The sequence below is a fragment of the Haematobia irritans genome, chromosome 3 (assembly GCF_050003625.1).
Source record: "Haematobia irritans isolate KBUSLIRL chromosome 3, ASM5000362v1, whole genome shotgun sequence".
Lineage (NCBI taxonomy): Eukaryota > Metazoa > Arthropoda > Insecta > Diptera > Muscidae > Haematobia > Haematobia irritans.
The window spans coordinates 158,462,736-158,534,824 of NC_134399.1; the positions used below are offsets into that span (position 1 = coordinate 158,462,736).

At 33.5% G+C, this 72,089-nt stretch overlaps 1 protein-coding gene and 1 long non-coding RNA gene across 2 annotated transcripts; both read right to left on the reverse strand.

The window, feature by feature from the left end:
* Positions 1 to 33,720: 33,720 nt before the first annotated feature.
* LOC142231512 (very long chain fatty acid elongase 4-like) lies at positions 33,721 to 45,078 on the reverse strand. The gene is made up of 5 exons (XM_075302125.1): positions 44,706 to 45,078; positions 38,837 to 38,999; positions 38,592 to 38,763; positions 34,064 to 34,191; positions 33,721 to 33,981 (listed from the first exon to the last, which is right to left on the reverse strand). Exons 1-5 carry the CDS (start codon positions 44,900 to 44,902, stop codon positions 33,790 to 33,792), a joined length of 852 nt encoding a protein of 283 aa, XP_075158240.1. The 5' UTR covers positions 44,903 to 45,078; the 3' UTR covers positions 33,721 to 33,789.
* Positions 45,079 to 51,968: 6,890 nt separating this feature from the next.
* LOC142227956 (uncharacterized) lies at positions 51,969 to 52,333 on the reverse strand. The gene is made up of 2 exons (XR_012720022.1): positions 52,254 to 52,333; positions 51,969 to 52,194 (listed from the first exon to the last, which is right to left on the reverse strand). It is a non-coding gene; the product is annotated as an uncharacterized LOC142227956 (long non-coding RNA).
* Positions 52,334 to 72,089: the final 19,756 nt, after the last annotated feature.

Consider the following 72,089-nt stretch of genomic DNA (forward strand, 5'->3'; position numbering starts at 1 on the left):
TCTTTAGAAATAAAATGTTGACAAAATTTTCAATAGAAATAAAATTTTGACAAAATTTTCTATAAAAATAAAATGTTGACAAAATTTTCTATAGAATTAAAATTTTGACAAAATTTTGTATTGTAATAAAATAACTTTTTTTAAAAATAAAATGTTGACAAAATTTTCTATAGAAATAAAATCTTGACAAAATTTTGTATTGTAATAAAATTTTGACATAACTTTCTTTAGAAGTAAAATTTTGACGTAACTTTCTTTAGAAATAACATTTTAACAAAATTTTCTATAGAAATAAAATTTTTACAAAATCCTCTATTGAAATACAATCTTGACAAAATCTTGTATAGAAATCAAATTTTGACAAAATTTTCTATAGAAATAAAATCTTGACAAAATGTGCTATGAAAATAACATTTTGACAAAATTTTCTATGGAAATAAAATTTTGTCAAAGTTTTCTTTAGAAATAAAATTTTGACAAAATTTTGTATGGAAATAAAATTTTGACAAAATTTTCTATGGAAATAAAATTTTGACAAAATTTTCTATAGAAACAAAATTTTGTCAAAGTTTTCTTTAGAAATAAAATGTTGACAAAATTTTCAATAGAAATAAAATCTTGACCAAATTTTCTATAGAAGTAAAATGTTGGTAAAATATTCTATAGAAAACAATTTTGACAAAATTTTCTATAGAAAAAAATTTTGACAAAATTTTCTATAGAAATAAAATTTTGGCAAAATTTTTAATAGAAATAACATTTTGACAAAATTTTCTATAGAAGTAAAATCTTGACAAGATTTTCTATAGAAATAAAATTTTGACAAAATTTTGTATAGAAATAAAATTTTGACAGAATTTTCTATAGAAATACAATCTTGACAAAATTTTCTATAGAAATAAAATTTTGTCAAAGTTTTCTTTAGAAATAAAATGTGGACAAAATTTTCAATAGAAATAAAATTTTACAAAATTTTCTATAAAAATAAAATTTTGAAAAAATTTCTATATAAATAAAATCTTGACCAAATTTTCTATAGAAGTAAAATGTTGGTAAAATATTCTATAGAAAAAAATTTTGACAAAATTTTCTATAGAAATAAAATTTTGGCAAAATTTTCAATAGAAATAAAATTTTGACAAAATTTACCAAGAAAAAAAATTTGACAAAATTTTCTATAGAAATAAAATTTTGACCAAATTTTCTATAGAAATAAAATCTTGACAAAATGTTCTATGAAAATAACATTTTGACAAAATTTTCTATAGAAATAAAATTTTGTCAAAGTTTTCTTTAGAAATAAAATTGTGAGAAAATTTTGTATGGAAATAAAATTTTGACAAAATTTTCTATAGAAATAAAATTTTGACAAAATTTTCCATAAAAATAAAATTTTGACAAAATTTTCCATAAAAATAAAATTTTGACAAAATTTTCTATAGAAATAAAATCTTGACAAAATGTTCTATGAAAATAACATTTTGACAAAATTTTCTATAGAAATAAAATTTTGTCAAAGTTTTCTTTAGAAATAAAATTTTGACAAAATTTTGTATGGAAATAAAATTTTGACAAAATTTTCTATAGAAATAAAATTTTGACAAAATTTTCCATAAAAATAAAATTTTGACAAAATTTTCTATGCAAATAAAATAAAAAAATCTATAGAAATACAATGTTCTAAGATATAATGTTGGTAAAATATTCTATAGAAAAAAAATTTTGACAAAATTTTCTATAGAAATACAATTTTGGCAAAATTTTCAATAGAAATAAAATTTTGACAAAATTTTCTAAGAAAAAAATTTTGACAAAATTTTCTATAGAAATAAAATTTTGACATAATTTTTTTTATAAATAAAATTTTACAAAATAAGATTTTTTCGTATTTTTTTGGTAAAAGTCTCCAAGTAGTAGTTTATTTTGTGCGCGAGTGACAACCGTGTACATATTCCAAAGATAAAGTTTCTACATGGGAACTACATCACGTTATAAATTTGTGTTACAGTTTTATTTCTAATCTTAAAGATCTCGTATAAGTTTGCATGAAAATCGGATTTGTAATCCAAATTCTAGATATTGCTCTTTTTTTAAAGGTGTGGCGTGATTACAACAGACAAACGGACATGGTTTATCGTCTTAGAATATATCGCTGATCAAGAATATATATACTTTATATAATAAAAAAAATAGCTATTTCGATTTTTGTCGAAACTGCATTAATATATCGTCCGATAGGTAGGAGAAAGTCGTAAATAATGATGAAGAAAACATCACCGAATAATTTTTTATTAATAATATTTTTTATTGTTGTTTTTGATTTCAGCTTAAAACCATGCATTGACTAAACTACTGTCAAACCTTTTTTCGGAAGGTTCAAGTGTAGTTCACTTTGGGTTGAGTGAATTACCCGAAATTATTCTGATAATTGGTTGATAGTTTTGCTGCAAGTAGAGGATGCTGATGAGGAATGTGGTAATTCCGAAACAGCTGTACATCCAACCATCTTGCAGTCTATAGGGCTTTGCCCAAATAAATTTGACCAGCATACTGTTGGTTAAGCTACACTTGTAGATTAGTCAATGATAAGTCTAATGATAGAAGAGAAACTAACAATAACAAACATTTCTTTAAAAATAAATTTCAGTTGGAGTCTAACATCAATATTTTTGATAGGCACGTTTTCATAACGACAGAATTTAATATATACCCACCCAAGGACAATCTGTAGCATAGATTATATAAAAATGTTTTAAGCAGAGCATGGCAATGAGCACTCTTGAAGCTTGTCAATACACAATCAAGTATTGAACGTTGTGCCAAATATTGCAATTTCATTTACTCTACATGTGCCACCTCCACAGAAAAAATTGCACCTCTTTCAATGGCAGAATTTTTGGTTAGCTCGTGCTGAGTTTTCGTAATAACAGTCAATTAGCTGTGCATGAGCGTGACAAAATGTTCGAAGCTAAACACTTTAGGGTTGCAACTTGCTGTCATTACATAATAATTTCATTGACAATTTGACATACCTGAAAATATATTACCATCCTTGCCATACAATAGTGGCACAGCGTAATGGTTTCGCAATGAAAACAAAAATATCCATACCCTTCGTTACGGCATGAAAGGGATATAAGTTTAAGATTTTATTTGTAATATTACGAAATAATTTAGTAATTTTTCTTTGAGTTGAAGTCTTACTGAATCATCCAAAAATAATAACAAAACAAAATATTACCAAAAATATTTCCAATTAAAAAGTTGATTCAATCAACCAATTAAAAAATTAGATGATATAATTAAAAATTTTATCAAATCAAAAAATAAAAAGCCGGGAAAATCAATTAATTTTCAATCAAGTATATGTTTTATTTCTTATTAGTTCTGTGATTGATACTATCATTTTCGTGATTAAAGACATTTCAATTAGAAAATTAATTGAATCAAAAAATTTCATGATTGAATCCGAAACAAGTATGCAGAGGTTAGTAAACAAAAAACGAGTGTGGCACTTAAGAGTGATTGCATTCAACAATTTGCTTCGCCAAAAGGCAGCGGACGTAAAATCTGTGGATCGGTTTATATGGGGGCTATATAATTAAGACCGGTATGGACCAATTTTTGCATGGTTGTTAGAGATCATATACTAACACCACGTACCAAATTTCAACCAGATCGGGTAACCTTGCTCTTCCAAGGGGCTCCTGAGGTCAAAACTGGGGATCGGTTTATATGGGGGCTACATATAATTATGGACCGATATATACCAATTCCTGCATGGTTGTTAGAGACCATATACTAACACCACGTACCAAATTTCAACCGAATCGGATGAATTTTGCTCATCCATGAGGCTCCGGAGTTCAAATCTGGGGATCAGTTTATATGGGGGCTATATATAATTATGGACCGATGTGGACCAATTTTTGCGTGATTGTTAGAGACCATATACTAACACCATGTACCAAATTTTAGCCGGATCGGATGAAATTTGCTTTTCTTAGAGGCTCCGCAAGCCAAATCGGGGGATCGGTTTATATGGGGGCTATATATAATTATGCACCGATATGGACCAATTTTTGTACGGTTGTTAGAGACCATATGCTAAAGCCATGTACCAAATTTCAGCCCGATCGGATGAAATTTGCTTATTTTAGAGCAATCGCAAGCCAAATTTTTGGGGTCCGTTTATATGGGGGTATACGTAAAAGTGGACCGATATGGACCAATTTTTGCACGGTTGTTAGAGACCATATGCTAACACCATGTACCAAATTTCAGCCGGATCGGATGAAATTTGCTTCTCTTAGAGGCTCCGCAAGCCAAATCGGGGGATCGGTATATATGGGGGCTTTACATAATTATGGACCGATGTGGACCAATTTTTGCATGGTTGTTAGAGACCATATACTAACACCATGTACCAAATTTCAGCCGGATCGGATGAAATTTGCTTCTCTTAGAGGCTCCGCAAGCCAAATCGGGGGATCGGTATATATGGGGGCTATATATAATTATGGACCGATGTGGACCAATTTTTGCGTGGTTGTTAGAGACCATATACTAACACCATGTACCAAATTTCAGCCCGATCGGATGAAATTTGCTTATTTTAGAGCAATCGCAAGCCAAATTTGGGGGTCCGTTTATATGGGGGCTATACGTAAAAGTGGACCGATATGGACCTATTTTTGCATGGTTGTTAGGGACTATATACTAACACCATGTACCAAATTTCAGCCCGATCGGATGAAATTTGCTTATTTTAGAGCAATCGCAAGCCAAATTTGGGGGTCCGTTTATATGGGGGCTATACGTAAAAGTGGACAAATTTGGGGGTCCGTTTATATGGGGGCTATACGTAAAAGTGGGCCATTTTCAATACCATCCGACCTACATCAATAACAACTACTTGTGCCAAGTTTGAAGTCGATAGCTTGTTTCGTTCGGAAGCTAGCGTGATTTCAACAGACGGACGGACGGACGGACATGCTCAGATCGACTCAGGATTTCACCACGACCCAGAATATATATACTTTATGGAGTCTTAGAGCAATATTTCGATGTGTTACAAACGGAATGACAAAGTTAATATACCCCCATCCTATGGTGGAGGGTATAAAAATGAACTATATTCGTGTCTCCCACAAAAGAGTTCAGAATTCCTTAAAATGTGTAAATTTTTAACTCCAATTTTTTCCCTCAAACTACGAAATTTTCTTTAATAAGTGAAAAATAGTAATTTTGTCTAATAAATTTTCTTGAATTTGTCGAAAATTATTTTCTTATTTTTGTGAAATCGGTGTGACATCTGCATTTCTCATACGAGGGCAGTTCGGAAACTTCTTAGCCTAGCACAAAAAGCGCGGTATAAACAGAAAAAAATTTAAGCGTTTTGGAAACTTCCATATCTGATAAGAAAACACATGTTAAATTTCGATCTGGCAACTCCTTTATATAGAAAAAGGCGTTCAAAAAAGACGTATGCGTAATTTTTTTGTACAATGGAAAAAATAAAAATGCGTGCTGTCATAAAATATTTACATAAAAAAGGTTTGTCGGGACAAGAACTTCATAATGATATGGTGAATGTGTTAGCTGAAAGTGCTCCTTCATATGCAACAGTAAAAAATTGGGTTGCTGAATTTAAACGTGGTCGTACAAGCATTGAAGATGAACCACGTAGTGGACGTCCAAAAACAGCAAAAACAGCAGAAATTTTAGCCAAAGCGCATTATATGGTATTAAATGATCGACGAATAAAAGTGCGTGAAATTGCTAATATCATGGGCATCTCAAATGATCGAGTCCGTTTAATTTTGCATGAAGAACTACAGATGAAAAAGCTTTCTGCAAGATGGGTGGGCTAAAATCAACGAGTTAAAGTACGAGTTGCTTGACCACCCACCTTATTCTCCTGATTTAGCTCTCAGTGACTTTTACTTGTTCCCAAATCTAAAAAAATTCCTTGCTGGCAAGCGTTTTACCTCAAATGAAGATGCAATTACACTATTTTGAAGACCATGATGAAAACTATTTTAATCAAGGGATAGAATTGCTAGAAAAGCGTTGGACTAAGTGTATTGAAGTTTCAGGAGATTATCTTGAAAAATAAAAATATTTTTGAAAAACTAACTATTCTCTTTCATTGATAGGCTAAGAAGTTTCCGAACCGCCCTCGTACAATTTAGTTAAAAAATTTTAAACTTACGGCCATTTTCATGTAGCTCCGTTAGGCTTCAACTGCCAGTTAACAGAAAGAAAAATGGAAATATCTTTTCTCCGGTTAACTTTAACAGAAAAAATTTCAGCAGTTAAGTTTCTAACTATCGTTTGGAATATATACGCAAAATGACAGATATGTAGATATCACGGTTTAAAAGTTCGTTAGCTAACGTAGCACTAACGGAGCTTCATGAAAATGGGGATTAATCAAATTTTTCTAAAATTGACTAAAATTTTTTTTCCTGGTGAGTTCACTTTTTTTCAGTGTAAACATATTTTGATAATTTATCGTACCGGCTCACGACATCATTGCCAGTGCAAATAATAAAGGGTGGTTAAATTGTAAGGGCCGATGTTGAATGTGAACCACACCTAAACGCCAAGTTTTTTCCGAATTTTATTTGACATTTCTCTATTTCAGACTTAATCAATTTGAATCATGGAGACATACACAATCCAACAACGTGTTAAAGTTATCCAGACTTATTATGAAAATGGGCGTTCAAATCAAAATGCATATCGTGCACTTCGTGATTTTTTTGGTCAATTTGATCGTCCAAATGTGCGTACAATCGCAAAAATAATGGAAAATTCGAGCAAACCGTGTCTGTAGAAGATGTGAGAATACCAGTGCATGCTCGTACAGCTCGTATTGCAGAAAATATTGCTGCTGTTGGCGATAGTGGGGCTGAAGAGCCGTCCACCTCAACTCGTTGTCGTGCCCAACAATTGCACCTCTCACGCTCGTCGTTGATGAACATTATGCATAAAGACTTGCATTTACACACTTACAAGGTGCAATTGACTCAAGAACTAAAGCCTCTTGACCATTCCAAACGTCGTGAATGGGCAGAATGGTTCCAAGAAATGGCAACAGTGGATTATCAATTTTCGAAGAAAATCATCTTCAGTGATGAGGCACATTTTCACTTCAGTGGATTCGTCAATAAACAGAATTGCCGCATTTTGGCGAATGAGAATCCAAGAGTGATTGTCGAAAAACCAATGCACCCACAAAGAGTGACTGTTTGGTGCGGTTTATGGGCTGGCGGCATCATCGGGCGTATTTTTTCCAAAATGAGGCCGGTCAGGCAGTTACTGTGAATGGTGTTCGCTATCGTGAGATTTTTTTGGACTTTTTTCTTTGGGGTTATTTGAAAGAAAAGGTGTACGTCGATAAGCCAGCAACAATTTAAGAGCTAAAGGATGAGATAATTCGGCACATTAACGGCATAGAACCTCCATTATGCCTCAGCGTCATCGAAAATTTGGACCATCGGATGAAGGTGTGCCACCGAGGTCCTAAATAGTTTGTGTTTTATTCAAAATCAACATCGGCCCTTGAAATTTTAACCACCCTTTACGACATACATATAAATTTTTATTTTTCATTCTTTAAGGCCTACGAGGCTTCAGATCCATGGAGGAAGACTATGTATGTGGTTCGTTGATGTAAATTAGGTACTACAAGCCTTTGTGAAGACTGCTAACATTCTTAATCTCTTGCTACTGTGCAACATTAAGCCAAATTTTGGATGTCATGCAATTTCTCGACTCTACCGGATTTCGCACAACCACGTACAGTTTTCCACGCCTCCACCACAGTGGAAAGGATGCCAAAACTCACGTATGATACCCACTTTCCACAACACACTTGTGCGAATTAATATTCTATGAAAGAGCAACGCTGCTGCGAAAGGAAATTTTAGGACACACAATAGATATTTAAGTGGAGAAACTAGAGAAAAAGAATATCAGGTTATACAACACCACAATAGATCCCTCTTTAATGTACATTTCTATAAGGTGTGAGTAATATTTCAGGGTCATCGGCCAAATGCAAATTATCTCCTGTCTTTGATTGAATATTGATTTACATTATTTCCATTAGCTTCATTAATTCATTGTGATTCTTTGCAAAAGCATACATTTGTTCATAAATATTTGTCCACTAATTGTGGAGGCTGTTTTATTTACAAAAGAATGAATCGAATTGAATTTTTCAAAAATGTTTTAAATTAAATGCATTATTCATGTGGGAAAAAAACAAGTATAAATATGTTTTGCAGGCTAATGTAAGAGCAAATATACAGCATTTTTTTTAAGTAATGTCAATAAAATTATATATGCTTCAGACATAATTGGATGAGGTTAAATACTATTCGATACATCCAATTAACGATTTTGGTTAGTAAAATTAAATTGCAAAAAATTTGCTTTAATTTATGGTAGTTTGAGAATGACAAAAGTTATTTTTATCTTTTAAGGCGGGAAAATGTTCTCGTTTTTTTTTTTTTTTGGTGCAAAGGTTTTCCATGCAAAGAGCGTATCCTCATTTTGACTTCAGATTCTTTCATTTGGGTACAAAAGATATCCATCCAATGCATATATTCATATTCCCAATGGGACAATGGCGTTGTACACTATTTTTGTTCATTTGCATTTTGGAGAGTTAGGTTTGCAATAAAAAGTAACAAGGTGTCGATCATATCAATATGGCGCTTCGCCCGGAGTGGATGAAAATACCACACTGAAAAAAAGTTGACCTTATATGGAAGATTATGCTATATAAATTTTAGAAAACACAGTTTACACAATATTAAAGACAAAATCATTTAAAATAATGAAATTTTCATTAAAAGAAAGTTTATATTCTTTGCTTCTAGGAAATATATCATTAAATTTAGAACATATATTTTGAAAATTTAAATTAATCCGTTAAAGTTGTAGGTCTTGTATGTGAAAAAAAAATTCCCTTAAAATAAGGAAAAATAATTATTTATTTAAATAAATCGTCATGAAATTAATGATATATGGGCTTATAGAAACAGTCTTCAATAATGAAGCACTTGTGCTGAAATTTTGCACAAACTCGTCTTTTGACTGCAGGCAGGTCAAGTTCGAAGATGGGCTATATCGGTCCAGGTTTTGATATAGTCCCCATATAAACCGACATTCCCGATTTGGGGTTTGGGTTTATACAAACCGTAATTTTTATCCAATTTGTCTGAAATTGGAAATCTAGAGGTATTTTAGGACCATAAACAGGTGTGCCAAAAATGGTGAATATCGGTCCATGTTTTGGTATAGCCCCCATACAGACCGAACCCTGATTTGGGGTCTTGGGCTTATAGAAACCGAAGTTTTTACCCAATTTGCCTGAAATTGGAAATCTAGAGGTATTTTACGACCATAAAGAGGTGTGTCAAAAATGGTGAGTATAGGTCCATGTTTTGGTATATAATTAAGTTTGACAAAATTTTATTTTTATAGATAATTTTTTATAGAAATAAATTTTTTACAAAATGTTCTATAGGAATAAAGTTTTGACAAAATTTCTATAGAAATTAAATTTTAGGAAAATTTTCTATAGAAATAAAATTTTAACAAAATTTTCTATAGAAATAAAATTTTGTCAAAATTTTCTATAGAATTAAAATTTTGACAAAATTTTCTACAGAAGTAAAATTTTGACAAAATTTTCTATAGAAATAACATTTTGCTAGATAATTTTTGGCTCGAGTGGCAACAATTGGTGATCGGCTATATATAACTATAGACCGATATGGACCAATTTTGGTATGGTTATTAGCGGCCATATACTAACACCACGTTCCGAATTTGAACCGGATCGGATGGATTTTGCTCCTCCAAGAGGCTCCGGAGGTCAAATCTGGAGAACGGTTTATATGGGGGCTATATATAATTATGGACTGATATGGACCAATTCTGGCACGGTTGTTAGAGACCATATACTAACACCATGTTCCAAATTTCAACCGGATTGGATGAAATTTGCTTCTCTTAGGGAATCCGCAAACCAAATCTGGCTATCGGTTTATATGGGGGCTATATATAATTATGGACCGATGTGGAAAAATTTTTGCATGGTTATTAGAGACCATATACCAACACCATGTACCAAATTTAAGCCGAATCGGATGAAATTTGCTTCTCTTAGAGGCTCCGCAAGCCAAATCGGGGAATCGGTTTATATAGGGGCTATATATAATTATGGACCAATGTGGACCAATTTTTGCATGGTTGTTAGAGACCATATACTAACACCATGTACTAAATTTCAGGCGGATCGGATGAAATTTGCTTCTCTTAGAGGTCTCGCAAGCCAAATTTGGGGGTCCGTTTATATGGGGGCTATACGTAAAAGTGGACCGATATGGCCCATTTGCAATACCATCCGACCTACATCAATAACAACTACTTGTGCCAAGTTTCAAGTCGATAGCTTGTTTCGTTCGGAAGTTGGCGTGATTTCAACGGACGGACATGCTCAGATCGACTCAGAATTTCACCACGACCCAGAATATATATATACTTTATGGGGTCTTAGAGCAATATTTCGATGTGTTACAAACGGAATGACAAAGTTAATATATCCCCCATCCTATGGTGGAAGGTATAATAAATGTGCTATATTTTGATGACACGCATATCAGCCACCTTTAATATGTATTACAAATGAAAAGGCAAATTTAATATTATTATTATAAATATACTAGTATTATGTATATATAAATATAGAGTGTATCCGCAGATTACAGTCATGTGAGTGGGTTTACATTCAATGTCAATTGTCAATAGCCCAAACACCATTACAAATTCACCAATCTCTAAACCCGTGTATTGCATCTTATCTACACATCGATAACTTTTCGAAATCTTTTCAATTTCACCACATATAAATGCGACTATTGATTTTAATAAAACGAATTTGGAAAGTCAAATACTTCATATGGACAATGGAAAGCAAACCGTAAGAATGTTCACATTTCTACTCTTTTAATGGTCAAATGTAACTCAACAAACAAACTTTACCATTTACAGATTAAATTCGAAGATAGTGGCAATGCAGCTGCTATCGTCAGCTATGAAACTTAAAAGTAAATCGAAATGTAACCGCATATCCTTTTTATACAAGAAAAATAAATTTACTTTGACAATCCTTAGAGCTTAGGATTGAAATGTCAGCAAAAATATACCAATCGAAATGGAATTTAAGTGTGCAGTTATCAAGAGCAGAATTAGAGTTACCATGAAAAAAATGTATTTCTTAATGGAAATAAATGATTTATCTCTGTTTAACAACTTAATTTAAATGAAATATCAAGAATATCCAATAGTTTATTTGAATTCAAAGATATGGAATTTCCCTTAAGGATTTTGTTTTTGATTACAAGCTAAAAATGCTGCTTCCTTAAATTAAAGACATTTTATAGTGAATGACTCCCTTTAAAATTAGGCCCTATTTATGGCGGAACAGATTTCATTTATCGAAGTTTTGTTCCCCTTTTGGGATACATCAACAAAGGTATTCATGTACTAATAAATGTCAGTTTAAAAATCAAAATTATAACAGATACTTCAAACCAAAATTCTCAAAATAAGTATAAGCCTACTTTTGAAACTTTTTTATCTTTAATCCATAGATGCAACATCTCAATTAACGCTCTGAAAAAAATATTTATGTGATATTAAAGATTACGCAACCTACATTTTAGGACGCGAAATTTACAAAATATTAAGGACAAAATATTTGAAATTTAAATAAAATAAAGTTTATAATCGTTGCTTCAAAAACTTTTTTTCATTAAATTTAGGACACACATTTTGTAAAGTAAAGAAACATATTTTTGAAATAAAGAAATTGTCCGTAAATTAATTGAAATATTGAAACTTTAGTTTTAAGATAAAAAAGCTTCAAATATAGGCTAAGACTTATTTTGAGGATTTACCGGCTTGGTTTAAAGTTTTTTTTTTTGGAATTAAGAAAACATTGTTTACTTTGAAGTATCCGTTATAATTTGGATTTTTAAACTGTCATTTGTTTGTACATCAGTACCTTTATTAATAAACCGCGAATAGAAAGTGAAAATTTGATAAATGAGATCTGTATCCTGATTTTATTGGTCCTAGATTTAAAGCCAGATAGGTCACTAAGAAATTTCTTTAATTTAACCCTTTCGACCCCGAATTTTTATAGGTATCGCTACATTTCTTTTTTACTTTTAATCATGTTGAAGTCATTTAAGAAGCGTTTAGCCAAATTTCAGGTCGCCACGCCCATTCGTTTAGGCGGTAGAGCATGATGCCTGTGGGAAACTTTGGGCAATTGTGACTACAAAATAGTTTGTTTTGTAATGGTAGACGTATTATTGGATTTTTTAAAATTTTTTTTTTATACCCTCCACCATAGGATGGGGGGGTATATTAACTTTGTCATTCCATTTGTAATACATCGAAATATTGCTCTCAGACCCCATAAAGTATATATATTCTGGGTCGTGGTGAAATTCTGAGTCGATCTGAGCATGTCCGTTCGTCTGTTGAAATCACGCTAACTTCCGAACGAAACAAGCTATCGACTTGAAACTTGGCACAAGTAGTTGTTATTGATGTAGGTCGGATGGTATTGTCAATGGGCCATATCGGTCCACTTTTACGTATAGCCCCCATATAAACGGACTCCCAAATTTGGCTTGCGATTGCTCTAAGAGAAGCACATTTCTTCCGATTCGGCTGAAATTTAGTACATGGTGTTAGTATATGGTCTCTAACAACCATGCAAAAATTGGTCCACATCGGTCCATAAGTATATATAGCCCGCATATAAACCGATCCCCCGATTTGGCTTGCGGAGCCTCTAAGAGAAGCAAATTTCATCCGAACCGGTTGAAATTTGGCACATGGACCACATCGGTCCATAATTATATATAGCCCCCATATAAACCGATCCCCCGATTTGGCTTACGGAGCCTCTAAGAGAAGCAAATTTCATCCGATCCGGTTGAAATTTGGTACATGGTGTAAGTATATGGTCTCTAACAACCACGCAAAAATTGGTCCACATCGGTCCATAATTATATATAGCCGCCATATTAACCGATCCCCAGATTTGACCTCCGGAGGCTCTTGGAGGAGCAAAATTCATCCGATCCGATCCGATTGAAATTCGGTTCGTGGTGTTTTTACATGGCCTCTAACATCCATGCAAAAATTGGTCCACATCGGTCCATAATTATATATAGCCCCCATATAAACCGATCACCAGATATGACCTCCGGAGCCTCTTGGAAGACCAAAATTCATATGATTCAGTTGAAATTTGGTACGTGGTGTTAATATATGGCCTCAAATACTCATGCAAATTTGGTCGAAATCGGTCAATAATTATATATAGGCCCCACATAAACCGATCCCCAGATTTGACCTCGGTAGACTCTTGGAAGAGCAAAATTCATCACATTCGGTTGAAATTTGGTACGTGATGTTAGTATATGGTATCCAACAACCATGCAGGAATTGGTTCATATCAGTCAATAATTATATATAGCCCCCATATGAACCGATCCCCAGATTTGACGTCCGGTGCCTTTTGGAGAAGCAAAATTTATCCAATCTGGTTAAAATTTGGTACGTGATGGTAGTATATGATATTTAACAACCATGTCAAAAGTGGTCCATATCAGTCCATAATCATATATAGCCCCCATTTAACCCGATCCCGAGATTTGGTTTTGGAGCCTCTTGGAGGAGCAAATTTCATCCGAGTCAATTGAAATTTGGTACATTGTGTTAGTATGTGGCCGTTAATAACCATGCCTAACTAGGTCCATATCGGTCTATAGTTATATATAGCCCTCGGATAAATCGATCACACAAAAATCGGTCCATATCAAGTTCATAATTGTATATAGCCCCCATATAAGCGACCCCCATATTTTATTTGTAGACTTACCTATACATACCTTTTGTGTCTAATATATACCACATATGGACTAACTAACAATTTAGAAAACGATTTAAGATACCACAACCCAAGTAATTGTGGAAGACAGTCTTTCGTAGAAGTTTCTACACAATCCATGGTGGAGGGTACATAAGATTCGGCCGAACTTACGGCCATATACACTTGTTTTTGTTTAATATATACCCCGTATGGACTAACTTACAATTTAGAAGACGGTGTTAAGAAGTTTTAGGATACCTTACCATCGACAAGTGTTACCGCAACCCAAGTAATTCGATTGTGGATGACAGTCTTTCGTAGAAGTTTCTACGCAATCCATGGTGGAGGGTACATAAGATTCGGCCTGACCGAATTTACGGCCGTATATACTTGTTTTTTTTTTTTTTTTTGTTTTTTGCATTGTTTGCAAAAATAGTGGTTGTGTCTTAAAATATACAGTGCGCATTAAATTAAATTTTTGTTTACATATAAACAATTCGATTGTAGTAGAGCATAGACAATACGAGTAGAGATTTTTTACATTACACATATTTTAATATCAATATTCCTTTTATTTCTGGTAAAAAATTAATTATTCTACAATATGTAGGTTTTTGAATTTTCGGGCAAAATTTCATTTAAATGTTGGTTTCGGTTTACACGTAAGAATTTTTTTCTGATTGTATATTAAAAGATGCAGTGCCCATTTAAGGGTTAAAATATAGGAAAAATTAATTTTTCCCCAGATTTGACTTCCCCAACCTAAAATAGGTCGCTTGTTGGACGACAGTCTTTAATAGGAGTTTATACGCAATCCTTTGTGGAGGGTACATAAAATTCGGGCTGGCCGAACTTTCGGCCTTGTTGTCCTTCATACACACAAAGAAAATTTCATTAAAATTGAGCCAACGAAAATTTTTCATTGATACAACGAAAAATTTTCATTAAGACAATGAAAATGTTCGTTAATAGTACGAAACGTTTCGTTGACTAACAGAAAATTCGTTATAATAACGAAAAATTTGTTTCATTGGCTCAATTTTAATGACACATTTCATTAATATAACGAAACTTTTTCTACCAGTGTATAAAATTCAAAACATCCAAATGTGTATTTGCAATCTAAATTCATATTCTTATATTAACCCGTCAGAAATATAAAAAACTTGTATTTGTTTTTGAATTCAGAAGGCTCCCTCTCATTCAGTCTAAAAAGAATATTCCTCTATCACTGTTACTCAGGTGTGTTCTTTTATCCTTTCGCCAAAAAATACCATCACGTTTTATTAGAATTCTCCTTGGCAATTTCCAATACCACAAATCAAACTATTCTGAATATATTAAAGTGGTATTTGAGGCCATCGAAGAATTCCACACACTTTAATGCAGGCATATCAAAGAAGATTTATTTTTCACAATGCTACTCCTCCACACAAACTTTTTTTGTTTGTCTTCCCATCAATTTCGTACGGTTGCAATGGCACCTAAATGCATTCATAATTCGTTCAATTCACAATGCATTTGCAGCAACAGCAAGCGCGTACATCGTACGTAGAAGAAGAATTGCGTGTGTTCGAGCATAAATTAATAATTCCCACCGAAAAGTTTGCCTTTCAGCGCCATGGCCAATGTTGCGGCGTTGTGTGATGCAATTTGACCCGTAGCAAAAACCAAATTCAAATTTGAAAACGGAATCTCATAGTGGTCTATGTTAATGGATCGGAAGAAATGGAAAACTTCATTGCTGGTGTTCTACTTTGCCTAAACAGATGTGATCCTGCCAAATGTGGCCATTGGTGCTGCAACACGTTTTTCATCTTTTTTTTTGCGTTAAATGTGCTCACATGAAACCAGAATTAAAAATCAAAGCATATGCCACAATTCAATTGCGATTGAAGTGCATGCTTCGACATTTGAAATGACAAACTCATATGAATATGTACCAAAGTGGGAAAAAGTTCATAATCCGACATGGCGTAAATATATTAGTTTCCTTTCATAACCCCCTCGTCATGTACTTAAAATTTCAGGTGGATTTGATGAAACAGACTCCCTCAAGACAATTAGATCGAATGGTAATGGATCTCCGATATTAAATTTAAAGTTCTACATATGAAGACATCAGCTTCTGGATTTCCCAACATCAAGTAGACAAAATTAAATTTAAAAGAGAGTTTTTATCATAAGTGTCATTTTCTGTTATTTGGTCCTGCTATCAATACAAAACTTATTTTTTTTTAGGTTTCCAATTTCTGACAAATCGAGCAAAAATTTCGGTTTCTAGATACAGGTTATATCAAAATTTGGACCGAAAAACATCATGTTCGTCACACCTGTTTGTGAATTTAAAATACCTCGAATAAAAACTGCGATGCCCAGAAGTCCAAGAAATATAATCGGGAGATCGGATGTCTATATGGGGACTATACCAAAACATGGACCGATACACACCACATTCGGCACATCTATTTGTAGGAATTCCTCAAGATTTACAATTTCAATCAAAACGGTTATATAGAAGCCGTAGAAGCCACATCGGTTTATATTGGGGCTATAGCAACAAATGGACTGAATTTATTTACCAGATATACCGGTATGAAGTGAGCGTGAAGATACAAATGTCTCGATAAGGAACATTTGTTGTGAACAAGCCCTTATTATACCCACCACCATAGAATGGTGACGGGGGTATAATAAGTTTGTCATTCCGTTTGTAACACATCGAGATATCGTTTTCTGACTATATAAAGTATATATATTCTTGATCAGGGAGAAATTGTAAGACGTTATAAGCATGTCCGTCTGACCTTCTTTTGTCTGCACACAGTCCAAGTTCGGAGATGGCCTATATCGGTCCCATGTAAACCGATGATAAAGCTCCCATGTAAACCGATCCCCCCGATTTGGGGTCTTGGGCTTATAGAAATCGTAGTTCTTCTCCAATTTGCCTGAAATTGGAAATCCCGAGGTATTCTAGTGTGCTGAAAATGGTGAGTATCGGTCCATGTATAGCCCCCATATAGACCGATCCCCCGATTTTACTTCTTGGGCTTTTCGAATCCAATTCGCCTGAAATCGGAAATCTGGAGATACTCTAGGACCATAAGGAGATGTGCCGAAAACGGTGATTATCGGATCATGTTTTGATATAGCCCCGTATAGACCGATCTCCCGATTTTACTTCTTGGGCTTCTAGAATCCGTAGTTTTTATAAAAATTTGCCTGAAAGTGGAAATCTAGAGGTATTCTAGGACCATAAAGAGGTGTGCCGAAAATTGTGAGTACCGGTTCATGTTTTGATATAGCCCCTATATAGACCGATCTCCCGATTTTACTTCTAAGGCTTCTAGAATCCGTAGTTTTTATCCAATTTGCCTGAAATTGGAAATCTATTGATATTGATTAGCCACCTTATAAACGGCCCTCCGATTTGTGGTCTAGATTCTAGAATTACAATTAGATGTGAATACTGCCCCCATTAGACCGATCTCCCGATTTAACTCCTAGGGTTTCTAGAAATTGTAGTATTTGTCTGATTTGGCACAAATTGAAAATATACTGGTATTTTAGACCCACAAAAAAAGGTTATATGATTTAGTTTTTATCGGTCCATTTGGTAAGGCCTCCATATAGACCGATTTCAGATCTTGAGGATACAGAAGGTGCACTGATCATGAAACTGAATGTAAAATTTCAAGATTTTACTTCTCGTAATCATTTTAATAATGGGGGTGAAAATCTGCAGATTTAAGATTTCAAATCAAGGCGGTATTTCATCATTTTTTTGCCCACTTACAAGAGATATTAATGATTCCTCTAAAACTCAAACAAAAGTGGTTCTTATAAATCCAGATTCTGATCTCGTCTTCAAAGGTAAAATCTTTACATTTATTTTCGGGAAGCGTACTGGTTGAACTGATCTGCTTGGGGAAATATCCGTCATCAAACCCTCCCTGAAATTTTCAAAGGAAACTATTATATTTGATTCATGGTGGTGGGTAACATATTTAAGATTCGGCCCGGCCGAATTTACTCCTGTATATACTTGTTTTGTTTTTTGTTTGCTATGATATCTGTGAAAAATATTTAGTATACATCACTGTCATCACATCACATCACATCACACACAAGTGGAACGCCGTTCGGACTCGGCTATAAAAAGGAGGTCCCTTGTCATTGAGCTGAACATGGAATCGGACAGCACTCAGTGATAAGAGAGAAGTTCACCAATGTGGTATCAGAATGGACTGAATAGTATAAGTGAGCCTGATACATCGGGCTGCCACCTAACCCAACCTAACCTATCACTGTCATTGAACAGACAATATCATATGTTTTCATCGTGTTAAAAATGTCGAATTTTGTACCAGAAAGTGATGATTTGCGGAAAGCATTATCTTTTTGTTTTCATTTGAAGGTAATTGCTGCAGAGTCGCATCGAATGCTTGGTGAGGCATATGTTGTTCGTGCTCTATCAGAAAAAAATGCAACACATATGTCCAACGGTTCAGAAATAATGATTTTGATGTGAGAAATGAAGAACGTGGAAGACCACCAAAAAAGTTGGAAGACACCGAATTGGATTGAGATGCCATTTTGAGTCGAAAACATATGGCAGCAATGTTAAATGTTGCACAGCAAACAATTTCGGACCATTTAAAAGCTATGGGAATGATTCAAAATTGTGGAAATGTTTTATTTTCAAATAAAAAACGCTTATTTCATACCAGTATAGTTACCTGGTAAAGGTCGTCCATCATAGGAACCAAAAATACTTCTACATTTCCTAAATATCTCTACATTTTAAATTTCAGGCAAATCGGTTAGAAATCTACCTATATGGGGAATACACGAACACATGGACCGATATCCAAACCAAAGGTGGAAGTAGGTATTTGTGAACCTAAAATATCTCTAAAGTTTCAATTTCTGACAAGACGGAGAGAAATTGTAGTGTGTAGAAACCCAATAACTCACATTGGTAAATCGGTCTATATGCAGCTATACCAAAACATAAAGCGATAGACATTATGTTTTGTAGCCCTGTACTCTATATTTTCATATACGGTGCTTAACCTAACGAAATCTAACAGGTTGGCTGATAAGTCCCCGGTCTAACAAAGAAAAACACATTTTTTTGTTAAAATTCGTTTTTATTATTCAACATAGTTCCCTTCAAGAGCGATACAACGATTATAACGACCTTCCAATTTTTCGATACCATTTTGGTAGTACTCCTTCGGTTTTGCCTCAAAATAGGTATCAGTTTCGGCCATCACTCTTCATTGCAGCCAAATTTTTTCCCTGCGAACATCCTTTTGAGGTCTGAGAACGAGAAAAAGTCGCTTGGGGCCAGATCTGGAGAATACGGTGGGTGGGGAAGCAATTCGAAGCCCTTCAAACGATCCAATAACGCCATATATGAGTCACTGTTGATGGTTTCTCCTTTTGATAAAAATTATTCCATCCGCATTCCAAAAACAGAGGCCATTACTTTGCCAGCGGACTTTTGAGTCTTTCCACGCTTCGGAGTCGGTTCACCGGTCGCTGTCCACTCAGCCGAGTGTCGATTAGACTCAGGAGTGTAGTGATGGAGCCATGTTTCATCCATTGTCACATATCGACGGAAAAACTCGGGTGTATTACGAGTTAACAGCTGCAAACACCGCTCAGAATCGTCAACACGTTGTTGTTTTTGGTCAAATGTGAGCTCGCGTGGCACCCATTTGGCACAGAGCTTCCGCATATCCAAATATTGATAAATGATATGACCAACACGTTCCTTTGATATCCTTAAGGCTATTCAAAATCATTTTGTGGATTTTTTTGATGTTTTCGTCGGTAACCACCTCTTTCGGGCGTCCACTGCGTTCACCGTCCTCCGTGCTCATTTCACCACGCTTGAATTTTGCATACCAATCAATTATTGTTGATTTCCCTGGGACATAGTCCGGAAACTCATTATAAAGCCAAGTTTTTGCTTCCACCGTATTTTTCCCCTCAGAAAACAGTATTTTATCAAAACACGAAATTCCTTTTTTTCCATTTTTTTCACAATAACAAAAGTTGCTTCACAAAAGACGCCCTATCTCACAAACTAATTGACTTACAGACGTAAAATTTTGACACGAATCATTTGAAGGTTGGTACTACATATATAAAAATAATATGCATTTAATACTAGCGACTCCATCTATGTGTCAGACCGGGGACTTATATAAGATATTATAAAAAAATTTCCTTTCCGTGGTTGTCTTTTTCATTTGGCGGGATTTCATAACCCTAGTTTGAAGATCGTCATGTGATCTATCGTGAAATTGAGACAAACTTAGGCGTTAGTGGGACCAGCATATTTTCTATATTGCATGCAAATTTCTACGCATTGAATCCACGCAATTTTTCAATCGCTCAGAAGAAGGCTTGTGTCGATTGATCGAAAGAAATGATCCATATATACGATCGCGGTGCTCCGAAACAAGTCTATGACAACGTGAATGTTACTACAAATGCGCCCATCTTGAACTTCGTATAACACTAAAGACATTCTTGCAATTTTGAAATCCAATTTTTATCAAGTGAAAAAAATGTATTTATCAAGTGAAAAAAATTAATTATATCTGATAAATTTTCTTGAATTTGTCGAAAAATTGTCAGCGTTTGCAATAAAGTTTAGTTAAAATTGCCCAAAAATAATCTAAATTTTCTAAAATTAACCAACACTTTTCTTCCTGGTGAGTTCAGTGTTTTTTCAGTGTGGGTAATATTTTTAAAAACAATAAAGCGATTTTCGATTATTAATATTTTTTTTTTTTTCTCTCAAATCCAGAAATATAATTTTTGGCATTTTTCTGTTTGTCATGGTCACACTGGGCAAATATTTGACAGAAATCAAAAAAGAATCCATCGCCACAGCCAAACCAGGAAACATATTTAGCTCATATTGGATATATAATATCAAGGTGGGACTATTTTCCAAAAACCGTAGCAAGATATTTGGAAAATGGTTCGACACTAATTTTGGTCAAATATTTGCCTAGTGTGACCATAGCCTTAGTCTTGTGATCTATAAAAAAATAACTTTATTTAAATATCGAATTGAGTGTACGATAGCTTGTTATTGGTAGTTAAAATGTCTCTATTTTTCTTTCCATTCATTTCATTTTTTTCCAATGTTTTTCCAACATGGGTAATGTTATAAATAATAAACTCTACTAAAATTAATCAATACTAACTTTTCCATTAAATTTTTCCTAATGGCGATGATGTAGGAAAATTTAACACTCACTAAGAGAAACTTTTAATTAAATGTTATTTAATGGAATCATGAATCGTGTGAAAGTTTCAGCTATAGTTCTTCTTAAGTGTTAAATAACGAACAGTTTATGTGGCAATAAGTAGCAAAACTACTTGCAACAGCAATAAAGGCCTATGAAGGTGGAACGATAAAAACTGAAAGCAATTCAGTTGTTTGCTGTAAAAAAATAAGAAATGAGAAAATATAAGGAACACTTTTGGCCATATTCCACAGAAATAATGTTTGATTAGATTGGATTAAGTGAGACTATATTTTATACATTCTCATATCAATAGCTGTGTACTATTCTCTTATCATTTAGTGATTCCGCGATTCGATGTTTAGTTCGATTATAAGACCCTGAAACCACTTGCTGAAATGTCAGGTATATATTGCTCTTTCTATTGGTCCAGTAAGTCGCATAGGGAGATTGATGTATAAAGGGATAATATCGAGACATTGATTTTGAATCAATAGCTTTTTATACCCTCCACCATAGGATGGGGGTATATTAACTTTGTCATTCCGTTTGTAACACATCGAAATATTGCTCTAAGACCCCATAAAGTGTATATATTCTAGGTCGTGGTGAAATTCTGAGTCGATCTGAGCACGTCCGTCCGTCCGTCCGTCCGTCTGTTGAAATCACGCTAACTTCCGAACGAAACAAGCTATCGACTTGAAACTTGGCACAAGTAGTTGTTATTGATGTAGGTCGGATGGTATTGAAAATGGGCCATATCGGTCCACTTTTACGTATAGCCCCCATATAAACGGACCCCCAAATTTGGCTTGCGATTGCTCTAAGAGAAGCAAATTTCATCATATCCGGCAGAAATGTGGTACATGGTGTTACTATATGGTCTCTAACAACCATGCAAAATTGGTCCATATCGGTCCACTTTTACGTATAGCCCCCATATAAACGGACCCCCAAATTTTGCTTGCGATTGCTCTAAGAGAAGCAAATTTCATCATATCCGGCTGAAATTCGGTACATGGTGTTAGTATATGGTCTCTAACAACCATGCAGAAATTGGTTCATATCGGTCCATAATTACATATAGCCCCCATATAAACCCATCCCCCGATTTGGCTTGCAGAGCCTCTAAGAAAACCAAATTTCATCCGATCCGGCTGAAATTTGATACATGGTGTTAATATATGGTCTCTAACAACCATGCAAAAATTGGTCCACATCGGTCCATAATTATATATAGCCTCCATATAAACCGATTCCCCGATTTGGCTTGAGGAGTCTCTAAGAGAAGCAAATTTCATCCGATCCGGCTGAAATTTGGTATATGGTGTTGGTATATGTTCTCTAATGACCATGCAAAAATTGGTCCACATCGGCCCATAATTATATATAGCCCCCATATAAACCGATCCCCAGATTTGACCTCCGGAGCCTCTTAGAGGAGCAAAAGTCATCCGATCAGGTTGAAATTTGGTACGTGGTGTTAGTATATTGTCTCTAACAACCATGCAGGAATTGGTCCATATCGGCCCATAATTATATATAGCCCCCATATAAATCGATCCCCAGATTTGGCTTGCGGAGCCTCTAAGAGAAGCAAATTTCATCCGATCCGGTTGAAGTTGGGTACATGGTTTCAGCATATGATATCGGTTCATAATCATGGTTGCCACTCGAGCCAAAAATAATCTACCAAAATTTTATTTTTATAGAAAATATTGTCAAAATGTTATTTCTATAGAAAATTTTGTCAAAATTTTATTTCTATAGAAACTTTTGTCAACATTTTATTTCTATAGAAAATTTTGTCAAAATTTTATTTCTATAGAAAATTTTGTCAAAATTTTATTTCTATAGAAAATTTTGTCAAAATATTATTTCTATAGAAAATTTTGTAAAAATTTTATTTCTATAGAAAATTTTGTCAAAATTTTATTTCTATAGAAAATTTTGTCAAAATGTTATTCCTATAGAAAATTTTTTCCAAATTTTATTTCTACAGAAAATGTCAAAATTTTATTTCTATAGAAACTTTAAACTTAATTATATACGTATTTAATCGGCCTTTTTTAGTTTAATATATACCACGTATGGACTATGTGGTATATATTACGGTGTTAGAAAGTTTTAACATACCTTGCCATCGGCAAGTGTTACCGCAACCCAAGTAATTCGATTGTGGATGACAATCTTCAGTATAAGTTTCTACGCAATCCATGGTGGAGGGTACATAAGCTTCGGCCTGGCCGAACTTACGGCCGTATATACTTGTTTATAGTTTACTTTCGTGGCAATAGTTTTTGTTTTATAATTTAGATATTCAAGGGAACCTTTGAGATTTCCCTTGAATATCTAAATTATAAAACAAAAACTATTGCCACGGAAGTAAACTATAAACAAGTATATACGGCCGTAAGTTCGGCCAGGCCGAAGCTTATGTACCCTCCACCATGGATTGCGTAGAAACTTATACTGAAGATTGTCATCCACAATCGAATTACTTGGGTTGCGGTAACACTTGCCGATGGCAAGGTATGTTAAAACTTTTTAACACCGTAATATATACCACATAGTCCATACGTGGTATATATTAAACTAAACAAGTAAGGAAAGTCTAAAGTCGGGCGGGGCCGACTATATTATACCCTGCACCACTTTGTAGATCTAAATTTTCGATACCATATCACATCCGTCAAATGTGTTGGGTGCTATATATAAAGGTTTGTCCCAAATATATACATTTAAATATCACTCGATTTGGACAGAATTTGATAGACTTTTACAAAATCTATAGACTCAAAATTTTATGTTGGCTAATGCATCAGGGTGGAACACAATTTTAGTAAAAAAATATGGGAAACATTTAAATCTGAAGCAATTTTAAGGAAACTTCGCAAAAGTTCATTTATGATTTATCGCTCGATATATATGTGTTAGAAGTTTAGGAAAATTAGAGTCAGTTTTACAACTTTTCGACTAAGCAGTGGCGATTTTACAAGGAAAATGTTGGTATTTTGACCATTTTTGTCGAAATCAGAAAAACATATATATGGGAGCTATATCTAAATCTTAACCGATTTCAACCAAATTTGGCAGGCATAGCTACAATGTTAATTCTACTCCATGTGCAAAATTTCAACTAAATCGGAGCAAAAAATTGGCCTCTGTGGTCATATGAGTGTAAATCGGGCGAAAGCTATATATGGGAGCTATATATAAATCTGAACCGATTTCAATCAAATTTGACACGCATAGCTAGAATGCTAAATCTACTCCCTGTGCAAAATTTCAACCAAATTGGGCCAAAACTCGGGCTTCTGGGGCCATATAAGTCCATATCGGGCGAAAAATATATATGGAAGCTATATCTAAATCTGAACCGATTTCAACCAAATTTAACACGCATAGCTACAATGCTAATTCTACTCCCTGTGCAAAATTTCAACTAAATCGGAGCAAAAAATTTGCCTCGGTGGTCATATGAGTTTAAATCGGGCGAAAGCTATATATGGGAGCTATATATAAATCTGAACCGATTTCAATCGAATTTGGCACGCATAGCTAGAATGCTAAATCTACTCCCTGTGCAAAATTTCAACCACATTGGGTCAAAACTCTAGCTTTTAGGACCATATTAGTCCATATCGGGCGAAAGATATATATGGGAGCTATATCTAAATCTGAACCGATTTCAATCAAATTTTGCACACTTGACTATACTACTAATTGTACTCCTAGTGCAAAATTTCAACCAAATTCGGCCAAATATCTGGCTTCTGGGGCCATATAAGTCCATATCGGGCGAAAGATATATATGGGAGCTATATCTAAATCTGAACCGATTTCAATCAAATTTTGCACACTTGACTATACGACTAAGTGTTATGCTAATACAAAATTTCAAGCAAATCCGTATAAAACTCTGGCTGCTGGGTCGATATTAGTGCATATCGGGCGAAAGATATATATGGGAGCTAAATCTGAACCGATTTCAATAAAATTTGGCACACTTGACTATAGTACTAATTGTTCTTCGTGTGCAAAATTTTAAGCAAATTAGGGTAAAACTCTGGCTTCTGGGGCCATATAAGTCCATATCAGGCGAAATATATATATGGGAGCTATATCTAAATCTGAACCGATTTCTTCCAAAATCAATAGGGATCTATTCTGAGCCAAAACACATACTTGTGCCAAATTTGAAGTCGATTGGACTAAAACTGCGACCTAGACTTTGATTACAAAAATGTGTTCACGGACAGACGGACAGACGGACAGACGGACATCGCTATATCGACTCAGGAACCCACCCTGAGCATTTTTGCCAAAGACACCATGTGTCTATCTCGTCTCCTTCTGGGTGTTGCAAACATATGCACTAACTTATAATACCCTGTTCCACAGTGTGGAGCAGGGTATAACAAGTATATACGGCCGTAAGTTCGGCCAGGCCGAATCTTATGTACCCTCCACCATGGATTGCGTAGGAACTTCTACTAAAGGCTGTCATCCACAATCGAATTACTTGGGTTGCGATAACACTTGCCGATGGCAAGGTATCGTAAAACTTTTTAACACTGTCTTCTAAATTGTAAGTTAGCCCATACGGGGTATATATTAAACAAAAAAGGCCGATTAAATACGTATATAATCTAGTTTGACAAAATTTTCTATAGAAATAAAATTTTGACAAAATTTTCTATAGAAATAAAATTTTGACAAAATTTTCTATAGAAATGAAACCTTGACAAAATTTTCTATAGAAATAAAATTTTGACAAAATTTTCTATAGAAATAAAAATTTGACAAAATTTTCTATAGAAATAAAAACTTGACAAAATTTTGTATAGAAATAAAATGTTGACAAAATTTTCTACAGAAATAAATTTTTTACAAAATTTTCTATAGAAATAAAATGTTGACAAACATTTCTATAGAAATAAACTTTTGACAAAACTTTCTATAGAAATGAAATTTTAACAAAACTTTCTATAGTAATAAAATTTGACAAAATTTTCTATGGAAATAAAGTTTTGGTAGATTACAAAATTTTCTATAGAAATAAAATTTTGACAAAATTTTCTATGGAAATAAAATTTTGACAAACATTTGTATAGAAATAAACTTTTGACAAAACTTTCTATAGAAATGAAATTTTGACAAAACTTTCTATAGTAATAAAATTTGACAAAATTTTCTATGGAAATAAAGTTTTGGTAGATTATTTTTGGCGATATGGACCAATTTTTTTGTAATAAGTCATCGGCTATATATAACTAAAGACCGATATGGACCAATTTTTACATGGCTGTTAGAGGCCATATATTGACAAAATGTACCAAATTTCAACCGTATCGGATGACTTTTGCTCCTCCAAGAGGTTCCGGACGTCAAATCTGGGGACGGTTTATATGGGAACTATATATAATTATGGACCGATATGGACCAATTTTTGCATGGTTGTTAGAGACCATATACTAACACCATGTACCAAATTTCAACTCTTCCAAGAGGCTCCGGAGGTCAAATCTGGGGATCGGTTTATATGGGGGCTATATATAATTATAGACCGATATGGACCAATTTTTGCATGGTTATTAGAGGCCGTAAACTAACATCAGGTACCAAATTTCAACCGGATCGGATGAATTTTGCCCCTCCAAGAGGCTCCGGAGGTCAAATCTGGGGATCGGTTTATATGGGGGCTATATATAATTATGGACCGATATGGACCAATATTTGCATGGTTGTTAAAAACCGTATACTAAGACCACGTACTAAATTTCAACCGGATCGGATGAATTTTGCCCCTCCAAAAGTCTCCGGAGGTCAAATCTGGGGATCGGTTTATATGGGGGCTATATATAATTATGGACCGATATGGACCAATTTTTGCATGGTTGTTAGAGACCATATACTAACATCAGGTACCAAATTTCAATCGGATCGGATGAATTTTGCCCCTCCAAGAGGCTCCGGAGGTCAAATCTGGGGATCGGTTTATATGGGGGCTATATATAATTATGGACCGATATGGACCAATTTTTGCATGGTTATTAGAGACCGTATACTAAGACCACGTACCAAATTTCAACCGGATCGGATGAATTTTGCTGCTCCGGGAGGCTCCCCAAGCCAAATTTGGGGATCGGTTTATATGGGGGCTATACGTAAACGTGGTCCGATATGGCCCATTTTCAATACCATCCGACCTACATCAATAACAACTACTTGTGCAAAGTTTCAAGTCGATAGCTTGTTTCGTTCGGAAGTTAGCGTGATTTCCACAGACGGACGGACAGCCGGACAGACGGACATACGGACGGACGGACAGACGGACGGACATGCTTAGATCGACTCAGAATTTCACCACGACCCAGAATATATATACTTTATGGGGTCTTAGAGCAATATTTCGACGGAATGACAAAGTTAATATACCCCCATCCTATGGTGGAGGGTATAAAAAGGCCGTTCAGTGTTGTGATCAAAAATGTTATGACATTTTTCTTCTTTTCGGTGTCCCTTCATCCATATATAGAGAAAATTCAGGTTCTTGAAAAAACCTAAAACAAAAACGTGGTTCTTAGAGTGTTCAGTCCGTCCGTCCGACAGTGTTTTTTATTGTGCTCAAAACCGGATAACCGATAAAACCGAAACCATAAAAATTAGTGAAATTTTATTCAAAAAACCAAAGAATAAAAATTTCGTTGTAATAAAATCAACATGATTCAAGCTGTACTTCAGGTGTGATAGAAAATTTAAATGCCGTTCAAGTGCTTTTTATGATCAATGTTTTCGTTTCAAATTTTTCTTTAGAAGCAAACAAAAAATGATTTAAGACAATCGCCACAATGCTTTTAATATAATTGGGTTTAACAGGTTGGCTGATAAGTCCCCGGTCTGACACATAGATGGTGTCGCTAGTATTAAATGCATATTATTTTTATATAGTACCAACCTTCAAATGATTCGTGTCAAAATTTGACGTCTGTAAGTCAATTAGTTTGTGAGATAGAGCGTCTTTTGTGAAGCAACTTTTGTTATTGTGAAAAAAAATTGAAAAAAAGGAATTTCGTGTTTTGATAAAATACTGTTTTCTGAAGGAAAAAAATACGGTGGAAGCAAAAACTTGGTTTGATAATGAGTTTCCGGACTCTGCCCCAGGGAAATCAACAATAATTGATTGGTATGCAAAATTCAAGCGTGGTGAAATGAGCACGGAGGACGGTGAACGCAATGGACGCCCGAAAGAGGTGGTTACCGACGAAAACATCAAAAAAAATCCAAAAAATTATTTTGAATGACCTTAAAATGAAGTTGATCGAGATAGCAGAGGCCTTAAAGATATCAAAGGAACATGTTGGTCATATCATTCATCAATTTTTGGATATGCGGAAGCTCTGTGCAAAATGGGTGCCGCGCGAGCTCATATTTGACCCAAAACAACAACGTGTTGATGATTCTGAGCGGTGTTTGCAGCTGTTAACTCATAATACACCCGAGTTTTCCGTCGATATGTGACAATGGATGAAACATGGCTCCATCACTACACTCCTGAGTCCAATCGACAGTCGGCTGAGTGGTCAGCGACAGGTGAACCGTCTCCGAAGCGTGGAAAGACTCAAAAGTCCGCTGGCAAAGTAATGACCTCTGTATTTTGGGCGCATGGAATAATTTTTATCGATTATCTTGAGAAGGGAAAAACCATCAACAGTGGCTATTATATAGCGTTATTGGACCTTTTGAAGGTCGAAATCGCGGCAAAACGGCCCCATATGAAGAAGAAAAAAGTGTTGTTCCACCAAGACAACGCACCGAGCCACAAGTCATTGAGAACAATGGCAAAAATTTATGAATTGGGCTTCGAATTGCTTCCCCACCCACTGTATTCTCCAGATCTGGCCCCCAGCGACTTTTTCTTGTTCTCAGACCTCAAAAGGATGCTCGCAGGGAACAAATTTGGCTGCAATGAAGAGGTAATCGCCGAAACTGAGGCCTATTTTGAGGCAAAACGGAAGGAGTACTACCAAAATGGTATCAAAAAATTGGAAGGTCGTTACAATCGTTGTATCGCTCTTGAAGGGAACTATGTTGAATAATAAAAACGAATTTTGAGAAAAAAATGTGTTTTTCTTTGTTAGACCGGGGACTTATCAGCCAACCTGTTATTTGGTCTCAACGAACGCATCGCTGTAAAAACTCTCATTACTCGGCAATCTTGTAGGTAAACCTAACATATATAAAAAGCAATAACTATTTATTAATTGGCATCGCTCCGGATTACATTTATATACGCATGTCCTAGGAGGAAAATACTTCACCCCAGGCATACCTTCGGCCATGAAATAAGTAGTGTATAAAGAGAATATGATCACCTAATATGTAATCAGTTATTCGTAATTTGAACAAGTATATACGGCCCTGAGTTCGGCCAGGCCGAATCTTATGTACCCTCCACCATGGATTGGGTAGAAACTTCTACTAAAGACGGTCATCCACAATTAAATTACTTGGGTTGCGGCCATCGGCATCTTAAAACTTCTTACCATCATCTTCAAAATTGTTATTTAGTCCAAGCGGGATATATAGTAGACAAAAGAAAGGTCGATTAAATACGTATGTATATATTCAGTTCTTGACCGGTATATATAGGGAAGAAATAATTACGACCGAAATGAACTTTTGTGCTGTAAATATAGAGCCAGAATTGAAATATGGGGGTCTCTTTATATGGGGGCTATATTCAATTGTGAACACGAGTCTACCAAAAATGGCAGATTTTTTACTGTTTGATAGATTGGTAGATTTCTTGATGTTTTGGAAGATTTTGCCAAATATTCCTCTCCAACTATGAAATGCTTCATAAAATATTTTGACAACATTTTGTACACACCCAGAAAAATGAGACCACTTCGTTAAGTTAAAACAAGTATATACGGCCGTAAGTTCGGCCAGGCTGAAGCTTATGTACCCTCCACCAAGGATTGCGTAGAAACTTCTTCTAAACACTGCCATCCGCAATCGAATTACTTGAGTTGCGGTAACTCTTGCCGATGGCAAGGTATCTTGAAACTTCCTAATATCGTCTTCTAAATAATAAGTAAGTCCATACGTGGTATATATTAAATCAAAAAAGACCGATTAAATACGTATATAATTCAGTTTGACAAAGTTTTCCATAGAAATAAAATTTTGACAAAGTTTTCCATAGAAATAAAATTTTGACAAAATTTTCTATAGAAATAAAATTTTAACAAAATTTTCTATAGAAAAAAAATTTTCACAAAATGTTCTATAGAAATAAAATTTTGACAAAAGTTTCTATAGAAATAAAGTTTTGACAAAATTTTCTATAGAAATGAAATTTTAACAAAATTTTCTATAGAAATAAAATTTTAACAAAATTCTCTATAGAAATAAAATTTTGAGAAAATTTTCTATAGGAATAAAATTTTGACAAAATTTTCTATCGAAATAAAATGTTGGTAGGTTATTTTCTGTTCGAGTGGCAACCATGATTATGAACCGATATTGACCAATTTTTGTGTGATTAGAGATCGGCTATATATAACTATAGACCGATATGGACCAATTTTGGTATTGTTGTTAGCGGTTATATACTAACACCACGTTCCAAATTTGAGCCGGATCGGATGAATTCTGCTCCACCAAGAGGCACCGGAGGTCAAATCTGGGAATCAGTTTATATGGGGGCTATAAATAATTGTGAACCGATGTGAACCAATTTTTGCAAAATTTCAGCAAGATCGGATGAAATTTGCTTCTCTTTGGGACTCCGCAAGCCAAATTTGGGGGTCGGTTTATATGGGGGCTATATATTATTATGGACGGATGTGGACCAATTTTTGCATGGTTGTTAGAGACCATATACCAAAACCATGTACCAAATTTCAGCCGGATCGAATGAAATTTGGTTTTCTTAGAGCCTCCGCAAGCTAAATCTGGGGATCGGTTTTTATGGGAGCTATATATAATTATGAACCGATGTGGAACAATTTTTGCATGGTTGTTAGAGACCATATACAAACACCATGTACCAAATTTGAGCCAGATCGGATGAAAGTTGCTTCTCTTTGAGGCTCCGCAAGCCAAATCTGGGGGTCCGTTTATATGAGAGCTATACGTAACAGTGTACCAATATGGCCCATTTCCAATGCCATCCGACCTACATCAATAACAAGTATTTGTGCCAAGTTTCAAGTCGATAGCTTGTTTCGTTCGCAAGTTAGTGTGATTTCAACAAGCGGACGGACGGACATGCTTAGATCGACTCAGAATTTCACAACGACCCACAATATATACTTTATGGGGTCTCAGAGCAATATTTCGATGCGTTACAAACGGAATGACAAAGTTAATATACCCCCATCCTATTGTTGAGGGTATAAAAGCAGGTATTTTATAGCAGCTAAAAAAATGTTAATGCCAGCATTTTCAGCTACCCCCATTTTTCACTTTTGATTTCACAATTGATTGTTTCATAACCAAAAACAAGTATATACGGCCGCAAGTTCGGCCAGGCCGAATCTTATGTACCCACCACCATGGATTGCGTAGAAACTTCTACGAAAGACTATCATCCACTATCGAATTACTTGGGTTGTGGTATCTTAAAACTTCTTAACATCGTTTTCTAAATTGTGATTTAGTCCATACATGGTATATATTAGACAAAAAAGTTATGTATAGTTAAGTCTACAAATAATTACGAATCGATATGGACTTTTTGTACGTAGAGAGCCAGAATTGAAATATGGGGGTCGCTTATATGGGGGCTATATACAATTATGAACTTGATATGGACCAATTTTTGTGTGATTGGGGATCGATTTATCTGAGGGCCATATATAACTATAGACCGATATGGACCTAGTTAAGCATGGTTGTTAACGACCATATACTAGCACAATGTACCAAATTTCAACTCACTCGGATGAAATTTGCTCCTCCAAGAGGTTCCAAAACCAAATCTCGGGATGGGTTTATATGGGGCTATCTACGATTATGGACTAATATGGACCACTTTTGGCATGGTTGTTAAATATGATATACTACCACCACGTACCAAATTTCAAGCAGATCGGATGAATTTTGCTTCTCCAAAAGGCACCGGAGGTCAAATCTGGGGATCGGTTTATATGGGAGCTATATATAATTATGGACTGATAGGAACCAATTCCTGCATGGTTGTTGGATACCATATACTAACATCACGTACCAAATTCCAACCGAATGGGAAGAATTTTGCTCTTCCAAGGGGCTCTGGAGGTCAAATCTGGGGATCGGTTTATATGGGGCCTATATATAATTATGGACCGATATCGACCAATTTTTGCATGGGAGTTTGAGGCCATATATAAACACCACGTACCAAATTTCAACTGAATCAGATGAATTTTGGTCTTCCAAGAGGTTCCGGAGGTCAAATCTGGTGATCGGTTTATATGGGGGCTATATATAATTATGAACCGATGTGGACCAATTTTTGCATGGTTGTTAGAGACCATATACTAACATCACGTACCAAATTTCAGCCGGATCGGATGAAATTTGCTTCTCTTACAGGCCTCGCAAGGCAAATCGGGGGATCGGTTTATATGGGGGCTATATATAATTATGGACCGATGTGGACCAATTTTTGCATGGTTGTTAGAGACCATATACTTACACCATGTACCAAATTTCAGCCGGATCGGATGAAATTTGCTTCTCTTAGAGGCCTCGCAAGCCAAATTTTGGGGTCCGTTTATATGGGGGCTATACGTAAAAGTGGACCGATATGGCCCATTTGCAATACCATCCGACCTACATCAATAACAACTACTTGTGCCAAGTTTCAAGCCGATAGCTTGTTTCGTTCGGAAGTTAGCGTGATTTCAACAGACGGACGGACGGACGGACGGACATGCTCAGATCGACTCAGAATTTCACCACGACCCAAAATATATATACTTTATGGGGTCTTAGAGCAATATTTCGATATGTTACAAACGGAATGACAAAGTTAATATACCCCCCATCCTATGGTGGTGGGTATAAAAAATATTGTAAGAAAATACCTTGTATTGTTATTCACAAATCCACAGGAATCAATAACCCTTGATATGAGGAACAATAAATTTCAATTACAAGTTTTATGTCATCTTTGACAACTTTTACTGTACTACCTATCAATTTAGTATCGTGAAGTCCATAAAAATACTCAATTTATTTTCATTTTATTGTTTTGTTTTTTTTGAGGAATCGCATGAAAGTAATAAACCTTTTTGTCAAATCACCCAAGAAGGCTTAGATTGGGATGTCAAATAAAAATTTTTTGTTTGGCACGCGGAGAGGAAAAGCGTACGTGTGTGTGGTACCTTATTAGAATCGAAAAGATTTTTATTGCTTACAAACTCCTCAAATTAGTTTTTAGAATAATAAAATTTTACATGGTATTCCATGACATACTTTAGATTGTAATTTTAATTTATTGTCAAATATTTCAATGATTCATTGAAAATGAATAAAAATATTTTATTTTAATTTTTTGATGTATTTCTTGTTTTCAGCCTCATCATTGATTTTGTATTCTCTTCTATAGAAACTTCCAAAGAGTATTAGAAATGAAACCATATAGGATGCTGTAGCTGTATTTATTAAAACGGGAAAATCACATTTGGTTAAGATAGCTTGAAGAGCCCATAGCAGACCAATGGTGAATTGTATCTGAAAGATAAATAGAATTCTAAAAAATCTCGGGAATTTTGCATTTATATCAAACACACATTTAGCATTGAAATTATCTTACCAATTGTATAGCTGTCAGATATTTTTTCCACCATAGAAATTTTTGTATAGCTGGTCCACATGCGCTCAATCCATAATATGTGTACATGATAACATGTACAAAGGAGTTAATAAGGACAGGAACAAATGCTGAAAATAATCAAAGGTTATAAATTAGTTAAATGGTTACAATAGGCAATAGATTTGAGAATAGCATTGGTATAAAAAGCTTTGTCCAGCTTTAGGGGGACCTTGTTAAAACGGGAAGCTTTTAGGAAAACATACATACAAATAACAAAAGCGAGTAAAATAAAACCAAACTGGATTTTACCGTATATACACGGTACACGAAAAAGACTGTTTTTCCTATGTTTGAGTGTAAGAATTATATGTTAGGAACTCAAATTTTTTAACACATTATATTTAAGGGCAAGTATATAATGTTTATAAACTATCATAACATGTTTGCGACATATATTTTAGTATATTACAACCCAGCAAAAAAAAAATTGGAAGTACTTCTGAAGGCACAACTTAAAAGCACTTCCAAAAATGTCTTTCCAGAGATATTCTTTATTTTAACTACTCAGGAAGTTCTTTTAATTCAATTTTTTATAACTCGATTTTTTCATATTTTTAAAGGGCAATTTTAACATTTTTTGTTTCAAATATGTTAAAAACAGGGCAAGGATTATTAACATGGTACAAATTATTTAAATTTTGTCGAAAAACTTTCTATTCGTTATTCATTATAGAAAAATTGTGAAATTTTGAAAACATTTGAGGTCAAGGGTTTCAGACAAGCGTTAGATTGCATTCAAAATCAAAAAACAAAAAAATATATAAACATTAATTATTTGTCAAAATACCACAACATTTTTTATTTTAAATCCAAAACAATGAATTCGGATCACATCCAAAGAAGTGATGCATATTCAGTGCAACGGATTTTGAAATGCTGAACATCCGTCCTATGGCAAGCCCATGTTAAATTCACCGCTTCTGCGCCAATTTTGCACCATCTCCGGATCCAAAAAGAACTCACTACTTTTATGGCGACGCTTTTTTTCCTGGGAACATATTATGTTTGGGACATAACATTTTTGTAAATCTAATATGGTTGGAATCAAACATATGTATATTTATTTAGAAATAGCCTATAAACATATATGCGTTCAGAAGGAGAGACCTAGACAGTAAGTTGCAAGTAAACTAATGGAAGTAACCAAATGGCGCCTTTAAAAAATATATACACAAAAAAAGTTTCACTAAATTTTTTCTACCAGTGTATGTCTAATAATATGTTCGAACAATATTTTGTTTGGGTCAATCCTGGTAATATATATGTTTGATGCAAAATGTGTTTGGGGTACACCCAAAAAATAATTCTTTCCTCCCAAACGAAATTTTAGACAAACAAAGTTCGTTTCTCATTTGCTTTTCGCTGTAAGGAAGTTTATTTGGAATAAAAGTATATACTTTTTGTCATAAACGTTTATTCTTTTCCAGGGTGTAAAAACAATTTCATAAAGACTAACTCAAAAAAAAAAAACAAGCAAGGAAAGTCTAAAGTCGGGCGGTGCCGACTATATTATACCCTGCACCACTTTGTAGATCTAAATTTTCGATACCATATCACATCCGCTATATATGTAAATGTTTGTCCCAACTACATACATTTAAATATCACTCGATCTGGACAGCATCTGATAGACTTCTACAAAATCTATAGACTCAAAATTGAAGTCGGCTAATGCACTAGGGAGGAACACAATGTTAGTAAAAAATATGGGAAATATTTAAATCTGAAGCAATTTTAAGCAAAATTCGCAAAAGTTTATTTATGATTTATCGCTCGATATATATGTATTAGAAGTTTAGGAAAATTAGAGTCATTTTTACAACTTTTCGACTCAACAGTGGCGATTTTACAAGGAAAATGTTGGTGTTTTGACCATTTATGTCGAAATCAGAAAAACATATATATGGCAGGTATATCTAAATCTGAACTGATTTCAACCAAATTTGGCACGGATAGCTACAATACTAATTATACTCCCTATGCAAAATTTCAACTAAATCGGAGTTAAAAATTGGCCTCGGTGTTCATATGAGTGTAAATCGGCCGAAAGCTATATATGGGAGCTATATATAAATCTGAACCGATTTCAATCAAATTTGGCACGCATAGCTACAATGCAAAATCTACTCCCTGTGCAAAATTTCAACCAAATTGGGCAAAAACTCTGACTTTTAGGACCATATTAGTCCATATCGGGCGAAAGATATATATAGGAGCTATATCTAAATCCGAACCGATTTCAATAAAATTTGGCACACTTAACTGCACTATTAATTGTACTCCTTGTGCAAAATTTCAAACAAATTGGGCCAAAACTCTGGCTTCTAGGATCATATTAGCCTATATCGGGCGAAAGATATATATGGGAGCTATATCTAAATCTTAATCGATTTCAACCAAATTTGGCACGCATAGCTACAGTGCTAAATCTACTCCCTGTGCAAATTTTCAGCCAAATTGGGCCAAAACTCTGGCTTTTAGGACCATATTAGTCCATATCGGGCGAAAGATATATATGGGAGCTATATCTAAATCTGAACCGACTTCAATCAAATTTTGCACACTTTACTATACCGCTAAGTGTTATGTTTGTACAAAATTTCAAGCAAATCGGTATAAAACTCTGGCTGCTGGGTCAATATTAGTGCATATAGGGCGAAAGGTATATATGGGAGCTGTATCTAAATCTGAACCGATTTCTTCCAAAAACAATAGGGTTCTATTCTGATCCAAATTAGGAACATGTGCCAAATTTGAAGGCGATTGGACTTAAATTGCGACCTAGACTTTGATCACAAAAATGTGTTCACAGACAGACGGACATGGTTACATCGACTCAGGGACCCACCCTGAGCATTATTGCCAAAGACACCATGTGTCTATCTCGTCTCCTTCTGTGTGTTACAAACATATGCACTAACTTATAATACCCTGTTCCACAGTGTGGCGCAGGGTATAAAAACAATCTTTTCTGACTAATTGCATTTTCTCTCACATCTTTCTCACTTCCACGAGGTTTCTTACTTTTCAGAACAATACAAACAATGTAGAAGAAATTATTCGATATTATAATTTTTTTAAATTTTACCTTTCGCCTAGACGGAGAATCGAACCGCGGGCCAAGCAATTTGTAAGTCAACACCTATCCACTGAGCTATGTTGCTGTTAAAATCATCAATAGACAATAATCCATATAAGTTATATTTATATAGCATAGCTTGCGGCGCCCACGAGCCGATTAAACAAACTTTATTTAACAGAAACATACATTTGGATGAGCACCGTGGATCAGTGGTATGTCCTGCATGCTTGCATGCCAAGGGTCGTGGGTTCGATCCCTGCTTCGACCAAAAAGTTTTTTGTTTGTTTTTTTTTTTTACAAATATTCAAGAAATGTTCGGAAGGTTCCGAAAAAATGTTCATGATTACATATTACTACATTACATTTTTACTATGAACTGTAAAATGTGTCTTTTTAAAGACTTACCCCCATTTTCATGAAGCTCCGTTAGTGCTACGTATATGTCAGTGTATATGTCAGTTAGGAACTTAACTGCTGAAAATTTTTCAGTTAAAGTTAACCGCAGAAATGATATTTTCATTTTTCTTTCTGTTAACTGGCAGTTAAAGCCTAACGGTGCTACATGAAAATGGCCGTTAAAGTCAGAAAAGAACAGTGCTTGATATAAACGAAATGGACTGTGTTGTTGGTTCAAAAATATTTTTTTTATTGAAAAAACAAAAAAAAAAACAAAATTGTAACAAACGAACTTTTTTGGTGATAAAAGTTTAAAAATTTCGAAGCAATTCAAAAAACACTAACAAAAGAAAAACTCTTTCGGTACACGTTTTCCAAACGTTTTTTCTTTGCTACAGAAACGATTTTTTTAGTCGATCGCCTGTAACAAAGATTCTCAGAACATCGGCAATGATTCAAAAAGAATACTGCATGCACACGGCCAACGCTTTATGTTTAACAGGAAGAGGCTGCAAAAACTGTTAATTCTCTTTGTTTCATACAATACAGCTTTTCACTGGCCTTAAATATGTATTTGTGACACGAATCTGTACGTTTATGTCCCCAAGCCAACAGAAAAACTATTTACCTCTTGGGCGATATTCACATGCATGATCAGAGCATTCTTGGTTTTCGAAACCGTAGAAGGCAATGCCTTCTGGTAGCTCATAGATAAAATGGGAGACGCTACAAAAGACCTGTGTCGTATACCAAATATTTATTCTCTTCTCGAGGTTTTCGATATTTTCTTCGGGACTATATCCAAATCTGTTAGCCTTTTCAACTTTTCTTTTATTATATTTTCTTCCCACCACTTGCTCTTAATCAAATACCGGTATAATTTGCTTCAAAAAAAATCGGTTCAATATAAAGAAAATCGCAATGAAAGCCTTACCAATATTTTTATGTACAGAGAAATTGATTTTAATTCTTAAATGTATTTCAACTTACACGATCCAGTAGGCAGCCATTTAATGGCAATCCACCAAATAGGAAACATTGTACTGTGATGATAAATATGCAACGGAGTGAGTTGTCTCCATTTATGTCGTAGTATGAAAAATAAGGTATCGGAAAACTCCAACAGTTTTGAAAAATAAAACCACCAAACAGCAGAGGCCAACTAGAAGAAAAAAGAAATATTCGAATGTTAAAAAATCCCGAGGAATAACACAAGTCCGATAATCATAACTTACCTTAACTTCATGCTTGGAATAAATCACACGACAAGGCTGGCACCAATAACTGTATTTTAATTGAGTCGAATTTACAATAGTTTCCCTAAATATATGAAGATTTAAAAGTGCCATAGCTATGTTGTATAAAATTAAAAGTGATTTTAGCTTCAATGGTTTATATCTGAAAATAGATATTCAAAAAGTAAGAAGAAAACATTATTTAATTTAAAACATTAACTTCAGTAATACCAACAACAAATTTTGAATTTAAGCCAAATTTGAATAAAAGTTTTAGTTTAGCAATGGACTGAATAGTCTAAGTGAGCCTGAAACTTAATCGTGAGATTTATTAATAAAGGATGATGTTTTAGAGCTATAAGAACATTTTTCAAAAAACCAAAAACTAAAATATTTATTCGGCCGTATGTTCAGCCAAGCCGAGTCTTATGTACCCTTGCCATGGATTGCATAAAAAGTTCCACTAAAAACACAAATTACTTGGGTTTTCATTGTCTTCAAAATTGTAATCTAGTCCACTATGTTAAATAAAACAGACAGATTAAATACCTATACAAGCCAATTCAGCTCATGATAGTTTTATGTAAATATAATTATGAATCGATATGAACCAATTTTTCGCACTGTAATTAGGGAGCCAAATTTAAACGGCATCGGATGAAACTTGCGCCTCCAGAATGCTCCGAAAATCAAATATGCGAATCGGTTTATATGAAGGCTATATATATAATTATGGACCGATATTGACCAATTTTTGCATAACTATTAGATGTCATATTAACACCATGTACACGGACGAAAAAGACTGTTTTTCATATGTTTGGGTGTAAAAATTATATGCTTGGAACTCAAATTTGTAAATATAATATTTTTAAGTGCAAGCATACATTGTTCATAAACTAGCATCACATGTTTGGGACATATATGTTAATATGTTAGAACATATTATGTTTGGGACATAAAATGTTTGTAACTATATGCTTGGATGCAAACATATATTAATTTAGAAATAGCCTATAAACATATATGTGTTTAAAAAGAGAGGCTTAGAGAGTATGCTGCAAGAAAAAGAATGGAAGTAAACAATTGACGCCTTAAAAATATATCCTACCAGTGTAAGGGTGAAACATAAGGTGAAACATTATATGTTTGAACAATACCAGCAATATTTTGTTTGGACCAATCGTGAAAATATATATGTTTGAAGCAAAATGTGTTTGGGGTATATGTTACAGAAGCAATTTTTTTTTTTTTTTTAGGGTGTACAAAATTTCAATCGGATCGAATAAAATTTGCACCTCCACGAACTTCCGGAAAAATGGGGATGGGCTTATAGGGAGCTATATACACCCAGCAAATAAAGCGTCACCAAAGAAGCAGTGAAAATTTTCTTTTTGGATCGGGAAGTGATGCAAAATTGACGCAGAAGCGATGAATTTAACATGGGCTTTTCATACGACGGATGTCCACCATTTCAACAGCCGTTGCACTGAATTTGCATCACTTCTTAAGGTGTGATGCGAATCCAGTGTTTTGGATGTGAATTAAGAAATTTTTTGATATTTCGACAAATAAATAATTAAAATTTTTTTTATGATTTTTAATGCATTATAACGCTTGTCCGGAACGTTCGACATCTAATATTTTCAAAAATTCTCAACTTATCTAGAAAGGATTTAACATTTTTTTTCGGCAAAATTTAAATAATTTGCACTATTTTATTAATTCAGAATCTCTTCTTAACCTATTTGAAACAATAAAATTTTAAATTTCCCATTAAAAATATGAAAAATGCGATTTATAAAAAAAATTGACTCAAATGAACTTCCTGTGCAGTTAAAATAAAGAACATCTTTGGGAGGACATTTTTGAAAGTGCTTTTAAAGTCGTGCCGTTAGAAGAACTTCCAAATTTTTTGCTGGGCAATTATGGACCGATGTGAACCATTTTTTACATGCTAGGTAGATGCCATATATTGACGTCACGTAGTAAATTTCAACATATTACGATTAAATTTGCACCTTCAGGAAGCCCCGGAAATCAAATTTTGCGATCGGTTTATATGCGACCTATATATAATTATTGGCCAATATGGCCGCCATATATTTACGTCAAGTATCCAATTTCAACATATTCGAATGAAATTTGGAAGCTCCAGAAATCAAATATGTATATCAGTTTATATGGGGGCTGTGTAATTATGGACCGATATGGACCAATTTTTGCATGGCGGTTAACATCACATACCAAATATCAAACCGGATCGAATGAAATTTGCTCCTTCAAAAGGATCCGCAATCCACATCTGGGGCTCGGTTTATATGGGGCTATACCTAAACGTGGTCCTATGTGGCCCATTTGCAATACCATCTAATCTACATAAATAGCAACTACTGGTGCTAAGATTCAAGTCTATAGCATGTTACGTTCGGAAGTTAGCGTGATTTCAACAAACGACGGACGGACATCGCTAGATCGACTCAGAATTTCACCATGACCCAGATCATATATACTTTATGGAGTCTGAGACCAATATTTCGATGCGTTACAAATGACAAAGTTAATATACCCCCGATCATATGGTGGAGGGTATAAAAAACAACATAAAGTTTTGAAAAATATCTGGAGTCGATAATGCCGTCCATATAAATTAATATTTCATTTCATGCATATGTTGACTGAGACTTTGCGTCAAATGGTCCATCCGACATACTCTTTCCACCATTTCGGCCGGTATCACACGACTAATGTAGATATCAATGTTATCTTCCAATGCGTCCATTGGAGCGGGCTTGACTATATGGAGGCTATTCTAAAATATGGACCGATGCATGATTTTGGACCATATTTGGCGCACCTATTTGTGTGTGAATATGGACGATATTTGGCGCACCTATTTGTGGGAGCCGTCGTGGTGCAATGATTAGCATGCCTGCCTTACATACATAGGGTCGTGGGTTCAAACCCAGTTTCGAGCAAACACCAAAGGTTTTTTCAGCGGTGGATTATCCCACCTTAGTAATGCCGGTGACATTTCTGAGTGTCTCAAAGCTTTTCTAAGTGGTTTCACTGCAATGTGGAACGCCGTTCGGACTCGGCTATAAAAAGGAGGTCCCTTATCATTGAGCTGTGGTATCAAAATATACTAAATAGTGTAAGTGAGCCTGAAATATCGCGCTACCACTATACCTAACCTAACCTAGTTGTGGACCTACAGTACCTCTATATTGTGAATTTCAGGCAAATTGGATAAAAATTGTGGTTTGTGGTTTCTAGACACCACAGATGTGAAATCGGCAGATATGGCTATATAGGGGCTATGCCAAAACATATGGATCTATTTATAGACCCAGCGAACCCCTACATTTTAAATTTCATTGCGTTGACTAGATGCTCAAGGCAACAAATCGGTAGTGTTGATTTATATGGGGCTTATATATTATACCTGGGCCGATATAGCCCATCTTCGAACTTGACCTGCCTGCAGACAATATACGAGGCTTTGCAAAATTTCACCACAACAGGTTCATTGTTTATGTACTCAAAAAAGTTAACTTGGATCCAAAGATTTTGACCTTGGCTTAAGGATTTTGGTATTGATTCCGAGACAAAGATGCAGCTTCTTTAAACTAAAGACCTTTTTTAGCAACCTATTTAGGTTTAAATCTAGAATCAACAAAATTAAAATTAGAATACAGATCTCGTTTATCAAATTTTCATTCTCTTTTCACTGTGTATTAAAAAAAATCATGCACGTACAAACAAATGGCAGTTTAAAATTCAAATTATAACAAATACTTCAAAGTAAAAAATGTTTTCTTAATTTCACAAAAAAAAAAAAGTCAAAAAAAACTTTAAACCAAAGATGCTAAATCCCCAAAATAAATCTATGCCTATATTTAAAGCGTTTTTATTTTAAATTTTAAGATTCAATATTTTATTTAATTTAAGGAGGACTTCTTTAAATTAAAAATGTTTTCGAAGTAACTTTAACGGAGGAAAGCATTTTTGTACCCTCCACCATAGGATGGGGGTATATTAACTTTGTCATTCCGTTTGTAACACATCGAAATATTGCTCCGATCCGGCTGAAATTTGATACATGGTGTTAGTATATGGTCTCTAACAACCATGCAAAAATTGGTCCATATCGGTCCACTTTTACGCATAGCCCCCATATAAACGGACTCCCAAATTTGGCTTGCGATTGCTCTAATAGAAGCAAATTACATCCGATCCGGCTGAAATTTGGTACATTGTGTTAATATATGGTCTCTAATAACCGTGCAAAAATCGGTCCATATCGGTTCACTTTTACGTATAGCCCCCATATAAAAGGACCCCCAAATTTGGCTTGCGATTGCTCTAAAAGAAGCAAATTTCACCCGATCAGGCTGAAATTTTATACATGGTGTTAGTATATGGTCCCTAACAACCATGCAAAACTTGGACCATATCAGTCCACTTTTACGTATAGCCCCCATATAAACGGACCCCCAAATTTGGCTTGCGATTGCTCTAAGAGAAGCAAATTTCATCCGATCCGGCTGAAATTTGGTACATTGTGTTAATATATAGTCTCTAACAACCATGCAAAAATCGGTCCATATCGGTTCACTTTTACGTATAGCCCCCATATAAAAGGACCCCCAAATTTGGCTTGCGATTGCTCTAAAAGAAGCAAATTTCACCCGATCAGGCTGAAATTTGATACATGGTGTTAGTATATGGTCCCTAACAACCATGAAAAACTTGGACCATATCAGTCCACTTTTACGTATAGCCCCCATATAAACGGACCCCCAAATTTGGCTTGCGATTGCTCTAAGAGAAGGAAATTTCATCCGATCCGGCTGAAATTTGGTACATGGTGTTAGTATATGGTCTCTAATAACCATGCAAAAATTGGTCCATATCGGTCCATAATTATATATAGCCCCCATATAAACCGATCCCTAGATTTGAACTCCGGAGCCTCTTAGAGGAGCAACATTCATCAGATAATTATATATAGCCCCTATATAAACCGATCCCCAGATTTGAACTCCGGAGTCACTTGGACGAGCAAAATTCATCCGATCCGGTTGAAATTTGCAACGTGGTGTTAATATATGGCCGCTAATAACCATGCCAAAATTGGTCCATATCGGTCTATAGTTATATATAGCCGGTCCCCAATCACACAAAAATTGGTCCATATAGGTTCATAATCGTGCTTGCCACTCGAGCAAAAATAATTTAGCAAAATTTGTCGAAATTTAATTCCTATAGAAAATTTTGTCAAATTTTATTTCTATAGAAAATTTTGGCAAAATTTTATTTCTGTAGAAAATGTTGTCAAAATTTTAATTCTATAGAGAATGTTGTGAAAATTTTAAATCTTTTGAAAATTTAGTAAAAATTTTATTTCTATAGAAAATTTTGTCAAAATGTTATGTGTATAGAAAATTTTGTTAAAATCGTATTTCTATAGAAAATTTTGTCAAACTTAATTATATGCGTATTTAATCGGCCATTTTAAGTTTAATATATACCACGTATAGACTACGTGGTATTAGGAAGTTTTAAGATCGGCAAAAGTTACCGCAACCCAAGTAAATCGATTGTGGATGACAGTCTTCAGTAGAAGTTTCTACGCAATCCATGGTGGAGGGTACATAAGCTTCGGCCTGGCCGAACTTACGGCCGTATATACTTGTTTTTTTTTTTTTAAATATGTGTCATTATGTTAAATTTATCCTTTTGTTAATTTCGCATCTTAACATTTAGGTTGTGTAATCTTTAATATCACAAAAATATTTTTTTTTCAGAGTGGTCGCGGGTATAATATTATCCAAAATTTCGCAATAAAATTAAAAAAAAAAATTACCTTCTTATAATTTTTGGTAAATAGAAAACCATCAGCAAATACAATGCCACCCATGATAAAACAGGAGTGAAAGAGGCCACCAACAGCCATTCCTTAGTGCGAGGATCTGCCAAATCGTTGTAAGTATATTTCCATATTCCACTTGAATGTTGAGTCGTGTTATTAACGAATTTCTTATTTAAAATTTGTGATGACATTATGACCGGGTAGTCATGAAAATCGAATGAAGACTAAAACCTATATTTACGTATTTCTGCATTTTATTTCTTCCAATTATGTTGTTATTGACCTTAACATTGTAATATTTTGTTTTGTTTTTTTCATCTTATTTGGGACTAAATGCATGATAGAACTCACATGACCATAAAAAGTTGACATGCACAGTCTTATTTGTTGGGTGACAGTTGTCTGCTGTCCAAGCGTAACTGTGACCATTGCCTTCGTCATCTTTGATGTAATGCTAATATTCAAATGCCTACAGAAAATGAGAGTATTTGTGTTTGGCTTTCCTCGACTATGTTATCATGATGGTTTTATATTTATATATTATCAGCTTTGCTGATAATTAAGTTTATATTGTGCACTTATCGTTGCTGCAATTATATACCCCTATTATCTGCACTGAAAAAACAGTGACCCCGCCAGAAAAGAAAATTTTAGAAAAATTAGATTAATTTTAGAAAATTTTTACTAAACAAAATTAGAAACGGTGATGTGACGCCGATTTCACAAAAATAAGTAAATAATTTTCGACAAATTCAAGAAAATTTATTAGGCAAAATTATTAATTTTGAAAAAAAAAAATATAAGACAAATTAATTTGTAGTGCTGAAAAAATTGGAGTTCAAAATTTCAAAAATGTCTTTAGTGCCATGCAAATTTTACAAATTTTAAACTATTTTTTGGGAGACATGAATTTACTTAATCTTTATACTTCATTTCTGTATATTTTTTCCTCTGTCTTAGTTAAGTTAACCTACGTACGCAAAAAAAATATTAAAGTCAAAACTTTCTTAAAACTTAATAATTCCATAAACTAAAATAGAATTAAATCGGCTTCAGTGAAATACAGGCTTCACCTATTTTTGATTGTGCTTACGAATTTGAAATACGCAAAACTTTTAACCGTCATTAATTTCAAAAGAGTATGTAAAAATTTTGTACTAACTCTCATTGTGGTTCGGAATCTAGAATTTGAATTTGGAAAATTTTGCGTTTTGCGAATTCGTAAACCAGAACAAGGGGAGTAGTCAAACACTCAAAACAAAGTGAACCCTATTTGGCTTTGATGAAATAGAGGGTTCACTGTTTTTTTGAGTGCAGCAAAAAATGGAGGTTCTTCTAAAGGCACAACTTTAAAAGCACCTCAAAAAATTTTTAGACATATTTATTGTTTTTTTTTCACTTGTTAAAGAAAATTTTGTAGTTTAAAGGAAACAAATTGGAGTTAAACATTGGGCTTTAGTGAAACAGAGGGCTCATTTCTTTTTGAGTGCAAGCTTTTTTCCTATTTTTAGTGGGTTAATCTATTTTTTATACCCTCCATCATAGAATGGGGGGTATATTGACTTTGTTATTCAGTTTGTAACACATCGAAATATTGCTCTAAGACCCCATAAAGTAAATATATTCTAGGTCGTGGTGAAATTCTGAGTCAATCTAAGCATGTCCGTCCGTCTGTTGAAATCACGCTAACTTCCGAACGAAACATGCTATCGACTTGCCGTATATACTTGTTATACCCTCCATCATAGGATGCGGTATATTAACTTTGTCATTCCGTTTGTAACACATCGAAATATTGCTCTAAGACCCCATAAAGTATATATATTCTGGGTCGTGGTGAAATTCTGAGTCGATCTAAGCATGTCCGTCCGTCCGTCTGTTGAAATCACGCTAACTTCCGAACGAAACAAGCTATCGACTTGAAACTTGGCACAAGTAGTTGTTATCAATGTAGGTTGGATGGTATTGAAAATGGGCCATATCGGTCCACTTTTACGTATAGCCCCCATATAAAGGGACCCTCAGATTTAGCTTGTGGAGCTTCTAGCAGAAGCATATTTCATCCGATCCGGCTGAAATTTGGTATATGGTGTTGGTATATGGTCTCTAACAACCATGCCAAAAATTGGTCCACATCGGTCCATAATTATATATAGCCCCCATATAAACCGATCCCCAGATTTGGCTTGCGGAGCCTAAAAGAGAAGCAAATTTCATCCGATCCGGCTGAAATTTGGTACATGGTGTTGGTATATGGCCTCTAACAACCGTGCAAAAATTGGTTCACATCGGTCCATAAGTATATATAGCCCCCATATAAACCGATCCCCAGATTTGGCTTGCGGAGCCTCAAAGAGAAGAAAATTTCATCCGATCCGGCTGAAATTTGGTACATGATGTTGGTATATGGTCTCTAACAACCATGCAAAAATTGGTCCACATCGGTCCATAATTATATATAGACCCCATATAAACCGATCTCCAGATTTGGCTTGCGAAGCCTCAAAGAGCCAAAAATAATCTACCAAAATTTTATTTCTATAGACAATTTTGTTAAAATTTTATTTCTAGAGAAAACTTTGTTAAATTTTTATTCGGTTCATAATAAAATTTGCATCATTGTCAAAATTTTATTTCTATAGAAAATTTTGTTAAAATTTTATTTCTATAGAAAATTTTGTTCAAATTTTATTCGGTTCATAATCATGGTTGCCACTCGAGCCAAAAATAATCTACCAAGATTTTATTTCTATAGAAAATTTTGTCAAAAGTTTATTTCTATAGAAAATTTTGTTAAAATTTTATTTCCGTAGAAATTTTTGTCAAAATTTTCTTTCTATAGAAAATACGTATTGGATCGATCTTTTTTGATTTAATATATACCACGTATGGACTTACATACAATTTAGAAGATGGTGTTAGGAGGTTTTAAGATACCTTGCCATCGGCAAGCGTTACCGCAACTTAAGTATTTCGATTCTGGATGACAGTGTTTAGAAGAAGTTTCTACGCAATCCATGATGGAGGGTACATAAGCTTCGGCCTGGCCGAACTTACGGCCGTATATACTTGTTTTATTATTAAATTGTTTAACAAACTAAAGAATGGTATGTTAACCGTTCATATTAATTAGTTTTAAAATTATAGGTGAGCGACATCTTGCGTAAATAAAATAAATAACAAATATATATATGTAATAGTTATCCACATCGCTCTTATCAGTTGCCTCTGTTAGAACAGTTTTCTCATCAGGACAACATTAACCATCGATAAAAACGTTTTCGCTACCCTAAATATCTGCTTATTCTTGATTCAGAGCAAGCGTATTTTCTACAGTACAATGGTAAGCTTTTTATAGCTTTTTCGAATTAAGCTCAGTATAGTGGGAACAGTTTGTGGAAAACAAAGCTACAAAGTAAGATATGAAACTTCGACTTTATTTGAAAACAAAACAAAGGGCATCTGCAAGAAGAATTACATTTTCTAACATATTGTTCAACTTTTACACAAGATGTCGCTGAAAAGTAAAAGGTTGGCAAGATACAAACAATATGCAAATTGTTTTTTATACCCTCCACCATAGGATGGGGGTATATTAACTTTGTCATTCCGTTTGTAACACATCGAAATATTGCTCTAAGACCCCATAAAGTATATTTATATATATTCTGGGTCGTGGTGAAATTCTGAGTCGATCAGAGCATGTCCGTCCGTCCGTCTGTTGAAATCACGCTAACTTCCGAACGAAACAAGCTATCGACTTGAAACTTGGCACAAGTATTTGTATTTGATGTAGGTCGGATGGTATTGCAAATGGGCCATATCGGTCCACTTTTACGTATAGCCCCCATATAAACGGACCCCCAAATTTGGCTTGCAGACCCTCTAAGAGAAGCATATTTCATCCGATCCGGATGAAATTTGGTACATGGTGTTAGTATTGGTCTTTAACAACCATGCAAAAATTGGTCCACATCGGTCCATAATTGTATATAGCCCCTATATAAACCGATCTCCCGATTTGGCTTGCGGAGCCTCTAAGAGAAGAAAATTTCATCCGATCCGGCTGAAATATGGTACATGGTGTTAGTATATGGTCTCTAACAACTATGCAAAAATTTGTCCACATCGGTCAATAGTTATATAGCCCCCATATAAACCGATCCACCGATTTAGCTTGCGGAGCCTCTAAGAGAAGCAAATTTCATCCGATCCGGCAGAAATTTGGTACGTGGTGTTAGTATCTGGTCACTAACAACCATGCAAACATTGGTTCACATCGGTACATAATTATATATAGTCCCTATATAAACCCATCACCAGATTTGACCTCCGGAGCCTCTTGGAAGACCAAGATTCATCTGATTCAGTTGAAATGTGGTACGTGGTGTTAGTAAATGGCCTCAAACACACATGCAAAAATTGGTCGAAATCGGTCCATAATTATATATAGGCCCCATATAAACCGATACCCAGATTTGTCCTCCGGAGCCCCTTGGTAGAGCAAAATTCATCCGATTCGGTTGAAATTTGGTACGTGTTGTTAGTATATGGTATCCAACAACCATGCAGGAATTGGTTCATATCAGTCCATAATTATATATAACACCCATATAAACCGATCCCCAGATTTGAACTCCGGTGCCTTTTGGAGAAGCAAAATTCATCCGATCTGGTTGCAATTTGGTACGTGGTGGTAGTATATGATATTTAACAACCATGCCAAAAGTGGTCCATATCAGTCCATAATCATATATAGCCCCCATATAAACCGATCCCGAGATTTGGTTTTGGAGCCTCTTGGAGGAGCAAATTGAATCCGAGTCAGTTGAAATTTGGTACATAGTGCTAGTATATGGCCGTTAACAACCATGACTAACTAGCTCCATATCGGTCTATAGTTATATATAGCCCTCAGATAAATCGATCCCCAATCACACAAAAATTGGTCCATATGAAGTTCATAATTGTATATAGCCCACATATAAGCGACCCCCATATTTCAATTCTGGCTCTCTACGAATCGTGCAAAAGTCTATATCGATTCGTAATTATTTGTAGACTTACCTATACATAACTTTTTTGTCTTATATATACCACGTATGGACTAACTCACAATTTAGAAAACGATGTTGAGAAGTTTTAAGATACCACAACCCCAGTAATTCGATTGTGGATGACATTCTTTCGTAGAAGTTTCTACGCAACCCATGGTGAAGGGTACATAAGATTCGGCCTGGCCGAACTTACGGCCGTATATACTTGTTTGTTTTTTAGTTTTTTATAGCCCTCACCACTACTGTGGTACAGGGTATAATAAGTTTGTGCATTTGTATGTAACGCCAAGAAGGAAAAGTCTGAGACCCATCGTTTAGTATACCGATCGTCTTAGAATTGAATTCTGAGTCGATTTAGCGATGTCCGTCTGTCTGTCCGTCTGTCTGTTTGTCTGTTGGTGTATTTTTGTGTGCAAAGTACAGCTCGCAGTTTTAGTCCGATTGTACTACAATTTGGTATAGGGTCCTGTTTCGGCTCAAAGACAATCCCTATTGATTTTAGAAAAAATCGGTTCAGATTTAGATATAGCTGCCATATATATTTTTCTTCGATCTGGTCATAATTGGCGTGTATATCAACCGATCTTCCTCAAATTCCGTACATCCGAATATTTTATGAGTCTCGAAAAACTTGCAAAATATCAGCCAAATCGGTTCAGATTTAGATATAGTCCCATACAAAGCTTTCGCCCGATTTACACTCATTTGCCCACGGAGGCAAATTTTTAACTCCGATTTAGTTGAAATTTTGCACAGGGAGTAGAATTAGCATTGTAACTATGCGTGCCAAATTTGGGTGAAATCGGTTCAGATTTGGATATATCTCCCATATATAGCTTTCGCCCGATTTACACTCATATGACCACAGAGGCCAATTTTTAACTCCGATTTAGTTGAAATTTTGCACAGAGAGTAGAATTAGCATTGTTTCTATGCGTGCCAAATTTGGTTGAAATCGGTTCAGATTTAGATATAGCTCCCATATATATGTTTTTCTGATTTCGACAAAAATGGTCAAAATACCAACAATTTCCTTGTAAAATCGCCACTGCTTAGTCGAAAAGTTGTAAAAATGACTCTAATTTTCCGAAACTTCTAATACATATATATCGAGCGATAAATCATAAATAAACTTTTGCAAAGTTTTCTTAAAATTGCTTCAGATTTAAATCCCATATTTTTTTTACTAACATTGTGTTCCACCCTAGAGCATTAGCCGACTTAAATTTTGAGTCTATAGATTTTGTAGAAGTCTATCTAATTCGGTCCAGATCGAGTGATATTTAAATGTATGTATTTGGGACAAACCTTTATATATAGCACCCAACACATTTGACGGATGTGATATGGTATCGAAAATTTAGATCTACAAAGTGGTGCAGGGTGTAATATAGTCGGCCCCGCCCGACTTTTGACTTTCCTTACTTGTTTTTTACTAACATTGTGTTCCACCTTGCGCATTAGCCGACTTAAATGTAAAATCTATAATTATTGCAGAACTCTGTTCAGATCTGCTCAGATATACAGATTATATATGTATGGATTCATATAGCATCCAACACATGGACGGATTTGAAATGGTATCGAAAATGTGGACTTACAAAGTGGTGAAGGGTATAATATAGTCGGCCCCGCCCGACTTTAGACTTTCCTTACTTGTTTTTTTTTTTTTTTTAATTTCTTCATTCAAGAGAACTTCCATGCCATAACTTATAAAGTAATACAAAGGATCTAAAAACGAAGTACTTTCGTCCTATGACAAGTACATGTTAAATTCATTGGAAATGATCCAAGTTTACATTACTTTAGGATGAATAATTGGGGATCCAAACTATAATCTTCAAGAATAAAAATCGTTATATTCGGGACCAAAGTCCAAACCGTCAAAATGACGAAAATTGTCATATACAATATCGCATATAGGACCATTTTCACTTACATCAAAAATTGTTGGTTTAAGGTATAATGAGGTCAACCGATAGTCAGACTGCAGTTCCAGGCTGCAGGCTTTAACACCATTATCTGTGTTAATTATTTGAATCACTATTGCTTCCAATTACTTCACAATAAACGTACTCAGGCCGTATTTTAAAGAGTTTCATTTATAATTGTACATTTTTTTACGTCATTGTTTCGCAGCACGAGTTTATTTGCTTTTCAAACATCCTTGTTAGTACAACACAGTGATGTAGTAAACGAATTAATTTTTCATAACTTATATTTATTTAAAATGTATGTACTCGTAATCACCTACAAATACCAATCTAATTCTATTGTGAATAAATTGGATGTGTTTACTGCTAGGTCGTTTAATATCCTTCCATGTTGGATCCTTTTGTAGTTCACATAGTTGTTGTCTAGCGACCATATTCAGTTCAGTTATCAACATACACACAATAATATTTAGAAAACGTAATGACGCTAATCTAAAAACAAAATTATGCTCAAATTAAATTGACAATAAATGTATTTGGATACAATGTACTTTAATGCTGGTCTAACAGAATTAGTTGTTTGAATTGTTCGACTAACAATAACACCAAATATAATTTAATGAAAACATAAAAGCTAACCAAAATTCAATTATCGGACAATGACAAAAGCTGGTAATAAATTTGCAGTACATTGTGTGTGTGTGTGTCGTTACAAATCAATAGAGATTTAAACTTAGTTGTGTTTCTGTTATTACGAGTATAAAATGTAATTAAAAGCACAAGCTGGTTATACATGAATATCTAAATCGACATGTAAACGTTGCTTAACTAGAAACAGAAAATCAAAAATTTGTAGCAAACAGTTTAGTTGGCCATGGTAACATATAAATAAGAATTAAAGTAGTACACTGAAAAAAATATTGCCGTCAGTCCAAAGATTTCATGTCCCTCAAATACGAATGCGAATTTTGCTTAGCTCTGTTTAACGAATTGCCCATTTAGCGAAAATCCAATTTAACGAACTTCCAAATTCCTATCATTGAGTATTCTTAATAACGAATGGTTGAGCAAAAATTACGTTCGATTTAACGAAAACGCTTTTAATCTTAAGAAAATGAACAACAAAAAATCAGCAATATTTCACGAATGTGAGAGTGGCTTAAGCCCTTCGAAAATGTCCACAAAGTACGGCATTCCAAAGATATTTAGATTCCATCAAATGTTTGGAAATAAAAATTCAATGGCCGGGTAACTAGGTAAACTTAGGTTAGATAGAGTGGATAGAATGGATATACCCCAGAATCGGTACAGGACTATTTCCTGATGTGAATGGACCAGTTCTAGGCCTGGTCTAAACGTATGGACTTTAACATGGGTTTGTCATTGACGGGGTAAATTTACACTGCAGGACACGGCTTGGACTCATTCCAAAGGACATGACCTGGGGGAACTTAGTACGACTAGACAAATCCTCATTAACCAGTCAAGGACAAACCCTTAGGAACCGGTATTAGTTTGCGCATCCCAATTGCACGAGAAAGGAAAAAAATTGGATTATGTTGACCTATTGATAAATGTCTAGATCCAATAAGAATTTAAAATCAATACAGTATAGAAATCAATAAATTATATGAAAATTAAAAAACTGCGACAAACTGGAGCACTGGTATTAGTCCTGTGATAGGTGGCAATATGCACCAAACTTTGTAGGATCGCCAGTTGGGCAGGTAGTGAATTTTTGTATATTTATCTCAATGATAAGGAACCTCCTTCTTATAGTTGAAGAGAAACTATGAAATACACAGAAATATCAGCATAATTACTTAGAGGGATAAACTACCGCTTAAAACTTTCTTGGTGCTCAGCCGAATCTCTAAACTACTTAAAGGGAATCAAATGACGATCAAAAGTTTGGTCATAAAATTATTTCACTAACCACAAAACAAAACAAAATATACTCGAAAGAACCAGAGCAAATGTATGTTGACAATATTTGGTATTCAATATATTTATAATTACAATAAGTTGTGATGGACACACTACATTATATACTTACACCATGTACCAAAATTTAGCCGGATCGGATGAAATTTGCTTCTCTTAGAGGATCCGCAAGCCAAATCTGGTGGTCCGTTTATATGGGGGCTATACGTAAAAGTGGACCGATATGGCCCATTTGCAATACCATACGACCTGCATCAATAACAACTACTTGTGCCAAGTTTCAAGTCGAAAGTTTGTTTCGTTCGGAAGTTAGCGCGATTTAAACTGACGGACAGGCGGTCGGAAATGCTTAGATGGACTCAGAATTTCACCACGACCCAGAATGTATATACTTTATGCGGTCTTAGAGCAATATTTTGATGTGTTACAAACGGAATGACTAAATTAATATACCCCCCATCCTATGGTGGAGAGCATAAAAATCCGCAACCGTGACTCAACCTGGATAGCCTGCACCATACGCGCTAAAAGTCGCCTTAGTGCATTGCGCCACCGACGGAATTACCATAAGAACGTCTAACGAATATGTTAAGAATTTTCATGGCCAAAGAAAAAGAATTCCGTGCATGAAATAGTGAACGCCCGTGGATGAAACCGTGAACATTCTGTTTTGATTTCTCGTGAATGTTTCCGTTTAATTTTGTTACCTTCCGTTTACGATTTTGGGACGTAATTTTTTCTATTAGTGTCAGACCAAGATTTCAAAGTGTTACAAACGGAATTATAAAGTTACACAGAAAATATTTCACGAAAATTTTTCCAATTAAAATTTTAATTGAGTTTTAAAAATATTCAATTAAAAATTTAAATGATTAAACAATTTTTTAATTGAAACAAAAATCAATCACAAAAATTATTAGTATCAATTAATTCTTCAATCGGATCAATTATTTTTCTACTTGGATTTATTAATTTTTTAATTGACCTACAATTATTTTTTTAATTGATACTGTCATTGCTGTGATCTTATGGTGAAGGGTATAAAAAATAGAACATTTGTATCGTTTCAAAAAGTATTTAATTAAATGTTTGGTGTCATCAAATTTATTTCTCTGGCAGAAAACTCTTTTCAAACAGACTAGTTTAGCATTGGGTGATTGCGGCCAACATTTCATGTATGTTTTTCTCCGTGTCTCGTCAATGTTTAAAACAATCACAATAATGCTACAATTCATTGGCAGATAGCCATCACGATTGCCACTCGTGCCAAAACTAAACAAAATTAAAAAAAATGTCTAAAAAATTAACAAACAAACACATTCAAAAATTTTATTTCTATAGATTTTTTTTTTGTATTTAAACTTTTGTCAAAATTTTATTTTTATAGAAAGTTTTGTCAAAAGTGCATTTTTATAGAAAATTTTGTCAAAATGTTATTTCTATTGAAAATTTTGTCAAAATTTCATTTCTATAGAATTTTTTTCAAAATTTCATTTCTATAGAAATTTTTTCAAAATTTTATTTTTATAGCAAATTTTCTATACATTTTTTTTTCGAAATTTTATGTCTATTGAATATTTTTTAAAACTATAGAACATTTTGCCAAAATTTTTTTTCGTTACAAAATGTTGTCATAATTTTATTTCTATAGATAATTTTGTCAAAATTTCATTTCTATAGATTTTTTTTCAAAATCTCATTTCTATAGAAAATTGTTTCAAAATTTTATTTTTACAACAATTTTTTATACAATTTGTGCCTTTTTTTAAACTTTATCACTATAGAAAATTTTGTCAACATTTTATTCCTATAGAAAATTTTGTCAAAATTCAATTTCTATAGAAAAATTTTCAACATTTTATTTCTACAGAAAATTTTGTCTAAAATTTATTTCTGTAGAGAATTTTGTCAAAATTTCATTTCTATAGATTTTTTTTCAAAATTTTATTTTTATAGAACATTTTTTCAACATTTTATTTTTATATCAATTTTTCATATAATATTTTTTTTCAAAATTTTATGTCTATTGCATATTTTGTCAAAATTGTATCTCTATAGAAAATGTTGTCAAAATTTTATTTCTATAGAATATTTTGTCAAAATTTTATTTCTATAGAAAATTGTTTCAAAATATTATTTCTATAGAAAAGTTTGTCAAAATTTTATTTCTATAGAAAATTTTGTCAAAATTTTATTTCTATAGAAAATTTTGTCAAAAATTTATTTCTATAGAAAATTTTGTCAAAATTTTATTTCTATACAATTTTTCTATACATTTTTTGTCAAAATTTTATGTCCATTGAATATTTTTGAAAACTATAGAACATTTTGCCAAAATTTTTTTTCGTTAGAAAATGTTGTCAAAATTTTATTTCTATAGATAGTTTTGTCAAAATTTCATTTCTATGGAATTTTTTTTTTCAAAATCTCATTTCTATAGAAAATTGTTTCAAAATTTTATTTTTACAACAATTTTTTATACAATTTTTGTTTCAAAATTTATGTCTTTTTTAAACTTTTCACTATAGAAAATTTTGCCAAAATTTTATTTCTATAGAAAATTTTGCCAAAATTTTATTTCTATAGAAAATTTTTCAAAATTTTATTTCTACAGAAAATTTAATCTAAAATTTATTTTTATAGAAAATTTTGTCAAAATTTAATTTCTATAGAAAATTTTGTCAACATTTTATTTCTATAGAAAATTTTGTCAAATAGAAAATTTTGTCTAAAATTTATTTCGTTTTGTTTTGTTATTGTTGGTTTTGTTCTTTAATCATTGTTGTTGTTGTTTTTTTATTTCAGCTTACAACCATGCATGTTTGTGCGAATTTATTTCGGCATAAGCCGGCTATCATGTAAAACCTTTTTTCGGGAGGTTCAAGTGTGGTTCATTGTTGGGTTTAATGAACTGCCTGAATTTATTCTGATAATTGTTTGATAGTTTTGCTGCAAGTAGAGGATGCTGATGAGGAATGTGGTAATTCCGAAACGTGCGTCCATCCAACCATCTTGCAGTCTATAGGGTTTTGCCAAAATAAATTTGACAAACATTATTTTCCTCTGTTGGTTAATCTACACTTTTAGTTTAGTCAATGCATGGTTTTAAGCTGAAATCAAAAAAAAAAAAAAAACAACAAAATTTATTTCTATAGAAAATTTTTTCTAAAATTTATTTCTATGGAAAATTTTGTCCAAATTTTATTTCTATAGAATATTTTGTAAACAATTTAAAAATATAATGCCATAGAAAAATTTGTCAAAATTTCAATTCTATATATACAAAATTGAAGTACCTCTTAGGTGGAGAGAAATGTTTCGCAAAATCTACTAAAACGACAAGAATTCTACCAATCTACCAAACATTACAAAATATACCATACCAGCGTAACCCGGCCCGCATCGCTGCGCCTTCCGAAGCGCATTTGTAGGAACATTTTGCGTTAACTTAGTCAACCATATATTTCGTGCTGAAAACAAATTCGAAAAGATTTGAATTCTTTCAAACAAATGGGACTACTTGCTTTTTCGTTTATAGGGAGGATTTGCATATGTAAAACGGTTCGTCTTAAAAAATGTCGGGGAGAGTGTGTACCCTTTCCTCCAAATTTTTTTAATAATGTTCTGTATTCAAGTAGTTGGACAATCTTCTATATTTCTTATGAATTTTAAGTGTGGTTTGTCAAGGAAAGGTATTCTTCTCCTCAACATATCTGGAAATTAAGCACTATATTGTAATAACATACAAAGAATTACTGTTTCCCATCCAATAAATCGGGAAAAGCAAAAATAGTAAAAAATGTTACCACATTAACATTTGCTAAAATGTTGGAAAATGATGCACCCTCTACGTTGGCTGCCAATTTCATGTAAATTTAAGTTCTTTACTAAAAAGGAGTCTGGCAGAAGCCTGTGCAAAAATCATAAAATTATGTACCGAGTTCCCATTTATGGACAACCCTCTACTTTCAATTTAAGAAGAAAAAAACGGACAAAAGGGAACCCTCTCCTCACCTTCGCACCACTCCGACCTGATATCGGACTATCACGTAGCCTATATTAATTTCACAACTACCCAATGGTCCCTATAAATTCTATCGAAGTAAATCGACAAAGTTTATTTCAATTTTCCCCTTCCCCAACCAGATATCGAAAAATCATATACTAATTTAAAAACAAGTAAGGAAAGTCTAAAGTCGGGCTGGGCCGACTATATTATACCCTGCACCACTTTGTAGATCCAAATTTTCGATACCATATCACATTCCTCAAATGTGTTGGGTGCTATATATAAAGGTTTGTCCCAAATACATACATTTAAATATCACTCGATTTGGACAGAATTTGATAGACTTTTACAAAATTTATAGACTCAAAGTTTAAGTTGGCTAATGCACTAGGGTGGAACACAATTTTAGTAAAAAAATATGGGAAACATTTAAATCTGAAGCAATTTTAAGGAAACTTCGCAAAAGTTTATTTATGATTTATCGCTCGATATATATATGTATTAGAAGTTTAGGAAAATTAGAGTCATTTTTACAACTTTTCGACTAAGCAGTGGCGATTTAACAAGGAAAATATTGGTATCTTGACCATTTTTATCGAAATCAGAAAAACCTATATATGAGAGCTATATCTAAATCTGAACCGATTTCAATCAAATTTGGCACACACGACTATATTACTAATTTTACTCCTAGTGCAAAATTTCAACCAAATTGGGCCAAAACTCTGGTTTTTGGGGCCATATAAGTCCATATCGGGCGGAAAATATATATGGAAGCTATATCTAAATCTGAACCGATGTCAATCAAATTTGGCACGCATAACTATACTACCAATTGTACTCCTTTTGCAAAATTTCAAGCTAATCGGGATAAAACTCTGGCTTCTGGGTCTATATAAGTGCATATCGGGCGAAAGATATATATCCCTTTCCGACCGTGTACGCACAATTGTGCGGGTAAGTTTAAGTCTCTATAATTTCTATAATATATGACGTACTGCGATTAGAGCGGCAAAACAATAATTGTGTATGCTCTCTCTTTGTCTAAGAATCTGAAGAACCGTTATAAATATTTGTTTTTCATATTAATTTTGTAGTTTCAGCAGTGTACTTTGCGCATTTGTAAAAATGAGTGGAAGAGGTAAGTTTGCAAATAAATTAAAATTATTTAAATTGTGGAATATTTCATCAAACAAGTGTTTTCAATAAGAAAACATATTAAATATTGTATGCAAACAGTAACTTCTTGATTATTTTGTGTTTTTTGATATTTTTACGTCAAATTTGTTTGAAGTGCTACAATTGTGCGTGTTAGGCCTTTTTTCTAAAAATAAATGAACTTTTATTGTTCTTTTTCTTAGGTGGACTAACTGAAGACGCTATCTTAGCTGAACTTTTAAATTCGGATTTGGAAGACTTTAGTAGTGATGATGAGTGTGCGGATGCCACTTGGGAGTTACCCGTTGCAAGAAATAATTTGGCAGACAAGGAAAGCGACGATGAAGACGAGGTAAATGCTGTTTTAGAGACACCAGCAGATGAAGGTCACACTACCAATCGTCGTGTTATTTGGAAAAAAAGACCATTTGAGATTCTGTTGGAAAGCAGCTCTTGTGAAACTGTGGACACAAACAGACCTGTAAAGTCCCCTTATGATTATTTTTCCGTATATTTCAATGATGAGTTTTTTGAAAAAGTAACGGAGTACACAAACAGGTACCATCTTGCCGAGAAGGGGAGCATTAAAGTGTTGGGAGCATCAGTAGGTGAAATGAAAAATTTTTTTGGTATCGTCCTTGCGATGGGCTGCATTCGTTATCCAAGGATACTCATGTACTGGGAGAAAGCAACAAGACTCCCTATTGTAGCTGATACTATGAGTCGTGATCGATTCTTGCTCTTGCGCATGTGTCTACATGTGGTGGACAACAATGAAGTAACAGATGCAGAGAAACAATCAAACGTGTTATGGAAAATAAATCCGCTACTTGAGCGTTTTAGATCTGCTTGTAGAAATATTCCAAGAAAGTCCAACGCTAATTACTCAATAGATGAACAAATGATACCATTTACTGGTCGGTGCCCTGTTAGACAAAGCCTCCCAAATAAACCTAGAGGAGTGGGATTAAAAAACGAAGTTTTAACCACCTCTGAGGGTCTGGTCCTTGATTTTGAGATTTATCAAGGCAAGACTACACCACTTCCATGCACGAATTTGGGCATAGGACCAGGCTTTGTTTTGCGTTTGGCTGAAACACTTCCTGAAGGCTCCAAACTGTTTTGTGACCGTTATTTTACGACAATACCACTACTAAAAGCTCTGTTGGAACGTGGAATCTATGCTACTGGAACAATAATGAGGAATAGAATAAAAAACGTTCATTTCACGAATGAGAAACACATGAAAAGAGGTGACATGGAGGAATTTTGTCATAGTGAAGACAATATTGTCTTGGTGCAGTGGAAGGATTCAAAGTCGGTAATTCTTGCATCTTCAGTTTACGGGTGTGGCCCAGTTGAACAAGTGAAACGTTGGGAAAAAAAGAGAAAAGGTATGTGGAAGTTCCAGTTCCTAGAATAGTCAGGGAATACAACAAGTCTATGGGCGGCGTTGATGTTTGCGATCAATTAATGGAATCATACAGGTCATTTTTTAAAACGCGAAAATGGACTTTAAAAGTTTTCATACATTTCATTGATCTTGGGTGCTGCAACTCCTGGATGCAATACAGAGATGATTGCAAAATAAATTCCCAACCTCGAAAAAATACTCATGACTTGTTGAGTTTTAAAATGGCATTAGCTAAACAACTAGTATGTATAGAAAAAAAAATAAAATATTGAATATGAAGATGAAGATGAAGAACCCCAGAATGTTTCCAAAAAATATCGTCCATCCGAACAACCATGCCAAGACAAAAGACTTGATGGATACAAACACTGGCCTCTTGAGCATGATTTGTCATCAGCAAGATGCTGCCGACTTGTCGGATGTAAATCAAGAACGCGTACATATTGTTCAAAATGTAAAGTATATTTATGTCTAAGGCTATGGTCACACTAGGCAAATATTTGACCAAAATGAGTGTCAAACATTTTTCCAGAACCATTTTCCAAATATCTGGATACGGTTTTTGGAAAATAACCCTACCGTGATGTTATATATCCCATATGAGCTAAATATGTTTTCTGGTTTGGCTGTGGCGACGGAATCATTTTTGATTTCTGTCAAATATTTGCCTAGTGCGACCATACCATAAGTAAAAAACAAAATTGTTTCGTAAAATACCACACTGAAAAATAAAAAATATGAATAATATATGAATATCAATTGTTTCAAAAAGATTGCTTTTTTATTTGGAAATTAAACCGGACTGCAACAATTGTGCGTATCCTGAAAAAGCAGGATACAGGATCCAACTGAACAAACTTAATAATTTAAAATGTTCTATGTACACATAAATAACAGCATTCAAAAATTTAGGAAAATCTATCACGTGGATCGGCTATAGGTCGGAAAGGGATATGGGAGCTATATCTAAATCTAAACCGATTTCTTCCAAAATCAATAGGGTTCTATTCTGACCCAAATTAGGAACATGTGCCAAATTTGAAGGCGATTGGACTTAAATTGCGACCTAGACTTTGATCACAAAAATGTGTTCACAGACAGACGGACGGACGGACGGACATGGTTATATCGAGTCAGGGACCCACCCTGAGCATTATTGCCAAAGACCCCATGTGTCTATCTCGTCTCCTTCTGGGTGTTACAAACATATGCACTAACTTATAATACCCTGTTCCACAGTGTGGCGCAGGGTATAATCATGTATAAATTTAATCACCTCCTCCCACGTTCCATGTAAATTTCAAGTAGATCGGAGATGTTTAAATTTTGCTCTATTGTTTTAAAGGGACGCCACTTTCCTCGATACAATATCGACAAACACCGTAGTGAATAGCACCTCTAACCTTCCCTGAAAATTCTTGAAACTTTCCTTCACGAGTGGGGCAAGGATGGTTCCCTCTTCGTTCATAACCTTCCCCCACTGCCTTTGTAAATTTCAAGAAAACTTAAGAATTTTTTTTTTTTGCAGTTTTAGAGGAGGACCTCCTCCCCGACCAAATATCGAAAAATGATGTATCATATGTAAACGTCCCAGGAAATGTCAAGCAAATTATTAGCCTAAACAGAAAAAAATTTCCGTAGTTAAACTAACGTTAAATTTAACTTATTTTTATTGGAAAACAAATATTTGCTTATAGTTATATTTTATTATTTTTATCGAAATTTTCCACATTTAATTCAATTTTCGTGCTTGGTAGTTCATTCCTCCTATAAAACAGTTCACTTTTTTCGGTGTAAAAGGGCGGCATCTCTTCCGTCTAAATATCACAAAATCAGGTATCAACTATTCATATCGTAACCTCTCCCCAGTTCTCTGTAAATTTCAAGTAACTCGGTAAAGTTTAACATAAATGTTTCTCTGTATGTTCTCTCCCTATGCCCTTTTATTTTTATTATAAAATCAGGAACTTGATAAAAATTTCATAACCTCATCGTAAAATTTCAGTCGGGGGACTGAAGGGGTGGTCCCACTCCCCGACCAAATATCGAAAAATAATGTAGCGGAGTTTTGTCTAGATGCCAACCCCAACATTCAATGAAAATTTCAAGCAAATCGCATAATTTTGTTCCAAGTTTAAAAAAGTAGGGCAAGGGCGAGGTCCCACTCCCCGTCTACATATGAAATCATCAGGTACGCCATATTAATTCATTAACCTCACCGCATGTTCTCTGTAAATCTCAGATAATTTAGAGAATTTTAGTTTTTTCACTGTACTTTAAAAAAAAGTCGAACAAAGGGAAGGTCCCCCTCCGCCTATCTATCTATACTCGTAGTATAGATAGATTTGGTAGAAATCTGTCACATCACAACTTCGAAGAATCAATGTAGAATTGTTGTGGCTACTAAGTGTTCAAATTTTAAGAACACATTTTTCGATGGATCTAGAGAAAACCACTGCACTTACCTTAGCAAATTTCGTATAGAATATAAATTAAAACACTGATAAATTTATTTAGAAGTGAAATTAAACTTTATTTGAAATATTAAATTAGTCTTAACAATGTTCACGAATTTTTCTTGTTTGCTTTGTTGTTTTTTTGGCTCTGTTATTATTTCAATTTTTAAATAATTTTGTCTTGTTTGGTTTTTGTTTTTTTTTCACTTAATTCGTAATTTTAGACTGTAACGCTATTAAATGTATTTGAAACTAAATAATTAATAATTATATGCATATTATATGTATATACTAAACATTTAAATCAAAGTATTTTCGTTTGTTTACTATTTTTCTTTTTTGTTCCAATTTAATTTTTTTTTTTGATTTTTTTGTCTTGATAATAATTATTAAACATTTAATTAATTGCATTTCAAATAGTTGTTATAATTCATATGAATGCTTGTTGATTTAGATTCTGTTATACTATCAACATTGAAATCTACATATCTCTCAAACAAATTTACATTTTACAATGCGAATACTTTTTTTTTTGCATTGGGAATTTCAATTATTTTCGCATTGGAAAAAAAGGTACGTGGTACATCTCATTATTATTATAATTTGTTTTCTGTTTTTTCTTGTTTTTGGTTAGTTTGCTCAACGAGAACACGTGTTAGCGTGTCTAACGTTCTTTGTTTGAACATGTTTTAATCATTTACAATTTAATTCTAATTTGCGAAACAAAAACAAAAAACATTTATTAATTTATAACATGTAGAAATAAACACAAAAAAGGTAATTTGAGGGACTTCCGTTTTAATTTTATGGTTCAAATGCATATTTCCTTTCATACCATAGCCATACCATACATTTTGAGTGACACAGTGGGGGGAGAAGTTTTCGAAAAAGGCTCTATGTTAAATCAGTCATAACTTTTGGATAGAAAAGTATGTTAAAAGAAGAAAATGAATCATAAAAATTTTTGATATATTTCCAGACATTTTGTTAAATACACTTGAAACCTGAAATGTCTAATAATTGAAGCAGATTTTGAGTTTGAAATTCTAAAATGCAGTGTGTAGGGCTTTTATATTAAATGGAAAATATATAAATTATAATTTTATGTTATTATTTTATGTAATGAAAATAATAAAACAATTCAATACCTGTTTTATTCGTATTTAAAAATTACGGAGATTTGAAATGAAGCGAGGAATCTCCCATTTGAGTCATTCCTGGTAGATGCGCTCTGAGTGCGATGACACTGAGTCCAGTTGGAATGTCCCCTTAGGTTAGATATAGTGGCAGTCCGTTATTTCAGGCTCACTTCCACTATTCGGTCCATACTGACAGCACAGTGGTTAACTTTTCTGTTATAACCAAGTGCTGCCAGATTCCATGTTTTGCATCTCACATTACGGTGAAAGCCTTAAGAGGAGATTTGACACTCAGAAACATAACCAGAATTGTTTAGATGGAATTAACCAGGGATGGAAAATGCAATTTTTTACAAAGTATGTTTTGAGCGAAAAAAATTCTTTTCACTAAATTTCGGTTTTTCAACATACTACAAACACGAATTCTTCAAATTCATTTCCAAAAAGGCTGACATTCTGCAAAAATTATTAACAATCGAACAATCGATTTTATTTTTTTAATATTATTTTAAGACCATATACTTATATACATATGTCGAATATTGAAAGAACATTTTTTTTTTTGTAATTTATTTCTATAGAAAATTTTGTCAAAATTTTATTTCTATAGAAAATTTTGTCAAAATTTTATTTCTATAGAAAATTTTGTCAAAATTTTATTTCTACAGAAAATTTTGCAAACTTTTATTTCTATAGAAAATTTTGCAAAATTTAATTCTATAGAAAACTTTGAAAAAAAAAATTATTTCTATTTTGTCAAAATTTTATTTCTATAGAAAATTTTGTCAAAACTTTATTTCTATAGAAAATTTTGTCAAAATTTTATTTCTATAGAAAATTTTGTCAAAATTTTATTTCTATAGAAAACTTTGTCAAAATTTTATTTCTATAGAAAATTTTGTCAAAATTTTATTTCTATAGAAAATTTTGTCAAAATTTTATTTCTATAGAAAATTTTGTCAAAATTTTATTTCTATAGAAAACTTTGTCAAAATGTTATTTCTATAAAAAATTTAGTCAAAATTTTATTTCCATAGAAAATTTTGCAAACTTTTATTTCTATAGAAAATTTTGCAAAATTTAATTCTATAGAAAACTTTGACAAAAATTTATTTATCTAGAAAATTTTGCCAAAATTTTATTTCTGTAGAAAATTTTGTCAAAATTTTATTTCTATAGAAAACTTTGTCAAAATTTTATTTCTATAAAAAATTTTTTCAAAATCTTATTTCTATAGCAAATTTTGCAAACTTTTATTTTCTATAGAAAATTTTGGAAAATTTAATTCTATAAAAAATCTAGTCAAAATTTTATTTCTATAGAAAATTTTGCAAAATTTAATGCTATAGAAAATTTTGTCAAAATTTTGTTTCTATAACAAAGTTTCTCAAAATTTTATGTCTATAAGATATTTTGTCAAAAGTTGATTTTTATAGAAAACTTTGTTAAAATTTTATTTCTATAGAAAATTTTGTCAAAATTGTATTTCTATGAAAAAATTTGTCAAAATTTTTTTTCTATAGATATTTTGGTAAACACTTTATGTCTATAGAAAATTTTGTCAACATTTTATGTCTATAGAAAATTTTGTCAACATTTTATTTCCATAGCAAATTTTCTAAAAATTTAAAATATTGGAGATGTTATCGAAATGTAGATGTAAATAAAAAGTTGTGCATAGTATATTATAGTCGGCCCCGTCCATTTTCAGAATTTCCTTATTTGTTATACCCACCACCATAGAATGGTGACGGGGGTATAATAAGTTTGTTATTCCGAATTCATTCGAAATATCTATTTCGGACTATATAAAGTGTATATATTCTCGATCAGGGAGAAATTCTAAGACGATATAACCATGTCCGTCTATCTGTCTGTTGTAATCATGCTACATTCATCAATAATGAAGCAATCGTGCTGAAATTTTGCACAAAATCGTCTTTTGTCTGCAGAAAGGTCAAGTTCGAAGATGGGCTATATTGGTCCAGGATTTGATATAGTCCCCATATAAACCGACTTCCCGATTTTGGGTCTTGGGCTTATAGAAATCGTAGTTTTTATTTAGTTTGTCTGAAATTTGAAACCTACAGGTATTTTATGAGCATAAAGAGGTGTGCCAAAAATTGTGAGTATCGGTCCATGTTTTGGTATAGTCCCAATATAGACCGGTTTCCCGATTTTACTTCTTGGCCTTATAAAATCCGAAGTTTTTATACAATTTGCCTGAAATTGGAAATCTAGAGGTATTTTAGGACCATAAAGAGGTGTGCCCTAAACAGTGAGTATCGGTCCATATTTTAGTATAGTCCCCATAAGAACGGTTTCCCGATTTAACTCCTTGGGTTTTGTGTGGTCCCCATATAAACCGACATCCCGATTTGGGGTCTTGGGCTTTTAGAAACCTTAGTTTTTATCCGATTTGCTTGAAATTGTAAATATTCTGGTATCTTAGGCTTACAAAAACGTGTATCGCATTAAGTTTTTGTCGGTCCATTTGGTAATGCCTCCATATAGACCGATTTCACTTCTTGAGGGTATAGAAGGCGCACCGATCATGAAAATTGCTTCAAGCTCAATGTAAAATTTCCAGATTTTACTTCTCAGGTGAAAATCTACAGATTTAAGATTTCAAATCAAGACGTTTTTTTTTATAATTTTCTTGCACACTTACAAGAGATGTTAATGGTTCCTCTAAAACTCAAACACAAATGGTTCTTATAAATCCAGAATCTGATATAGTCTTCATAGGTTAAATCTTTAAATGTACACGCAAAAAAATAATTCTTTCCTCCCAAACGAAATTTTAGACAAACAAAGTTCGTTTCTCATTTACTTTTCGTTGAAAGGAAGTGTATTTGGAAGAAAAGTATATACTTTTTGTGATAAACGTTTATTCTTTTCCAGGATGTAAAAGCAATTTCAAAAAGACTAACTCAAAAAAAATTTTTTCTGGCTAATTGCTTTCCCTCACATCTTTCTCACTTCCACGAAGTTTTTTAGTTCTTAGCACATTTTTCTGTAATACAAACAATGTAGAAGAAATTATACAATTTTATAAATTTTTAAATTTTTTTTACCTTTTTTTTACCTTTCGCCTGGACTGAGAATCGAACCGCGGACCATCAATAGCTAATTATCCATATAAGTTATATTAATATAGCATGCGGCGCCCACGAGCCGATTAAACAAAGTTTATTTAACAGAAAAATACATTTAGTTTGGCACCGTGGAGCAGTGGTTGCTACGTCGGACTTGCATGCCAAGGGTCGTGGGTTCAATCCCTGCTCCGACCAAAGTTTTTTTTTTATATATATATATTCCAGATATGGTCGGAAGATTCCGAAAAAATGTTCAACATTATATTCTACTATATTAAATTTTTACTATGAACTATAAAATGTGTCTTATTAAAGACCTAAAGTCAGAAAAGAACAGTGTTTGATATAAACAAAATGGACTGTGTTGTTGGTTCAAAAATAACTTTTTTTATTGAAAAAATAAAAATTTTGTAACAAACGAATTTTTTTGGTGATAAAAGTATATACTTTTCGAAGCAATTCAAAAACTCTAACAAAAGAAAAACGTTTTCGGTACACGTTTTCCAAACGTTTTTTTTTTTCTTTGCGTGTATCTTCGTGAAGTGTACTGGTTGACTGGTCTACTTGATCTGTCCTCAAACCCCCCGAAAATTCAAAGGAAACCCTAATATTTGATTCATGGTGGTAGGTAATGAAGATTCGGCCCGGCCGAACTTACTGCTGTATATACTTGTTTTTTACTAAAATTGTGTTTCGTCCCATAACGTTAGATTTGAATTTTAAGTACATAGATTTTGTTGAAGTGTATACAATTTTGTCTAAATCCGTTCAAGTTCAAATTCATGGATATGGGAATATAAACCTTTATATAGCTCGCATTTATGGTACTCCAAACAATAGAACTACAAATTAGTGGTATTAAAATGAAATTTAGTCATATTACCCGAAGTCAACTCCGGAGTCCGAGTAGTGCTGATGAAAAATGCTGCAGTCGGAGTCGAGCAAAATTGGCTCGACTCCACAGTCCTAGTAACCAATATTGAATGTTTTTGGTTGTTCATTACTGTAAAAACTCCGATAATACTGCAAGTCTTAAGATATTGATTTCTGGGTTTTACTGGGTTGGATGAAAGCCACTATCGTTTGTATGTACGGCTATCATGTTCAAATCACATTTGGTTTCTAAAACCTCCAATAATAAAACTAAAATTTTGAGGAAATTCAGTTATTTTTTGTCACAATTTCTCCCCACTGTGTCAACATTAATTTTTACATATTCGACTTTCTGTATTTTATTACCAGTACATAAATTTTCAATCAGTTGTATCCTCAGGTTCATAAAATTCACATGAGTGCACATTACCAGGTTATGTCCGGTAAAGAATAAAAAAAAATAAACAATGATCCTTGGAATAATATCCAGCTTATGTCTGGTTCTAAAACACAGAAAAGAATGATGGTGGGTTTTGGTATTTTCAGGGATGCATGCATGCATAATTTATTTAGTATTATTATTATTCTCTAGTTAGGATATCTTAAGGCTTTGCTAAACATTTAATTGGGAAATGTTTTTAGTTAATGTTGTTTGTTGTTGTATTTTCTACTCTCATATTTTCTTGGCTAATTATTCCTGGGAGGTCACCATCACCATCATCATCATGATCATTATTCATGTATAGTTGTTGTTGTGGTGTTTTGTAGTAGAAGTTAAAATATGGTTGCAAGGACATACATATTATCGTGAGGAAGCATATCCATACACACACATACACATACATGTTTTTGTATGTGCTAACACGTATTTTATGTTGGTGTTCGTTTTCTTTTTCGTTATGGTCAAATTTGTACAATTTTTTATTATTACATTTTCTATACATTGTTTTTTAATATACGAGAATTATGTTTTTTTTTGTTACTTGTTTATTATTTTCTATATTAAATCAGAGGTGGGGTTTTAAGTTGGTATTGTTGGTTACGGGGTTTGACTTGATACTGCAGTCAAACATCCTGATTTGTTTTTTTTTATCAATATCATCTTCTTTATTTTATATTCTTTTCGAACTAATCTTTGATTTGTATTTGTTATTTGGTGGTTTACTTGCTGTTGGGATTTGTTTTATTTTATTTTTGGTAAAAATAATTACAATAAATGATTGCTGTCACTTGGGAGTTTTTGGTTGGTTTCTCTTAATATTTGTGTTTTGATTTATTTAATTTAGTTTTGTTTTTATACTTAATAATGTTAATTTAAATACTTTGGTTTTGTGCGATATTTCTACATTTGACATTAATTTATGTAATAAAATGTTTTTTTTTCGATATTTTGTATTTATATTAAAATGTTTTTATTGCAATACTTTGTCCATAATCCAATTGTGGATAATAAAATGTTATGAAATTAAATATTCTTGTTATGATTTTCTAATATATAAATTATAATACGTAAATAAATATGGAATTAAAAATATTAGGTATTGTGGCTAGGGTGGTGGAGTGTAATGATTTTGCTGGAGTCGTAGTCGTAACATTGTTGCTCGACTCTTACTGCGAACAAAACACAATTTTTAATGGTGAGTATAAAAACAATTTAAAAAATTGATTTGGAATTAGATTCCATTGAAATTAAGAAAAATGAATTTGTGATACAAAGTGTAAATTATTGGTCAATGTAAAATTCTACGGCGATATTGACAAATGGTTGTATTCATGCTTACAGTTGTATTGGGATTGACAATATATGGTGCAGTTCGGGATATGTACAGAGAATACAGATAGGTTGTGAAAACCGAATTTATTCCCAATCTACTTTTGGCAATTGCAGCTCCTATCAGTTGGCAATTGTGTCACCCGACCGATTCGGTCGACACAACTAATACATAATATGGTGTTGGTTAGGTCTGCCGACGACATTGGTTGTGGTTACCTTCATATGATATCATTCAGTTGTGTTGCCCAACCTTAATAATACTCATAACCGAATTAAAAATCAATTCCTTTCCAATTAAATATTATATTTTTTTATTGAAATATATTTATATTGGCACAAATATGTTAAAGAAAATTACAATGTATTTGATATCAAAATATGAAAATTGCATTTAACTATTTTTAGTGATTTGGCGAAATCAACCTATGCGGCAAACAAATTTGCTAAAACCAAAATAAAAATTGATTAATAAAATGATTCGTATATTTTCGTCTCGAAAAAAGCTAAATACGACAGCAAGATCGACCGCGCTGAATTTTAACTACCCAACACCATGGAGGGCATATAACAAATTTTCCTGGAGACTCATATCGCAATATATAACATTAACATCTGGACCAATTTAGACGATATGGACGTAAAATGATGAATTTTTGTATTATCGGAACTATTGAAGCAGTTTACAAATATTTACGGACGACCATATTTGTGCCATGTTAATGCTTGATATAATCTTAACATAGAAATGTTAGTTCAAATGGTGTTTGTTTTGGGTGATAGGGAATAAATTTCACACTTAAGAAAATGGGATGATCACATCATAGACTGGACGATGTTAAGGATAAATAGCTGTAGAAACTGCATCACTTCGAATATAAAACTGATGTCTCGCAGTACAATGGACCCACGGTATAAACATTGAGCAACGCAGCCATTTTCCTATGCAAAGACATTTACCAATCCCAATCCGTTTTCGAGCATATAAAGTAATAAGGACCTACATGATGTTTCCAATCTTTAAGGTTTTTGTATGTAGCATCGTAGAGATTCATTTCCCATCAGGCGAGCTTTCTTTTTTCACGCCATCTTGCCCTGATTTCCCCGCATATTTAACTCCATGACCATTGAGAAAGTGCATTTCTATTACATTCTCAGTTCTTCAGAAAATGTATTGTTATATTTCTGCCGTTCCAATATGGGAGCATTAAAAATACGTCTTCTTTCGAAATTAAATTATTATTTCAATAAAAGTGACAAGTATGACAATTAATTACGGCAGGTTGTGTGATCCGAATTCAAGCAAAAATTTTCAAAATGGAGATATTTAGTTCCTACAACTGTTTGTCTTCTATCACAAACGCAAATCTATTGAAATTATCGAATCATGGTAGTAGAGACAAACATTGGATTGCAAATATAGTAGATCGATTGGGATAATTCATTGCAGGAGTAGTTTTTTTTATTGAAGATTATATAATTTTACATTTTTTTCTTTACACTTAAGAAATTTTTATTTGTGATCACTTTAATTCCATACCTTTAAGCATCATAGATTATAAGTAAAACGTTGTGCTTCGAGGAGTAATTCTTTAGTAGATTTATTGTAATTTACCTCAATTGGTCTTTAAGGCTTCAAATTACAAATAAATATAATAATAATAATTCATAAATTGCTGCTGGGATAAAATTCATTGCTTCAACCGATTTCCAATCAATCTCTTCTCTGTGTGTGCATATCAGACAATACGGAAATTATATCCATGTCATAACCTCACTCCATATATTTCATTATCAGTGTATGTTATTTACCCGGAGTGTAAAAAAACTTTTTTTTTATAATCCCATCCAGCGTTACGGTAAAGAGATGTGTTATTCAAAAAATATTGTGCACCTAGGAAAAAACAGCTACCTTCCATTAATTCTTATTATATGTGAATGGTTATGATTCAATTTAGGTTAGTAAAGCGTATTTTATTTATTTATTATTTATTGTGGCTTTAAATATCGTTTCTATGATAATTAAGAAAATGTTTAAGGTTTGTAGTGCGACTGCAAAGAATAATTGATGATGGATCCCATGATAGCTCTTGGGGACTGATTGTTCCAGTTCGACAGACTAAAATTCTGATATATTTCACAAAAATATTATAAATTTATCCAATTTTTTAAAAAAGAGCTAAATTTCAATTAGTCATTTGGCAGATATCGGCTATAAAAATTCTTTGTATATTAAAGATATTACGAAAATATACATAGATCACGAAGTCAAATCACAAATTATTTCAGAAAACATCCCAAAAACTGATAATATTACAGTTAAAACTAATATTCTAAAATTTTATCATGAATTGACATAAATGACAAAAAATTGAATAATACAAAATTCTTAGATCCACATTACTTAAAAATCAATGATCATATACATTATTTTGATATCGTAATTGAATTTGAAGATATATTAAAAAAAGTCCGATGATTTTATAAACGCTTAAAAATAATATTAAAGAGCATTTGTTTTCCAA

Coding starts and splice junctions, on each gene's coding strand:
- LOC142231512 (XM_075302125.1), bottom strand. CDS start 44,902: ATGTCATCACAAATTTTAAATAAGAAATTCGTTAATAACACGACTCAA. Junction 38,764..38,836: donor ATTCCAAGCATGAAGTTAAG/GTAAGTTATGAT, acceptor TTTTTCTTCTAG/TTGGCCTCTGCTGTTTGGTG. Junction 34,192..38,591: donor ATGGCTGCCTACTGGATCGT/GTAAGTTGAAAT, acceptor GATTATTTTCAG/CATTTGTTCCTGTCCTTATT.